The 72,089-nt window shown below is 34.8% G+C and overlaps 2 long non-coding RNA genes across 3 annotated transcripts; both read left to right on the plus strand.

The window, feature by feature from the left end:
• The first annotated feature begins 5,501 nt into the window (after window positions 1-5,501).
• LOC128237064 (uncharacterized) lies at window positions 5,502-29,338 on the plus strand. Its single transcript, XR_008261494.1, has 7 exons — window positions 5,502-5,891; window positions 8,493-8,707; window positions 11,310-11,524; window positions 12,711-12,812; window positions 13,144-13,238; window positions 22,228-22,283; window positions 28,882-29,338. It is a non-coding gene; the product is annotated as an uncharacterized LOC128237064 (long non-coding RNA).
• An 8,279-nt stretch (window positions 29,339-37,617) lies between these two features.
• LOC128237062 (uncharacterized) lies at window positions 37,618-50,319 on the plus strand. 2 transcript variants are annotated; one of them, XR_008261493.1, is made up of 12 exons: window positions 37,618-37,767; window positions 38,872-38,967; window positions 41,630-41,710; window positions 43,249-43,308; window positions 43,596-43,741; window positions 43,893-44,026; window positions 44,366-44,438; window positions 45,002-45,082; window positions 45,304-45,367; window positions 45,778-45,900; window positions 48,627-49,654; window positions 50,054-50,319. It is a non-coding gene; the product is annotated as an uncharacterized LOC128237062 (long non-coding RNA). The 2 variants fall into 2 exon arrangements; XR_008261492.1 differs by having other exon boundaries at window positions 48,627-50,319.
• Window positions 50,320-72,089: the final 21,770 nt, after the last annotated feature.

Below are 72,089 nucleotides of genomic sequence, written 5' to 3' on the forward strand. Positions count from 1 at the left end.
CTTTATCAAAATCAAATAAATAAAACAACAGTGGCAGCACAAAAGAATTGCATAAATATCTCAAAGTTAAAAAATCGGATCGGCGACAGTAACGTATGTTACCTTTTCGGTTCGTTAAGGCACTCGTTTGTCAATATATTACATTATACGGAAATAATTGACTGTTCTCCAGTTCGCATACATATATATCTACAATTGAAACATATAATCCGTATATCAGATGTATAAGAAAATTAAATAGACCAAAGAACATCAAATGCAAGGTTTAATTGAGAAACAGCGAAAAGCGCGCGTGCGATAATGGTTTCTAACGTCATGACGTGGATTAATTTTAATCACTGCTTACGTTAAGAAGTTTCTTCAATAAAAAAGTCTTAAAATGGTTGTTTTGTTTTGAAGTTATGTTTTATTGTTAACTTTAATATAAGTAATCGATTGATATATCATAATTATGCTTACATAAAGTGTATAATGAAAGATATATTGCGTCCATTGAACTAAACATTGATGATATTTACATAAGTATACTGTTTGTTGAACGGGTATAAAAGCCACTCAATTGGTAATTTAAGTAAGAACTTTTAGGACTTGACACTGAATATCTATTTATTTGCATTTGCTTTAAACCGAGTTCAAATCTTATCGCGGAAAATCGATTGATTTATTTTGAGCTTGGCAATAACAAAATATTTACATTGAATGCATGGTATACACTGACAGAAGTTCACTAAATAATCGTGTGGTTATGTATCACATGTCGATTTTGAGTAGATCTACTTCTCGAAGTAAAGCAAGAGGTCGCATTTCAGCATTACGTCTAAGCGCATGAATGGATGTCGCGACAGAGTGTCGCTGCATGTTGGTACATACGAACTCAACACAAAGGTAAAACAAAGGCAAAAAGGCACTCCTCCATTTTCATTTGGTTAATAAACGTGCTTCAGTTTCTCTGTTTTACATCGCTCGTTCTGCGAAGAAAGGTGGTGACGTATGGTCAACGCCTTTGCGTCGTCGTGCAATATATAGACCATAACATTTCAATCACTTTGACGCATACTTAATTATGTTGTATTGTAAAAAATCATTTAGTGCTGATTTGTACCGAAAAGGGACATGGTTTTTAGATCGTGTCTGAGCTTACGCATCCAATCATTCGTGATACCGGTATAAAAAATAAAATGCTAAATTCCTGATTTATAATCGGGTATTTGAACTCGTTTGTTCCACGTCGGGTGGCGTCCTTTCGAGCTGAGGTAACGGCGTCTGCGCAATGGAGATGGGGATCTTTTGATATTTTTCTTCACCATTGAGATTTCACTACTTTGTATAAAGTTATCTTTTTCAAATTGATGGTTTATTTAATTTAGGAAATCTTGGAAGAGTTATAAGATCTAGTAGTTAGATATTAATCATTATAGATCATCAAGAGGAAAGCGTTGACGCTTATTTTTATAATAATCATTGGAACATGGTCATGTCTTATTTTTATATTAATTTAATATAGACCTTGAGAACTGTTATGAACATGATTTGAATAACATTCAAATGCAATGAGTTCATTTTAATTGGAATGAGTTCAACCGTTAAAAATGTGCTTCTCTATTCTTGTAAACCCCGGACCCGCTGTCTGTGACATATGCTCCAAAACATTAAATGACCAAAAATCTTATTGGAGTGATTGCTTATGAGCCTTGCCCGAGTGCGAGTCAAAAAAAGCCTACACACCCAAGTGTACAGCATTGTTTAAAATCTTTCAAGAAGTGATTTCGTACCGATATATATATGAGAGAATTCTAACAGGAGTACGACACTGTTTTAAATCCGTCTAGGAGTGATGTTGTACCTATATAAAGGAGATAATTCTAATATGAGTTCAGCACTGTTTTAAATCTGTCGTGGAGTGTTGTCGTACCTATATATAGGAGAGAATTTCAAATGGAGTACAGCACTGTTTTAAATCCGTCTAGGAGTGATGTCGTATCTATATGTAGGAGATATTAATTCAACAGGAGTACTGCACTGTTTCATAGGTATATCATTCCTCTTAGGATGCCTGATGAAACAGCACCCAGAATGTGTTCAAGTGATCATTTAATGACTCCTGGGTTCCTTATCACGTTACGAAATAACACACATGATTCGTAAAGTAAAATGATGGTAATTGCCTTTATATTATTTTTTTTCTTTTAAATTTGGTTGCAAGGGGATGAGTTGTAATACTTAATGCAGTCATAATAAATGCTCTTATTCTGTTCTCTTGTTTAGGTTTTATTACATACATGGTGTTTAATTTCATGATTCCTGTTTATTACATCAATGGTGTACAATTTCATTATTCCTGTTTATTACATACATGGTGTTCAATTTCATGATTCCTGTTTGATTACAAACATGGTATACTGGTAAATTCATGATTCGTTTTTATGAGCACGACTATTCGAAGAATAAGGAGGGCTTTACTACTCTCGCCACAGCATAGGCGTCCGGTTAAGGTTTAAGGGCAAGTTGGGACGTTCACTTTTTACTTCAATACCCTTCATTCAATTCACTTAATACTTGCCATACCAAACTTGAAACGTAGGAAGAGTTTATGGAGGACTTCCATGGGATTGTGTTTGGGGCCGTGAGGATCAAGGTCACTGTTACAAAAAGTAGAAGAAAGCAGTAGAAACTGAATCTCTTCTGCCTTTCATTAAAAACCCGGTTTTGTCAAATCGTTATTCTTGTTCACCTTTTAATGTGATTGTTTATTGCTTTTGACAGGCACATATTGCATCGTTATTGTATTCACTTCTAAGTCAAAGCGGCGTAGTCGAGCGTGCTGTCTTACAACAGCTCTTGTTACATACATGGTTTACAATTTCATGACCCCTGTTTATTACATACTTGGTGTACAATTGCATGATTCCTGTTTATTACATACATGGTGTTCAATTTCATTATTTCTGTTTATTACATACATGGTGTTCAATTTTATTATTTCTGCTTATTACATACATGGTGTACAATTTCATGACCCCTGTTTATTACATACATGGTGTTCAATTTCATGATTCCTGTTTATTACATACATGGTGTACAATTTTATTATTTCTGCTTATTACATACATGGTGTTCAATTTTATGATTTATGTTTATTACATACATCATGTACAATTTTATGATTCATGTTTATTACATACATGGTGTTCAATTTCATTATTTCTGTTTATTACATACATGTTGTTCAATTTCATGATACATGTTTATTACAGTCATGGTATACAACTGCATGATTCATATTTATTATTTTTAATCATGACATGATAAATATACTGATAAAGAATAAAAATGTGATTTTATTTGAACAAGCTGGTTCAGTGTTAAAAAAATAACACTAAATAACACCAAATACCTAATAAGCATAATATATAGCAGCTGATAAAGTTAAGTATATCAAAGTAGTTCCTGTTATCTTTCATTGATAGTATAGTGTATGATTAGAATTGGGATGGGGACATATTGGGTAAGATTTCGACTTTATTTTGATAGCTTTCTTTGCCTTTAATTATTGTTTGTTTTATTAATATCAAATATGAAATAAGTGGTGAAATAATGATCTTCTGATATCTGATGTTGTTTTGTTTTCTTACGGACGTTGATAAACTGTAATCCTATTATTTCCCGGTCATCTACGTCTCAATCGAGGCGGCCGATAGCACGGACCTATTGTGCCAATAGCTACTATATATTATCCCCCGGTTATTCACACCTTCTCAATCACGGCCGATATCACGGACCTATTGTGCCAATAGCTACTATATATTATCCCCCGGTTATTCACACCTTCTCAATCACGGCCGATAGCACGGACCTATTGTGCCAATAGCTACTATATATTATCCCCCGGTTATTCACCCTTCTCAATCACCGCCGATAGCACGGACCTTTTGTGCCAATAGCTACTATATATTATCCCCCGGTTATTCACACCTTCTCAATCGAGGCGGCCGATAGCACGGACCTTTTGTGCTAATAGCTACTATATATTATCCCCCGGTTATTCACACCTTCTCAATCACGGCCGATAGTACGGACCTATTGTGCCAATAGCTACTATATATTATCCCCCGGTTATTCACACCTTCTCAATCACGGCCGATAGCACGGACCTCTTGTGCCAATAGCTACTATATATTATCCCCCGGTTATTCACCCTTCTCAATCACCGCCGATAGCACGGACCTAGTGTGCCAATAGCTAATATATATTATCCCCGGTTATTCACACCTTCTCAATCGAGGCGGCCGATAGCACGGGCCTATTGTGTCAATAGCTACTATATATTATCCCCGGTTATTCACACCTTCTCAATCGAGGCGGCCGATAGCACAGGCCTATTGTGTCAATAGCTACAATATATTATCCCCGGTTATTCACACCTCCTCAATCGAGGCGGCCGATAGCACGGGCCTATTGTGCCAATAGCTAATATATATTATCCCCGGTTATTCACACCTTCTCAATCGCGGCGGCCGATAGCACGGACCTTTTGTGCCAATAGCTACTATATATTATCCTCCGGTTATTCACACCTTCTCAATCGCGGCGGCCGATAGCACGGACCTTTTGTGCTAATAGCTACTATATATTATCCCCCGGTTATTCACACCTTCTCAATCGCGGCGGCCGATAGCACGGACCTTTTGTGCCAATAGCTACTATATATTTTTGAAACAGAAACCGGATGACCGGGACCGATCTTATTATCAATGGGATAGTTAACATGGTTTTATGCGTTCTTATCTTGGTACTGATAATGGGAAATGTTATTGACTGTTCATAGGTATTACATTCTAAATATTTCGTTTGTGTGAATCACTGAATAATATTTTAAAGTAAATAACTGTGCACTTTGAGTAAATATTTACGTAGTAATTGACTCCTGGAGATGGGGCCAAATTGATGCCAACCACAGAATGCAAAGGTCAGTAAACATAGCTGCTTTTTAGAAGATTTAGTTTAAATAAATGATACGATAGTTAAGAATAATAATTTTAATTTATATTTCAAAGTTGATTTAATCGGCAAGCGTAAATGTCATGGGTACTCGTCTAAAAGAAAATCGTTTCTTTCTAACATTTGGGTTCCAATTTGACTGCTGCTTCATAAATAGTGGTACTATGTATAAATTATGTGCGTAGAATAAAGTTTGTATAACGAATGAACACACTTCATAAAATAAACCTTACGCTTTATCATGTACTATAATCATAACCTTTCTTATTGAACGCCGAAAGAGTTCTTTCAAAACAGATATTGATTACATTGTATTCAGAATCGATCACTCCACCGCGTGAATGAGGTTTAATATTTAGGAATCTATGTTTGAAGATATAAGACAACTGCTGTCTGATCCACCGATAGATATCAGGTATATGCGCTTAATCGTGGCTTTTAAATAAAATAAGTCGAGGTTTTGTCAACGACGGCGGCGTGGACGTTCATCATACACTTCACTCTTTAATAAGCCATGACCACAAATGACATGATGTTTACATTGACAATACGTGTCAAGTTTGTCGAGTCATTACCCATGATTACGAGTGTTGGTACGCATAAGTAAATCGGATTTTAAAATGTTTATATAGAAATAAAGCCAACTGATCAAACGGATCTGACAAATAAAACTTTCAGTCAGATCTCCGATGGAGGAGGCGGATGGTGGCTTCTGGCGGACCGGAAGTGTGCAAGAAGGTGCACGCTGCGAGAATTTGGCGAGCTACTCGGGGTTTTCGGACATGGATACCCTCATGAACAGCGACCCAATGTGTGTGCTCTTCTACAAACACTACGGACAGTGGCGCGAGGTGCGGCAGACGGGGGCCATCAGAAATACGCTTAACCTAAAGGTACAAACACACTTTATATTGGTTGTTCAATTTTGAAGAATTTAGTTTAGCTTGATTGCGAAGACAGCGTTATAAGCTGAATCACTCTGGAGATTTTGGTAGCATTTAGAGTGAGGCTAATAGAACGTGCCTGATTTGGCTCGAACCCACAGAGTCTTTGGCTCAACGGAAATCCATATGTGTGTTAGGTGTGTGGTTACCAAGCTGGATAAGTAGGTTCCCGTCGGGTAGTTTTCTGCAATTATTTTTAAGGGACTGTTTTTTGGACTTAAAATTGACTCTCCGTAAATGCATCTAAAACACTTATTTTATCATTCTTATTCTCTTTAATATTACAGAAAAAAGATTATTATAGAATAACAATGTATTTTTCTGTGGAGAGCAAACCCACGCCGGTAAACTCAAGCAAAAAAAAAATCGACGCCTTAACCATTAGGCCACAAGGACTTATACAAATGTAATAATATGACCTTTTAACAATACATTGATAACATCAAGTGATAATGTCAAGCAACCAATCACGCAAAACCAAAGCCGTTATTACGCGACCATTAGCAGTAATGAAAATTATATTCTTCAAAGACCTACCTACATGTTAGGCTAGGTAAGAGTTTAAATTTATCAAAACTGTATATCATTTGTGATTGATAAGAAATCGTTTTGAAGCGCGTTGTTGCATGATTCTATTGAGTTATAAAAAAAACCTACGAGTATATGCTGAAGGGCATTGACAAATAATGATAGATAAGATATATTGATTGGCCAGGTTCAATAAACATCAGATCGCAGGGCTAAATATATAAAAAAAATCGATCCGGAAGTGGATACATGCACTCGCTGTAAAACACCCCGCGTACAAGGTTTAACAATTGGATCGCATTGATTTGAATGAAATGAAACACTTGTGATATTTACTAACGTAAGCCTCTGTTAACCACTCCATTGAGAGAACACGTACGAAGAATGGGGACATGATCTTGAATAATCTTATCATTTACGGACCTATTGTGCCAATAGCTACTATATATTATCCCCCGGTTATTCACACCTTCTCAATCACGGCCGATAGCACGGACCTCTTGTGCCAATAGCTACTATATATTATCCCCCGGTTATTCACCCTTCTCAATCACCGCCGATAGCACGGACCTAGTGTGCCAATAGCTAATATATATTATCCCCGGTTATTCACACCTTCTCAATCGAGGCGGCCGATAGCACGGGCCTATTGTGTCAATAGCTACTATATATTATCCCCGGTTATTCACACCTTCTCAATCGAGGCGGCCGATAGCACAGGCCTATTGTGTCAATAGCTACAATATATTATCCCCGGTTATTCACACCTCCTCAATCGAGGCGGCCGATAGCACGGGCCTATTGTGCCAATAGCTAATATATATTATCCCCGGTTATTCACACCTTCTCAATCGCGGCGGCCGATAGCACGGACCTTTTGTGCCAATAGCTACTATATATTATCCTCCGGTTATTCACACCTTCTCAATCGCGGCGGCCGATAGCACGGACCTTTTGTGCTAATAGCTACTATATATTATCCCCCGGTTATTCACACCTTCTCAATCGCGGCGGCCGATAGCACGGACCTTTTGTGCCAATAGCTACTATATATTTTTGAAACAGAAACCGGATGACCGGGACCGATCTTATTATCAATGGGATAGTTAACATGGTTTTATGCGTTCTTATCTTGGTACTGATAATGGGAAATGTTATTGACTGTTCATAGGTATTACATTCTAAATATTTCGTTTGTGTGAATCACTGAATAATATTTTAAAGTAAATAACTGTGCACTTTGAGTAAATATTTACGTAGTAATTGACTCCTGGAGATGGGGCCAAATTGATGCCAACCACAGAATGCAAAGGTCAGTAAACATAGCTGCTTTTTAGAAGATTTAGTTTAAATAAATGATACGATAGTTAAGAATAATAATTTTAATTTATATTTCAAAGTTGATTTAATCGGCAAGCGTAAATGTCATGGGTACTCGTCTAAAAGAAAATCGTTTCTTTCTAACATTTGGGTTCCAATTTGACTGCTGCTTCATAAATAGTGGTACTATGTATAAATTATGTGCGTAGAATAAAGTTTGTATAACGAATGAACACACTTCATAAAATAAACCTTACGCTTTATCATGTACTATAATCATAACCTTTCTTATTGAACGCCGAAAGAGTTCTTTCAAAACAGATATTGATTACATTGTATTCAGAATCGATCACTCCACCGCGTGAATGAGGTTTAATATTTAGGAATCTATGTTTGAAGATATAAGACAATTGCTGTCTGATCCACTGATAGATATCAGGTATACGCGCTTAATCGTGGGTTTTAAATAAAATAAGTCGAGGTTTTGTCAACGACGGCGGCGTGGACGTTCATCATACACTTCACTCTTTAATAAGCCATGACCACAAATGACATGATGTTTACATTGACAATACGTGTCAAGTTTGTCGAGTCATTACCCATGATTACGAGTGTTGGTACGCATAAGTAAATCGGATTTTAAAATGTTTATATAGAAATAAAGCCAACTGATCAAACGGATCTGACAAATAAAACTTTCAGTCAGATCTCCGATGGAGGAGGCGGATGGTGGCTTCTGGCGGACCGGAAGTGTGCAAGAAGGTGCACGCTGCGAGAATTTGGCGAGCTACTCGGGGTTTTCGGACATGGATACCCTCATGAACAGCGACCCAATGTGTGTGCTCTTCTACAAACACTACGGACAGTGGCGCGAGGTGCGGCAGACGGGGGCCATCAGAAATACGCTTAACCTAAAGGTACAAACACACTTTATATTGGTTGTTCAATTTTGAAGAATTTAGTTTAGCTTGATTGCGAAGACAGCGTTATAAGCTGAATCACTCTGGAGATTTTGGTAGCATTTAGAGTGAGGCTAATAGAACGTGCCTGATTTGGCTCGAACCCACAGAGTCTTTGGCTCAACGGAAATCCATATGTGTGTTAGGTGTGTGGTTACCAAGCTGGATAAGTAGGTTCCCGTCGGGTAGTTTTCTGCAATTATTTTTAAGGGACTGTTTTTTGGACTTAAAATTGACTCTCCGTAAATGCATCTAAAACACTTATTTTATCATTCTTATTCTCTTTAATATTACAGAAAAAAGATTATTATAGAATAACAATGTATTTTTCTGTGGAGAGCAAACCCACGCCGGTAAACTCAAGCAAAAAAAAAATCGACGCCTTAACCATTAGGCCACAAGGACTTATACAAATGTAATAATATGACCTTTTAACAATACATTGATAACATCAAGTGATAATGTCAAGCAACCAATCACGCAAAACCAAAGCCGTTATTACGCGACCATTAGCAGTAATGAAAATTATATTCTTCAAAGACCTACCTACATGTTAGGCTAGGTAAGAGTTTAAATTTATCAAAACTGTATATCATTTGTGATTGATAAGAAATCGTTTTGAAGCGCGTTGTTGCATTATTCTATTGAGTTATAAAAAAAACCTACGAGTATATGCTGAAGGGCATTGACAAATAATGATAGATAAGATATATTGATTGGCCAGGTTCAATAAACATCAGATCGCAGGGCTAAATATATAAAAAAAATCGATCCGGAAGTGGATACATGCACTCGCTGTAAAACACCCCGCGTACAAGGTTTAACAATTGGATCGCATTGATTTGAATGAAATGAAACACTTGTGATATTTACTAACGTAAGCCTCTGTTAACCACTCCATTGAGAGAACACGTACGAAGAATGGGGACATGATCTTGAATAATCTTATCATTTACGGACCTATTGTGCCAATAGCTACTATATATTATCCCCCGGTTATTCACACCTTCTCAATCACGGCCGATAGCACGGACCTCTTGTGCCAATAGCTACTATATATTATCCCCCGGTTATTCACCCTTCTCAATCACCGCCGATAGCACGGACCTAGTGTGCCAATAGCTAATATATATTATCCCCGGTTATTCACACCTTCTCAATCGAGGCGGCCGATAGCACGGGCCTATTGTGTCAATAGCTACTATATATTATCCCCGGTTATTCACACCTTCTCAATCGAGGCGGCCGATAGCACAGGCCTATTGTGTCAATAGCTACAATATATTATCCCCGGTTATTCACACCTCCTCAATCGAGGCGGCCGATAGCACGGGCCTATTGTGCCAATAGCTAATATATATTATCCCCGGTTATTCACACCTTCTCAATCGCGGCGGCCGATAGCACGGACCTTTTGTGCCAATAGCTACTATATATTATCCTCCGGTTATTCACACCTTCTCAATCGCGGCGGCCGATAGCACGGACCTTTTGTGCTAATAGCTACTATATATTATCCCCCGGTTATTCACACCTTCTCAATCGCGGCGGCCGATAGCACGGACCTTTTGTGCCAATAGCTACTATATATTTTTGAAACAGAAACCGGATGACCGGGACCGATCTTATTATCAATGGGATAGTTAACATGGTTTTATGCGTTCTTATCTTGGTACTGATAATGGGAAATGTTATTGACTGTTCATAGGTATTACATTCTAAATATTTCGTTTGTGTGAATCACTGAATAATATTTTAAAGTAAATAACTGTGCACTTTGAGTAAATATTTACGTAGTAATTGACTCCTGGAGATGGGGCCAAATTGATGCCAACCACAGAATGCAAAGGTCAGTAAACATAGCTGCTTTTTAGAAGATTTAGTTTAAATAAATGATACGATAGTTAAGAATAATAATTTTAATTTATATTTCAAAGTTGATTTAATCGGCAAGCGTAAATGTCATGGGTACTCGTCTAAAAGAAAATCGTTTCTTTCTAACATTTGGGTTCCAATTTGACTGCTGCTTCATAAATAGTGGTACTATGTATAAAATTATGTGCGTAGAATAAAGTTTGTATAACGAATGAACACACTTCATAAAATAAACCTTACGCTTTATCATGTACTATAATCATAACCTTTCTTATTGAACGCCGAAAGAGTTCTTTCAAAACAGATATTGATTACATTGTATTCAGAATCGATCACTCCACCGCGTGAATGAGGTTTAATATTTAGGAATCTATGTTTGAAGATATAAGACAATTGCTGTCTGATCCACTGATAGATATCAGGTATACGCGCTTAATCGTGGGTTTTAAATAAAATAAGTCGAGGTTTTGTCAACGACGGCGGCGTGGACGTTCATCATACACTTCACTCTTTAATAAGCCATGACCACAAATGACATGATGTTTACATTGACAATACGTGTCAAGTTTGTCGAGTCATTACCCATGATTACGAGTGTTGGTACGCATAAGTAAATCGGATTTTAAAATGTTTATATAGAAATAAAGCCAACTGATCAAACGGATCTGACAAATAAAACTTTCAGTCAGATCTCCGATGGAGGAGGCGGATGGTGGCTTCTGGCGGACCGGAAGTGTGCAAGAAGGTGCACGCTGCGAGAATTTGGCGAGCTACTCGGGGTTTTCGGACATGGATACCCTCATGAACAGCGACCCAATGTGTGTGCTCTTCTACAAACACTACGGACAGTGGCGCGAGGTGCGGCAGACGGGGGCCATCAGAAATACGCTTAACCTAAAGGTACAAACACACTTTATATTGGTTGTTCAATTTTGAAGAATTTAGTTTAGCTTGATTGCGAAGACAGCGTTATAAGCTGAATCACTCTGGAGATTTTGGTAGCATTTAGAGTGAGGCTAATAGAACGTGCCTGATTTGGCTCGAACCCACAGAGTCTTTGGCTCAACGGAAATCCATATGTGTGTTAGGTGTGTGGTTACCAAGCTGGATAAGTAGGTTCCCGTCGGGTAGTTTTCTGCAATTATTTTTAAGGGACTGTTTTTTGGACTTAAAATTGACTCTCCGTAAATGCATCTAAAACACTTATTTTATCATTCTTATTCTCTTTAATATTACAGAAAAAAGATTATTATAGAATAACAATGTATTTTTCTGTGGAGAGCAAACCCACGCCGGTAAACTCAAGCAAAAAAAAAATCGACGCCTTAACCATTAGGCCACAAGGACTTATACAAATGTAATAATATGACCTTTTAACAATACATTGATAACATCAAGTGATAATGTCAAGCAACCAATCACGCAAAACCAAAGCCGTTATTACGCGACCATTAGCAGTAATGAAAATTATATTCTTCAAAGACCTACCTACATGTTAGGCTAGGTAAGAGTTTAAATTTATCAAAACTGTATATCATTTGTGATTGATAAGAAATCGTTTTGAAGCGCGTTGTTGCATGATTCTATTGAGTTATAAAAAAAACCTACGAGTATATGCTGAAGGGCATTGACAAATAATGATATATAAGATATATTGATTGGCCAGGTTCAATAAACATCAGATCGCAGGGCTAAATATATAAAAAAAATCGATCCGGAAGTGGATACATGCACTCGCTGTAAAACACCCCGCGTACAAGGTTTAACAATTGGATCGCATTGATTTGAATGAAATGAAACACTTGTGATATTTACTAACGTAAGCCTCTGTTAACCACTCCATTGAGAGAACACGTACGAAGAATGGGGACATGATCTTGAATAATCTTATCATTTGCATTTGATTGAAACCATGTATGAATATAAAAGCGGAAAATCGACTCATTTATTGTGAGCGTGCCAAAGGGACCAAAGTTTTTATATCTATTGCATGATTGACATTGAAGACGAAATCAAAACATCAAATAATCTTGTGGCAAGGTATGATATATTTATAATGAGTTGACCGTTTCTTCTGTGTTTTCAGGTAGCGCGGGAGGTCGCGGGCTTATCAGCATAACGGCCAGCCAAGCAAGTGTGAATGCCGTGACAAGTTGTCGCTCCATGTCGATGCATACAAACTCAATAAGTAAGGCAAGGTCATAGGCAGAAAAAAGTATTCTTCCATTTTAATGTGGTTTGTTAAATGTTGTTTTAATTATGTTTTCGAAGAAATGAATGCAATGGTTTGTATTGGCCGTATTAAATTTGAAACCGTTAGAGATTGATGCATACACTTGTGTTAACAATGACGGTACTTTTATCAAGCAGTCGCGTCACTCTATGGAAATACTTGCTAAGCTATGTCCCTTGGTTTCAAAAGAAGAACAGACGCACGTTGGCGAACGCTTGTGGTGCTTTTGTTTTATTGATTTAAAATCATGGAAGGAAATAAACAAGTTTTTTCCCACGTGTTACAGCCTGACGTGTACCTTGAGATACCCCACAGTATCGGCAATGTGACGTTCCATCCCATCTACCGCACGGAGACGAACAAGAAGACACAACATCGCAGGTTTCCCGTTTACCTATTGTTTCTGTAGAATACCCAAACCAAACGCTCCTCTGTAAACTAAATGAACGTTGACGCATACTTACGTTTTAATATTATACAGAAGGAGATTCATGTAATGAAAAGAATTGTGTACTGACTTGTTCCGAAAAACGACATAATTTCGCTTTCATTCAGATTATATTGTGGTTAAAAGTTAAATGCTGATATATGATAGGGTATTTTAACTCGTTGATTTGTGTATGCCACTTCGAAGAAGTGTATGTTCCACGTCAGACGGCGCCTGCTTTCGAGCTTGGTTTACAGCGTTTGTGTAATAGAGATTGGGATCGCCAGCTCGAGCTTACAGTATGGCACCACAAGGAACCAACAAGATTTACAGTATGCTTTACAATGATTTATAGAGATTTATCAGTGAAATCAAAATGATACTCCACTGTTAAAAACCAACTTCTTATTTTTCACTTTTTTGGAATATCAGTACGCTCTCACGTCGACTGAATAAAACGTCATAGTGCACATGAAAGGGACACGATTTCAACGAAGTCATTTACGAAAAACTATAAACCGCAATTTTATATCATTTTTATAAAGGCATTATAATATAAACAGAAACAAATGTTTGTTTCCGTGTAAGATCGCAATAAATTTCACCTCGTAGAGGTCTAAAGTCAATAATTCTTACGATGTAATAAGATCTTACACTGACATAAGTAATCATCCTTTACATGAATATATGGTGAATGAAACCTCTCGCCCGATGCTGTCCCGGTGGCGAGGGAAATCAAGTCCCCGGCCACCAAGCGTCAACAAAATTAATTATATACCATGAAAAGACCAAGTCGGAAACAGTCAGATGCACAGAACGTTGGAAAAAACTTGACGTCATTGGCTATTCGCTTGTGTCGGTATTGACAAACGTCATTGGCAATGTTGAAAGATATCCGTTAAGTACTCTAACAAAATCTTCCTTCATACAATAACCTCAACTCCTTAACATATCAAAACACTAATTTAAGGATTCAATTAAATTAAATTCAATAATCTTTATTTCCACCAAATGTTGATGATTATGAAACACAGTAGGAATATCCCAAAACTACAAAACACAACATATAGACACTGTTATATATAATCAGCACATACTCTGTTGTTATTTACTGCATGTTTATGTGTCCTTTCTTAACTAATATTTACACATACATAAAAAAACAACAACAACATAGGTTTATGATAATAATCATTTCAAACTTGCGGATTGTAACTTATTGTTCTTTATGTGATTAAACATCTTTGTAGCCCACACATTTCATTTCAAACCGTAATGATATGTTCAGAAAGGCTGAATGCATGTCTTTCAAATAGCTCCTTAGAGAACCAAGTACAGTTAGGTAGAATGTTTCGACGTCTGCGTACGTTTTCGGTTATATTTGTGTCCAGCTCAGTGACTTCACAAAGGAATTTCCATCTTAATCGTTCTGTACTCGTGCATTCGTTCACGAGATGAACTTCCTCGCCTAGTAAACACATTTGCGAGCAGACAGAACATTCGATGACAGTGTCTGTTTTTTCGAATACCTTATATACTTGTATATACTAGCGGGCGCTAATGTGGGGTGTAGCACTCGGAAATAATAAAAGTCCTCATTCGACAAAGTTCTAAAAGACCACAGCTCTGTTTCTCTTGCAATTACGTTCTTTCTATTCGTAGCTACTAGTAATCGACATTGGATTGACAAGTATGTTTTTAATAAAGCTATGGAGACCGAATGTACATAGTATGTTGCATATATCGGGAACAAACCCAAGATTTACCTTAGTGCTTCCTGATATAAAATCTAAATAGTGTTTAATAAATATATTTCTGCTAGTACTTTTACTATCTAGTGACAAAAGCTTACGCAGAAATAGCAGCTTTCTAATAATGACGTTAGAGAATAAGTTGCATACACCCAGCATCGACTCTCACATATCCGATCTTGTTCTGATATGGGAACCGGGTATCTTTTTAACAATAAAATGTTGCAGTTTGTTGATAGTTATAATGTCGCATTTGGTGATATTGTTCCACAGTTCACTGCCATAAAGGGTTAAGACAGTAATGATGTAATCCTTGTGAGGACATAGAGAAAAACGCGTTTTTTTTACTTTTTGGCAGCGTTCATCAAAGCAAATTTTGCACCTTAAGTTTGAGTCTTGTCTTATTCCCAGATGGTTTGCGCTGTTTGCCTGTTCAAGGAACTAATCTCCGTATAACATACCAACGGGCGGTATATTTCGCTTTTTGTCAAACACTAACACAAGATATTTCATGACATTTATAGCTATCTTCCATTCGGAGCAGTAGTGATACACTATGTCCAGCATACGTTGAAGACTCAAGGGAGATCACGCAATTAAGGATATGTCGTCAGCAAATGTCGGGTTACTGCTCCTGGTAGAGAGCACTGAGCATCCATTGTTGCGTTTTTCAAGTATGAGAAGTAGTTGATCTAGACAAGCGAGGTAAAAAAGTTGATAAAACCCCACCTTGCCTTACATATTCCATAATGTTTATCTCTTCAGACATGTCACCGTTTAGTCTTATAACACATTTCAGGTCTTTAAACGAAGATAATAGTATACGCAGATGTTTGCCTCTAATAACGAGTCGAACAAGTTTCAGGAAGAGTCTTTGGTGCCATACCGAGTCAAAGGCTGTTTTTTGGCCCAGCATGCCGACGTATGCGTTGCTATTCCTTTCAACTCGGTGATATACGGTCTCTTGTAGGTTAAAGTCTGCTGTTATGCAGCTTTGTTTCTTCTGGATGTCCTGTTGTTAAAGCGATGGGGACTTTGTCTGCGAGAGTTATAAGTTATTTTCTAGTCTACTTAGCACATTTTTTTTATTTTCGAAGAGTTTGTTGAAGCACGGCATAAGGGATACAGGGTGTTAGCTTTTCGGATCTGCTTTCGATTTTCCTTTGCCCTTATATAGTGGAATCAGTATGCTCGTTTTCCAGCGTTCTGGGCATACTTTGCTGGAGAGTATTTTGCTATTTTAGTATATAGCGTCGCCTATGTATCACGTTCTCGTTCAGTATATGATCTATACCCGGGCTTTTTCTGGTTTTCAATAGATTTATCGCTCTTTTGACCTCTTCTTGGGTAATGTTGTCTGTAAAATGGTTTGGGAGTTCTATTTGACCTGCAGGATTTAGGTGATTTTCTAACTCGTCGAGTTTATTCGAATCTCCGCATGACTGCATTTCAACAGCTTTGAAGACATTTTGAAAGTAGCCTTGTAACACTTTAATTACATTTTCATTTGAATACAATGTTTTATCAACGACGAGTTCACTACATAAGTCCGGTGGCTTCTTATTTCCATTGCGAAGTAGCTTCCAGAAGGGTCTATAATCCAGTTCAGCCGCTGTGTTAAGATCGTCAATCACTTTATGTTCGTATTCCATTTGCTTGGTGCGCTGTATCCTTCTGAACTCTCGTTTCACTGCTTTAAGGTCACAGAAGGACACATGATGGCTACCTCTAGGGCTCCCCTCTGTCATCCACTGCCTGTGCATTTTCTGCGCTTTGGTATGGGCGACTTTCACGTCCTGGCTCCAGTATGGTTTGGCATATCTGTTGAATTTGCTATGTGGGAGGTGTTTTTCATTTATAACTCATGTGATAATATAAATTTGGAGTGCCTGGTGTCATCTCATGAAAGTTATTATTTGTTGATATATGTGCTAACCGTTCGTATATTTCTTCTCAGTAATGTTTAAGGTGTTCCTTGTTACACTTGAAACAGGCTTAATTGTTCCGTGGGGGCGGAGCTGGCCTTCTAATGACTGTCGCCGAGATGGAAAAGTGCAAAGTCACGTGGTCAGATGTTATTACACCGTCCGATGCCTAATCGGAAATTAGTCACACTGCTGATAAACGAGTTTTCAACGATAACATGATCGATTATTTTGCCTTCGGTATGAATGTGCCTTCCCGAACCTTCACTGTATGTTGAACAGAGATCAACTTGTTTTTATTGATAAATTCCGTCAATATAGCTGAATTTGCAGACGGACATTTGATGGTGATATCAATATATTGGCTATTAAAGTCTCCTGATGCAATTACGCTCTCCATCCGAGAATAGACAGAGATCAAAGATAGTAGGTCACTTAATACATATTTAAAGTATTCTTTATCATGGTAAGCAAGCATATACGCAGAATATATACAATGGTGCTCTATTTATGCATATGACTTCAATGCCTAATATACGATCATTTCCGAAGGTATCTAATACAGTAACACATGGTTGTAATGATTTTCTATACAGAAATGCTCTGCCCGCTTTACCACTGAGTAAAGGGCCGTATTGGTCAATATTACAATCAACATTAACAAAGCTGCCATAATGTTCATGAATTACAGAAACCTATTGACCTTTTTTACAGTTAATGTTCACTGATAAGTGCGATATCAACTTGTTCACTATCGAATAATTGAGATACCGGGTAGGCTGAGGATATGATTCCCCGGCAGTTCCAGCTTAGCAAGTTTAAAGTCATTATCACTGAGATGAAGAGTAACGTACTGGTTCGATAGTAGTTTTTCATAAATTGTTTCGTTTGTGGACCGTTAGACGTAATGATCAGACTTTGTTTAAAAGTTAAGAACACTAGGACTCGTAATCGTCATCCCTACGCTTAACCCAATAGCTGTCCCTGGGGCTCTCAGAGCGCTCCTCTTTGTTGTGTTCACCATGGCGACTGTGTTCATAGCGCTCGTCTGCCCAATCAGGTTCGTACTGATTGTACCGTCTACGCGTCGTATGGCGCTCATATCTGTACTCGTACTTTTTATCTGAGTTAGTGTCAGTAAAGTGATCGGACCTACGTTTGGCCGATATGAATGTTTCTCGGCGGTTATACACATTTCGACTTATTCTGTCTTAGCTTTTTGACATTTTCTTTATGGAGCTCTTTTGATAGCCACTTCCGGTACGAAATGCCATCTGATCAAAAGTAGTCGTTGTAGAATATGTGCTCGAGCTCCTCGGGTACGTTGATTTTAGCTGACGACCCCTGTCTACCGCGAAACAACCGAATATAAGAGATATGGACGTCATTGTCCCTGAAGTAATTGAAAATGACTGATTCAGTAACGTCTTAGTCAATGTTGCCTATGTAGTATGCTACATTTCGGCGCTTTTTGCTGACACAAAACTTCCAATTTGGGGCGAAGTATCGTCTGCGTGTATCTGCGTCGCATGTGCAATCTTACAATTTTCGTTTTGAGGTTGATTAGCAAGGTAAGTATGCTGTTCCGATGTGTTTGCTGCTAATTCGATGTCTGTCATATGTCCTTCCGATATAGATACGGCATTTTGTCTGTTCGAGGTGGATGAAACTTCGACTTGAAGTTGTTGCATTTTATTCCGCTCGAATACGAAAGTCGCCTTGTATGGTTGCTTCCTGTCAAGAGAAATCGACCTTGCTACCTTCTTCGTTTTACTTTCATGTTTAGTAGCTGACGTATCACCGTTTGTTTTGTCCTGGTGTGTATTTAACTACTTCCGCATAGTTTCTTTCTGTTCCACTTTCTTTGGAAATGATCGAATTTCCGTCACCTTGTTGACGGTCTAGGAGTCCTTTGTTTTTGGTGTAAATCGAGACTCCTAATTGTTTTTGTTTCGTTCTGTAACTTCTTTATATCAGAGTCGGCCGTAGCCTCCGGTAGTCTAGCTTATATGTTTCTAAGTGTAGCATTCATTAGTCGAAAGCTTGACGACAAGTTTGTTTGTTCATTTTTTACAGTTTTAAAATGAGCATGAAATGTTTGAATCTTCTGCCTGTAGATTTGCTATCATTGCCAGCACATCTGGTTTTTGAATAGCGACTGTATACACTTCCAAGTCAAGTACTATATTGTCATTGGTAGCCGTGCTGGCGAAAACATCTTGGATATCTCTAGTCAGTTCGCCGGAAATGAACTGATTTAGAGTGTACAATCGGACGCACATTCAACTTCTTCAGTGGCTTGCGATGAATAACGCCTGTTTACCAGGCGCGTCCGCGGACAATCTTTTACATTCCTAGCTCTGTCTGCTAAGCGATGGTGCTATTCGTCTATCCGGTGGTGGTCGTGGTCGCAGAGCCTCAGGATCTTGCACACGTAGTCATCTATCGATAGCCCCGATAGTTGGGTAAGCAGGTCGAGGAAGAACTGCTGTGGTTAGAATGGATGTGAATAGTCCTCATACTCATCCATGTAGCCAGCATCGCTACAACAAAATGAGGCACTACTGTCATAACGCTCTTGTTTAACGCGTAAAATACTCAAGTTAACGAGCTCTTTAGGGTCAGTTTCATCGAGGTTTGTTAATGGATTAGTCCGTTAATCCGATATGATTGTCCTTTTTAACTCCGGGCGCTCGATCAGCGCTAATTGATTGATCCGTTGTACCAACGGTATATTTGCTCAAGCGTGAATAACTGTTGGTCGTACTTTAGTGAGCACTTTTCAATGCTTTACATTTTATATAATGGAGCCCACACAAAGCAAAAAATGGGACAAAGGAAAATATCATTTTGTCTATATCTTTTTTAATCTTTTATGCAATTAGTCAGACTATCAATTATTCATGGCGAAATCACAGTGCATGCTAAGAATCCAAACACTTTTGCTTATTTTGCAGTTTAAAGCACGGAATTTAAAATAAATCAGAAGAACACTTTTTATGCACTTGTTTACAACGAAAGCGGATGTTTACTTTATAATTATTATTTAATTTTTTTTTATCGGGAACACATAATAATTTCTTTGGAATAAATCGGTAACACAAATATTGTCGTCACGAATGTAGCTTAAGAGGTAAAACTCTTACAAACCGTTGGACAAGTAAAATAAAACATTGCTCTCCCCTGCAAATAACACACATTGAGTGACACTGTCTTACTTTGTTTGGCAAAGTTTTGTTCGATATAGTACAAGAGAACAGCGTTTGCTTTTATTTTATTTTTTACAATTAATAATTGAAACATATGTTCTGTTCATTTTTAATATGTTTTGATTGCTATCTGTAGGCACTGCAAACTAAACCGTTATTAAACGATTGTCATTTGCCTTTGAAGATAATTTAGAATTTAACAAACAAAATCTATTGAAAAAATATAAAGTCAGCCGTAAAATAATAACAAAATTAGATGGCCTTGGAAAAACAAATGTAATTCACAAGACAGGGCAATTGGCTTTAGTTTTTACATTAAAGGTGGTTATACCCACCAAATGAAGTTTGACCTGAAGTTATTGGACATTTGGTTGAAACAACGTTAGCAAGACATCTTCACGTATGGCAAATCAAATACTTCAACTGGTAGCAGCATTTATTATTAAGTTTTTTTTAATGCATCAAGCTTTCTCTTATCATATCCAACAAAATGAAATAAAATGTGAATTAAAAAAACACACAAGGAACGTACAAACATCAATATCATTTTTATGCGCCTGAATTAACAGTAAGTACCTATTTATGTATCATCTCTTAGAGTGGATCGAAGACGAAATTATTTTGAACTGTTTCGCTTGTACCTAGACAGTCCGGAGGCAAAACGGTTTTTTTTTTTATAGTTTGGCGTTCTGCGCTTATGTGTGTGTGTGTGGGGGGGGGGTCTCGATTCTCCTATAGATGTTATCGTTCTTCAAACCCCTGACAACACATGAGTCGCATACGAGCTGGCGCTCCACAATCGTTTTGCATACATGCTTTTATTTTAGCTCCAAACTAATAAACAAAGCGAGAATCACATCTCTCACAGGCGACCTCCTGTCTGGCCCAATAGGCGTTGTATCTTAACATAAATATTGACATGAAAATGTTTCTTTAAAAAAGGACAAATGTTGTAAAATGAGCAAATTGATCGCTTAAACAACTTCTACTTAAACTACTTTTAGACTATAAGGGAATGAATGAATCTACTTTAAAATGCCGAAAGAGAATGGAACATATTTATGTTAACCTGTCCGTGTTTTATAATATTATATTAAAAGACAGATAAATGACTCATCTAAAATAAAGCCTGTAGTGTTACCATCAGTGTTGCATGTCCCATTTGGCAAGTCTGTGCTGCTTTAAAAGTCGTTTCCTTCATATTTTATACATGCATTTGTAAGTGTATTTGTATTATCCGACTGCCGTTGACGATGAACACATCATACATCATACATGAATAAAGTGTCGCAGCAGTTATAAATGTTAAATGGTGTTTGAGTTCAAGTAATTTCAGTCTAGATTTGTTAGAATGTTTTAAAAATACTTCATTTAGTAAAAGAATTATCAGGCTATCTTACTTTGATATGTTTTTGAAATTGTCATTGTCAAGGGTAAGCCATCTTTATCCACCTATTTTTGTTCACCTACTTTAACAATTTCTGAATACATATTTTTACTATTTTCGTTGCTACCTAGGAGAGTAAAAGAGATTCTTATCAGTTTTTAACATCGTGTAGACATGTATCTTGAATACGAATGGTTTTAACTGCCCTAAGCTTGACCTATGGGAAGAAAACATCATCGCCAATTTTACTATATAAATCTATCAGAAACATGGTCTGGATTTTAATTTAAAGTTATGTAGAAAACAACGGCTAATACGACGATAATAATTATACCACAATATCAAGAAGATTGTGCCTATCTTATTTGGAGGTTTACAATATACCGATTATACATGATACAGATGAATAACTCACCTGCGCTGGCCGACTTTACAGAAAGTTTGTTTTCTACTTTTTCAAAACAATTGTCACGTGATAGCTAGCCGTGGAAATATACCACACTTATTAACATTTTATTTGTATTATTCTTTTCATGTTTTTTACGATGAACTTAATATGCTACGCTGTGTTCTGCTCTGTTCTGATGGTCTGTCCAATCAGCACATCTGGGAATGCATATATTATGAAAATGTTCATGGAAAAGGTGTAACTGGTATTTTTATCATTTCAGTGGAACTGGTGATTATAAAATACCGGGCCGATGTGAATCAATGCTCCTAAACAAAGGTAAGTTTTGAAAACGGCAGATTAATAATTTAAACCAACAATGTTCTCTCATTTGTTTTCTTATTTGAATGGAAGCCAACTGTTGTGATATATGGTATGCAGTGGCTGGTCCAGGGTTTGTGGCTAAGGGGAGGGGGCGTAACTAGTGGCGGAATCTTCTGACTTGCGCCCGTCCCTGAGAACCGAAATTGATTTTGTTAAAACTTTTGGAAGGGGATGGGGTTATACAACTTTGAAACTAATAATATATTCTAATTATGTAATGAATTATTCTAATATGGTACATTGTCGACGTTTTTGATTACTTTTTCAACAATATTGAAATCAAAAGTATTTCAATACATAGGGCAATTCTTTGAGGAGGAGCCCTTCCCCCCTGATTCCGCTAGTGGTATATTACCGGCTATGCCTTTGTTTAACATTATTTATGTACTTGATATAAGGAGGTTGAACGTTGGAAATCAATTATAGCATTAGGCGGCGTAAATCAATTGCGTATCCAACTTGTATCACAATGCAAAAGCACCTGGTTTTCAGACCATGCAAATTATAAAGTGATGCAGAAATATCTTCAAAACAATCTAACAAGCGTAACTGGATATCCGAATAGTCTTATTTTACAATAAAGTTGGCAATTTATTAAAAAAATAGGTAAAGTAATAGATATGCGTAACCTAAGCTTAATGATGTACACGTTTTGATTAAAAAAACTCATATGTATGTGAATCCTCCCTCTGAACAGAATAATGTGCAATACTGTTTTCAAAAACCGCAGGCTTCTCTGAAAGCCAAACAACTTCATTTCAAATGTTTACACCAAATAGTTATTTTGTGAACATTAACTAAACTTACTCGGTTTTGCAAACGATAAACGACTCCACGTCGTTTAGCGGAAAACAAATGACGTTGATAAAAACAGAATTATGATATATGCACATGTATTTAAACATAACAGTCAGTTTCTTGAAGACAGATTTGTCTTTTCAACAACCTGGTAAAATATATTTGTCATCAAAAATATTAAAATAAAATGCCCTGTAAGCTAATGGATAAGGTATCGGATTCTTATATTAACATATATTTTTATCTGTGTAAATTACTTAAATATTTTGTCACAAAGAATGTGATTAAGACCTAGCTATATACCTTTACATGTAAACTCATACACAGACCGATAGGCTATTGATTGTTTTACTGTTCCAGATTGAAATGTAAGCATTATGGTGAAAAGTTGTATTTAAGTACATTTTAGCGTTAAGCAAAACAAGGTTACGACGTAAAACTGAAAACCAAATATCAAAATTATCAAATTATTCCTTTGTAATAGATTTTCGCAAGCTTTATACGTTTATTTCGTTTTTATACGGTTATAATCATTGACATAAGACACGATACAGTTATTAATTGGATTTGCATACATTGGGAAATAAACTGTTATGACTTTGACTATATACAAACTACCCATATGATGAGCATTGAACTCATTTCAATCACCGAATGGAGCCAAGACTTTGGCTCTGTACAAACAATTCAAGGACATACGTTTGACTAATTGCAGACACAGCAAGAATCTACTTTTGACTGTTCACGATATTGGATTTTACAAACATCTAATTGAGCTATTGGAGCCTTGGACTCTACACAAATATTGGTACACTCTTTGGACTTTTAATTAAACAAAATAGAGCATGCCTTGCTATAAAGCATTGTGTAGCATGCCTAGATTCGCATATAAACTGGTTATTGACCAATCATGGAGCACATGCCCAGGTCTCTATATAAAAAGGCCTTTGACAAACCGTGGAGGATATGCCCTGGTCTCTATTCAAACATGTTTTTAATCAACCATGGAGGACAAGTTTCGGTCACTTCACAAAGAGTTTTTGACAAGCGATGTAGGACATGCCTTGGTCTCTATAAAGACAGTTCTATGGCCAAGCATAGAGGACATGCTTTGTTTATTACACCAGTTAATTGACCAAATACATACCTTGTTCTCTATACAAACCAGTTCTTTGAACAATCAATTTTAAAAGTTTTGTTAGGGATGACATGCTTGATGTCTATGCAACAAGTTCTTTGATCAAACGTATTGGACATGCCTCTGTCTATATATAAACCGTTTTTTACCAACAATGGTAGATATACCTTGAGCAATCACCAGAAAACCATAGACTGACATTCCATGAAAAAAAAAATCAAATGTACTTCAAACATCGTTATTAGAACGAGCCAACAAGCCCTAATATATCACTCTTTGTCTCTGAATGTATAGTAATGTTAGAAGCCTAAAGAAAAGTGTAAAGTGATGATTTAAACTCGCTACATAAACATTTTGACCAGCACGTGTACTTGTAATAGGTTACATTTGGTACTGTTAAGAAAATCGAACAGTAATGGCAAATTTATAAAACAAAACCCTTGTTAACTGACAAAAGAAGACAGTAGGAAACAGTAAATAACATATTGCGACGTGAATGCATTAAATAATACGTCTCAGAAATGTGTGTTGTGGGGTTTTATTTCTTCGGTGATGGATTCCTTAAATATGTGCATATGCCTCAGAACAAAATAAACATATTATTTTGTTGCCATTGTTCTGTATGTTTAATAACCACCCAAAGGCATGAACCTATGAAATGTATACATATAGTCAAAAGCATGTCCCCCATAGTTGGTCAAAGAAAAACATGTATAGAGACCAAGGTATGACATGAGACCATGGTTTGTCAAATACTTGTTTGTAAGAGACCAATGCCTATCATCTATTGTTAGTAGATGAGCTCTTTGTGAAAAGACCAAGGAATGTCCTCCATGGTTGGTTTGTATAGAGATGAATGCATGCCTATCATTTTTGGTCAACGAACTGTTCGTATAGAGCTCAAGGTATATCGACCATTGTTGGTAAAAAAACTGTTACAGTGTACAATAATTCGTACTGAAAATTACGCAAGTACAAGTTTTATGCACGAAATCAAGTGTAGTTACCTAGCAATTATGCATTTCTTAAAGTGGTTTTCATCCGAATTAATTTACCTTAAATCGTGAGTACATGGAATAAACGACATTAACTATTACATACAATACGAATTCGCGGCATCCCCGTCAGATTCATATCTTGTGTCATTACAAATGAAGGAATATAGAAATCTCTACGTAAAATATGCACATAATTATGCATAAGTCTGCTTACTTAATGAAGCCAAATATATAAAATTGTGCGAATGCACCAAAAGCATGAAAAGGGTGCCAAAAGCTTAAAACATTTGAGAGGTAAGTAAAATGGCATTATTTTATATTTCTGATCCCAAGATGCGAGTCGCATCAATATGTACATCACAGCATTTATTTCAAAAACTGCGCTCCGTTGTTTTGTCAAATTCTTCTGCTGGTCTACTGTACAAAGACCCGAAAGTAAAAAGCAGAAAGTTAAAAGGAATTTTATAAACATTTCAAATAAATGGCAGAATTAAATCATCAGAGGAAAATGGTTTATAGTCGTCGCCCAACCTCATGAGTGTAAAGAGTCCAATGTTTGATCAGTGTCGTTTTTTTTAAATCACCCTAATTCATAACTGCATAGATTTCAATGTTTTTTCCAGTGTCATTTTGTAAAATACTCTAATTCACAACTGTATACAGCCTATTGCTACCGTGTCCCTTGTGTCGTTTTGTAAAGCCCACAAATTTGTAACTGTATGGTTTTTAATATATGTCATTAAGTGTCAAGTTTATAGATTCAAAGATTAAAGAGTCAAATATATGTTACAATCGTCATTTGGATCGATTCCCAGTCATATATGTTTATAGTCTAGTTAGCTTTATATTTCTTTGCAATGTAATTCTTTCCTTCATAAATTCCATCAATTCGTTTTAAATATAATTAGAATAACAAGTAATTATGTGGAACATTTAGTTAAAATGTGTTACGACATTTAGCTTAAACTTAACATGTGTAAAGAGGGCAATATGGAAATTATGCTCGTTAGTTTATTTGTGTTTCGTCAGACAAGGTAATGCAGAGTTATTGCCTTTACTTTATTAAAACATTAGCCAACTTGGTCTTGTGATAACTCAAAAGGTATAAATGCTAGGTTCATGAAACTGAATATGTGGATAGAGGGTAAAATGGAGATTATGCACACTAGTTTTTGTTTTTTTCGTCAGACAAAGTTATGTAAAGTTATGGCCATTGACTTATTAAAAATATAGCTGTTGACTGAAAAGAATTCTCGGTCCTGAGATAACTAAAAAAAGGGAGCCATGGTAGGTTGATGAAACTGTGTATGTGGAAAAATGGCAATATGGAGATTATGCACGTTAGTTTATTTATATATTTCGTCAGACAAGGTTATGCAGAGTTATTGCCCTTGACATTAAATATATAGCCAATTTGGTCCTGTGACAACAAAGAAACAATCAAAGCTAGGTTATATTAATGAAACTGAGTATGTGGAAAGAGGGCAATATGGATATTATGCACGTTAGTTTTTTGTAGTCAGACAAAGCAATGCAGAGTTATGGCCCTTGCCTTATTAAAAATATAGCTGTTAAAGGAAAGTAAATCTCGGTCCTGGGATAAATAAAAAGTATCTAAGCTAGGTTAACGAAACTTAGTATGTTAAAAGAGGGCAATATGGAGAATATGCACATTAGTTTATTTGTTTGTCGTCAGACAAGGTGACGCAGAGTTATTGCCCTTGACATTAAACATATAGCTAATTTGGTCCTGTGATAACTCAAAAAGTATCAAAGCTAGGTTCATGAAACTCAGTATGTGGATAGAGGGCAATACGTCAAAAGTAGACATGGGTGATCTGGTAGGGTTTTCGGCTAAAACTGTTGCATTTTGATAGATAAAGTTTACTGTTAATGCCATTAGTTTACTAACACATTGGCTTTGGTGTCTTAAACAACTTTGATTTATTGCTAGGATTTGTTAAAGTTTTCATCGAGATTCTCTTGAGACACGCTTATCCTTTTCACAAGGCTTTAAACCGGTAGGGGACACTAGGCGCCCACTGTTGTTTACTCTTGTTTAGAATGTCAAAGGTTATTTGCAGTAAGCAATCGCATAATTATGGTCAAAACTGGTGCCAGTGGTGATAAATGTCAAGAAAATACCTATTCAGAATTAAAATGTTTCAAGTCTAATCTCCCATGATTGAGAGCCTTTAACTTCAGAATTCTGTACAGTTGTTAAGATTCATTCGCCCCCCTCCCAAACTGTGACTGTGTTAACAAATTCAAAAGGGGTGTAAGCTCTTTTACACTCCTTAAGGGATGAATCCATCATGCTCAAACATACCGCTAGCCATTTTACAGGATTGCAATTATCAATTATTTAGACTCTAACATAATTTCCAAAACATTTTAATTTAATGTTTCAAAGGTTTATAGTCGTTATATAGAGCGTGCAAATTCATAAGTGTATAGAGTCCAATATCTGACCGGTGTCGTTTTGTAAAGCACCCACATTCAAAACTGAATAGATTATGTTTGTCCGGTGTCGTTCTGTAAAATACCCCATATAACAACTGTATAAAGTCAAAAGTAACAGTCCTTTGTGTCGCTTTGTTATGCACCCAAACGCGTATCTGTATGGATTCGTATGTTTGTCCATTCTAAAGAGTTTAATTCATAACTTGCAACCATATAGAGACCAATGTATGCTATGTCATTCTTTGGATAGATTCCAAATCATATATGTTAAGAGTCTAGCTACCTGTAATTATTTCCCTCATAAATCCCATTATTTCATCTTAAGATATAATTAGAATACCAAGCAATTGTGTAGAAAATTATGTTGAAAGGTTGTTCGACATACAGCTAATAACTGCAAAGAATCCATTTTCAATGCTTGCAGCCCGTTACTCTTAGTGAACCCGTTCAGCCTTCCGCAGGTGAATGCATTATTCGTCCTGAATTCTGACCGTCGTATGAAACGTTGCATCCCCTCTAATGGAAATATTCTGGATTTTCCCCTGTATTTTACATTATTGAATTGACAAACTGTAATCACCAATAAGACCTGGGTCATATAAACATCTGCTTTAGAATTTTTGACGATGTTGTTCTTCGCCAAAAGCAAACGAAATGTACTCTAGTTGCTAAGAATGTAAGGAGCAGCAATATCTATAATACATGTCTTATTGTGCTTTATATTATTTGGATTGTTACAGGTGTTTCGCAACAAATAATCGCATTATAAAGGCCCTGTTTGTGGTCAAATTTGGTTCCAGTGGTGATAAATGTTATGTATACAGAAACAACTTGTTTCAAACTGCTCTTTCATGTTACCTATAGGATGACACAATTTGGTCTTACTATCTGTCAGTGTATTTGGGAATATCAATGAAAACATACATTAAATAACTTTTCAGACTTCATCTGCCTCTAAGATTCAGTTTGTTTCTATTTCGGCCAGCATGTTTCTGACACAGTCAGTCTGTTCAGTTATTTGCAGTTCATGTATATATCAAGAATATACGCTCGTAAGTCTGTGCGCTATCTGTAACTGCATGTCCAATCACGTGATTATTATGCACATATTTGTTAAGTACACTATTTAAAATTATATTTATTTATTTGCAAGCAGCATCGAAGCAACGGACCACAGTCAACAGCTCCATGATTTACTTTACGAAAATTATGTGTGTTTGTGTGAAGGCTGATAACTGCATAGAAACTAATTCAACGGAAACACTCACGCATCGTCTTAACCATTTAGCCGCTCTGATCAAAGGCATTGACGTCAATATACACGCCGGGATGCATTTAAGTACAGTTAAATTCGCCGGAAAACCGTAAAAAACCTGGATTAAGTTTAAGTGATTAGTGTGTTTATTTGCTGAATATCTTTATAGTGTTCTTGGAGTTTTCATATTCTGGATTTAAGTGTTTTCATGGATTAAAGTTTGAGTATTCAGATTGTGTATTTGCTGATATATCTATAGTGGTTGTGATGTTTTCGAATTCTGGATTATTAAAGTGCTCACTGAAGTCCTTTGCTTGTGACAATGCCTTTTGTGGTCGGTGAAATAGCTTGGACAATGTAAGTGTTAAGGGGAATATACTTATTATCCTACCCTAGATACTGCCCTTCCATACCTACCAGGGAGATAGAGATCTTCGACGTGGTGCCAATTTTCGCTGTAAGTGTTTACGTCTTTTAAATAATACGTTATGTTTATGTACACAGTTTCAAAGTTTATTCGAATAATTGTTCTTGTATGCGACAGTCTAGCCAGAGTGCAGTCAAAACGTTTATTATGCCCCGAAATGCTTAACCTTTCAGATTTTAATCAAGTTTTCAAAAGCATGTGTAAATTACATTTCGCTAAAACTTCAAAGTTTATAAAAAAAATACCTTCATTTTGTACATAGAACACGCCTGCATTTTTAAAAAAAAACAACCTTCGATTAGGCAAACAAACATACAACTATATGAGAGTATGTGTCAGGTTTCTTAATTTAACTGGCATAAGGTTTAGGCGTTTGCCCAAAGATGCCATTCTGCTAGATTTGTATTTGGTTTAACGCGGACTTAGATGACCTATTAAGTATTAAATGGTGCAGTTCTAACAAATTAGCATCCGTCATGTTCACGTTAAAAATGCTTAATCATATTCTGACAGTTTTGACGTACGTGAGCTAAAGTGCGGACGATTCATTTGTTGTAAAAATAGGTGAAAGTTGTTGAAACGTGGAAATGGCATCTTTTGATCAACTGGTATTTATATTTAGAGTGATAATTCGATAGTGAACTCCAATATTAACTTAAAAAAATGAATAGAATAAATAGTAATTTATATGTCAATGTCCAATATAATTATATTTATGTTTGAAAATGTGACATAACTTAGTTATGTTAATTTTGTTTTAGATGTCTAAGCACGTTCTTTAGAGCTCTCCTTGTTAACTTACAAGTTGAAAAGTGTTGTTCTGTATAAGTCATCGAACGGACAACCTTAACAGACATCTCAGACAAGAAGGTTTTAACTATTATCAAACGTCTGAATAAGATCTATTACATTTACAAACACAACAAACACAATTGTTTCAAATTACCTTTCAATTTAATGTTCGTTCATATCAATTTAATGTTTAAGGACGTATTCATAAGAATAATAGAAGAAATTTTAAACACTGTTTTAAAACTAAATCAAATAACTTAACCTTCCAGATTTTAATCAAGTTTTCAAAAGCATGTGTAAATTACATTTCGCTAAAACTTCAACGTTTATAATTAAATACCTTCATTTTGTACATAGAAAACGTCTAGAGTGCAGATTATAGAGGCGTTAGGAACAGTTATGTGTCGTTTCTGCACAAAAATACAAAATTGGTATGCTGGGATAAGGTGCCAAGATGAAAAAGTCGTCTGTTATTAATCACTCTTTTCCACTTTCGGACGATTAGGACATTTGCCACTTACATTGATATATGATGAAATTAATGTTGGATATGTGTTGAATTTAGTGTAAGATCGTGTTATCATAGTCTTTCTATGAAAATGGGTGAAATGAATTAAGATTCTTCACTAAAAAGCCACACATTATTGTATAGTAATAAACATAATAATATAAATAATTTCTAAATTCCCTCTTTTTTGCATACCCCTTTGCTACACCTGGGATCCCCTGTCGCGGTTTCAAATCACTTAACCGTGGAATGTTCTCACATAAATAAACTGGAATTCCTTTTTCAATACACTCGTTTACATTTATTCTACACCATCAAACAGTCAATCAGCAATCTAATTAAGCATAATAGGACGAAATGGGCACAACGTAACGCAATTGTACGTAAAGGAACGGTTATCTGAAATAACAAAAACACAATAATCCAAAGACATACATCATATACACAATGACAATCAAAATAATTCAATTAACATAACAAATAAAGGTTCGCAAAGTATTTTATTGACATTAAGATACTTAAAGTTACAAAAAATGCTCTGAGGTTGTACACCCATCAAAAATTGCCTTAACTAATCTATCAGGACTTTATTTAATGTAAATTAACTTCATTTATAAAAAGATGTTACAAAAAATATAACTTACTAAACATTGGTATGTTTTCCGATTTATTTAACAAAAACTTCATTTAAGTCTTTCCACCCGCACCTTACTTACTGACCAAATATATTTTCACCCGGAGCCCTCGCTGATGCAAGATAATCAAAACCCAAAACAGGTTCATGGACACCATGCTAGATATATTTTGTTAATGTATCTTGCATATCCCGGCCAAATGTTCAAAACAATTCGTCCGATTAGTTTCTGCTATTATTCTTACAATGTATCATTCTCGCTAGCGACATACAAAGCTTGATTTTATTTAAACATAATCCTAGATGTGGCACCCCCCCCCCCCCGCGGTTTAGTTACACCTCCAAGAAATAAGCTCTAAAAATCCGAAAAGTAAACAGAACACAATGCGAAAGATCGTTAGAACGAATAAGCAATAAACACCTACAAATAAAAACGATCATAATGAAAAAATAAAAAAGTAAACTACTGCACAGAGCCAAAGATCACGATGCACATAATTGAAAATAAACTACTGCATGGAGCAAACGACAACGATTAACACAATAATACATAACGAACTACATATAGAGAAAAAAGATGCTGAACACAATTAAAACATATTTCACTAGACATAATTAAAACACCTTACACACAATTAGTAAGAAATACCAATAGTATGTTCAGTTTTTCTGCGGAATGCGCAAACTATAACAAGATAACCTGTTAGTGTTGTACAGCATGAAAAGGTAAGAAAAGGGCAGTTATGATTTTCTAGTCTTATGATATTTATCTTTCGAAAACGTTTCGCGAATATGAACTAAAAAGGTAGATTATTATCGCAAAAAATATTTGTTAACCATGAAACAATTGCAAACGTTATCAAGTTTGTACCAGTTATATGCAACAATAGATCACCTTATTCTTTATGTAAATACTTGTATAAGTATAATGTTCTGGTGTGCTTCTGGAACAAACTTTGATTGGTTGCATTCTGTTGTTGAGGTAAGACTGTAAATTACTGCTTATACTCGACTAGAACGTTTAATGCAATTTCCTCTCCATTTGTCGTCCCATTTTTAGCAGATCCATCTGAGGGTTGTTTTTTACCTTTTAGAAGCCGCAATACAGTCAATACAACACCACTAGCAATTACAAAAACAACCAGTACATTAATCAGCACAATGAGTATTGTTTCACCATATGTTGTCTCAGATTTTTCTTGGTTAGATGCTTCTTGTAGATCATCCATACAAATGAATGCATTTTCAATACTACAGTTTTCTGTCTCAAGATATGTGGTTTTATTGAACAGTGTGATTGATAAACATGACCAAGGAACATTGTCCATGTTTTCTTCATCATCCACAATAACTTTGAAAGGTCGAAAACTGCCAACCATTACCGAAGAATTAAAATAATCTGTCATGCCTGAATTAAAAGGTATAAGGGTTCCGTTGTAAAGCCAACAGTTTCGGTAATGCTCAAGAAAGGTACTTTTTTGTTCGTTGAAACAAAATTCTCCTACCCTAGCCCTAGGTAAACATTTGTTACTTAGATCACTATCAACACGTTGCGTGCATATTCCATATAACGTAGATGAACATTTAGTGTTAAAGTACGATGTGTTTCCACCATGAAACGAAGCCCCAAGGCAGTTGAAATTTGATGATTGCGATCGGACATCAAATGCCAAGTTTCCAATCAGTCTGAAAATGATTATCCCATTGTTTATGTCCATGAATTCAATTTCTAGACAATCCGGTGTATGTGGAAATCTAAAAGAATAATACATACAGAAGCACGAATCTTTGTAAATCCCAAGATATCCAGTTGAGTGTAATATCTGGTCACAAAACACGCTGCATTCGTAAAGGATGTTTGACTGAAATGTCCTGCTCCTTGCAAAAATATGTTTATCCTGGCTGCTAAACCTCATGCAAGTATAAAGAGCTATATATGGTCCAGTTAGAGCCTTCCCTTGTACCCATACAGATTCCCCATCCTTTAACACGCCGTTGTTTACACCAAGTTCACATGTTATATTGATTAATCCATCGAATTTAAGCAATTTCTGTGTAATAAGACCTCCCTGATTATGGCAACTCACTTTTGCATCTGTGTAGTTGTTTAAATGTTCTCTGCTACCTTTAGCAATAGTGAATAAATACGAAATTATCACTAAAACAAACATTTTATTTGGCTGTAGAGTTTCGATTTAATCATTCAGCATTGTCATTAAACTCTATACAGTTAAACGCCTAATGTCGCAAACGTCTCCATGGTAAGCTTGATCTACTTTTAACGGATATCAAAAGATTTGATGTGTACAGATTGCTTCGAGAAAATGGCGACTCAAACGCAAACGAACACTTGCATCTTAATGATATTTCAAAATACTCATGGCAAAAATGAGTCACATAGATGTTCTCAATACACAATAAAAGATTGGACTTCATAAATTCAAATTTCTGTCCGCTTCAAATTCGGACGTAATAGAGGGGGAAATCATGATATAAAACCACAAACTAAGAACTTTGATTTGGATATATCTACAATTGAATTATATAGGTCCCTTATTGATTTAGAAACCGCAACAATTGAATTGGAGACCTGTTCAAATGTGTTGAGTTGGAGATATCTTCACTTTAATTGTAGAGGTCTCCAATTGATTTGGAGAGGTGTCTTATTCAATTGTTGATATCATTAATTCAATTGGACACCTCTTTAGTTCAATTGAAGAGGTCCCTAATTATTTGAAGAGGTCTTCAAATATTTAAGATTTGGTGTTCCATAAAACCACCCATCAGATTTGGCTTTGTAGAAATTTATGTCAAACTCTGCAAGTAAATCTTAGTGAAAGTCATAATATCACCCTTTGATAGCTATTTTAGAGTATATGTCTACTCCTCTCAATGTCGGCTTCACCCCTGCAGAGTTGATAATGGAAAGGTAATTAAGAATCCAGTTTTATAGCATTACTATATGGGATTCAGTTTTAATTTACCCACGCCATGGAAGTATATTGAAATGAACAGTTAACTAAAAGGAGTTCAATTTAGGTTTAAATCGTTTTCCAGTATAAATATATTTAGGACTACATGTATATGGGACCCGGTCTTGATAACTCCAAAATATGAAGTTGGACAGTTGATTAAAGTTTTGGTAAATTGCCTTTTCTTAAAATATCACTTCAAAGTAAGTTTTTATAACTTCGTCTTGAAGGTGAATCCTTATAACAGCTTTCAGCTGGCTATAAGGGATACAGTTTGGGTAAAGTTCATTTAACGGTTATTGCATAATAATATGGGATCCAGTGTTGATCACTCTTAAGCCATGAACGCATATTAAAACTTACAGTTGAATAAAGGGGACAGGGTTTACGTTAAAATTGTTTTCTATGATAAATATTTAGTACAATATGACATCCAGTTTTGATGAGCCATATAACATCGGACAGCTGACTTTAAGGGATGAAGTTTGGGTTAATGTATGCATGTCATGGGTATATCATTACTATATTGGATCCAGTTTGGAGAATTTCAAACCGTGTACCCATACTTAGTACTGCGTGCAGTTGCCTTAAAGGAATGTTGTTATGGTTAAATGAATGCATATCACGGGTATAGTATTACTTTATGGGATCCAGTTTTGATAACTGCAAACCGCACCAAACCAGGGGCGTAGTTTCCTATAGGCCCTGTAGGCCGCGGCCTACACAATTTTCAAAAAAATAAAAAAAAATAAAAAAAATACCGAATCTGCAATTAAAACTTAATTAATATATCGGAAACCAGGGATTTCAAATCTATCGTTTTCCTTTTCACTAAAATACACATTCATACACATTAATGTTACGTATATAATTTGTCGAAATTTGCATACCAGTATTCTGCGCTTTGACGCTGTTCATTACATAAAACATTTATTTAAGGTAAAACATATTGATATCGTTACTCTCATTAACGTTTTTACAACAAAGAAATATACGCTAAAACGCACCCAATACCACCTAGCTAAAACGAAATCCCGGGGATGCATGCCTTCGTGACCCCCCCCCTCCTCAGAAAGTGGCCTACACATATACTTTCGTCAAGCTACGCCCCTGCAAACCATACTAAGTTCTCCGTGCTGTTGGCAATAAGGGACTTAGTTTTCGTAAAATGAATGTAATTGGTAGATCATAATTAGATTGGTTCCAGTTTTGATGGCTGCAAGCAGTATGACCACTGTGCGTGTTAACTGTACAGGGGCAGTTTAAATCATTTAATTTGATTTTTGATTTTTTTTAAATGTGTAGCCTCACTGACTAAAAGGGATCCAGTTTGGTATTATTTCCTTATCTGCCCCAAATCTATAATTGGATCCGATTTGGATAACTACAAACTATGAAGGGTGTAAATTAATTTTCCAAATGAGTTTATGTTATTTGTGTTTAAAATATCAAAATGAAGCCTTATTTAAATTTACTAAATATGTAACCTTATTGTTTCAATTTATTTTCTGCATTATGTAAACTGTGATTTACATGCCATATAACATGACCCTTGATTGGAAATACAATTTATCTTATCTTATCTTATCATGAAGGCATTCAGGTTAAAGTTACGGAAAAGTAAGAAATATAATTCATAATCATAACTCTAAAACAGCGATTGTACTATTATAATTTTAACTATAACAATACTATCAGGAATGATTGCGAATACCGGGTACCGGTAACTGGACTTTTGCACCAACCTTCAGAATGGTTTACGTTAATCAAAAAATCGAATCCCTAAAACTAGATTTCGTTTCCCATAACACTTGCCTGCTCGTAAGTGTATAGAAAACTAACTTTGGAGGAAACACGTCACTCCTAGTCTCAATCACTCGGACGCAATAATGTAAGTGACGATAAGAGCACCATATCAGATGCAAGCATCCTGATGCTTGAACAACAGGAGGAATTAAGTGACCTTAGGTGAGAATATTACAAATATGGGAAAGATGTCGACTTAGTAACTTGCAGATAACCCTGTAATCTTTCTTGTTTTTTTGAAACCTATTTTATTGCATTTCCAAGTAAACTAAATCTGCATTTGAAGCAATATTCTAAAAATTAAGAATTTATAGGTCTTTGCAAATATTCACTCCCACAGCCATAATTATGTGTCTTTTACAAGAAAAGGAGAAAGCTGATAATTTTGACATATTATTAACTTGAAAGCACTTTGAAGTGTCCGTCTTAATGTCTTGATGCTATACCTAGGTAATGATTACAAAATAGTCATTGAAAGACGCAATGTTTAATTATATTATGCTTGAAAGCAGTTTTGCTTTGTGACTCCATGCATTTTTTTTAAATATCAAAATCCACGAATGCTCATAACAAAACTCTTGAAACAGTTTTAAATGTAGTAACTATACTATTGGAATGAACTAATGGTAAGATGTAATTTTTTACGACTGGATAATTGCGACAAGCGCTTAAATGGCCCAGTATTTTTCCCACTTTTAACCCTGTGATAGGGGAAAAATTACGCCATGTTGGCAAACAGGGGAAAAAGCATAAGTTGATTCATATAATGTTTTACTTCTTTTTATACCTTGTATTTAAGAAACCTATCAACATTTTCATGCATGGCACGATTTTCCTACATTTGATTAATGTTAAGAGGTCAATGCTCCAAAAAATATTAAAGGGATGTTTTTACCTGGGTATACATATATACTATATCAAGAGGGGCATGGCATTTTGGCCCCAAAAAGGGCCGAAACAAATAATCACTGTGCCTTCCACAAATCAAATGGGATGGTGACTGCTAACATTTAAAAAAAACTTAAAAATATGTTTTATTTAATTTTTATGTACATGTATTTTATATTTTAAACATGAAATAAAAACAAATTATTACATAGATACATTAAGATAACAATTTCTCATAAATGCACTTTTAAGTGATTCCAAGGGAGCATGTGACCCTTGCAATTAAGAAAAAAGGAAATACTTGAAAATTGCAGTTTCACTGGGTGACTAACAATAATTTGATTTTAAAACAGAACCACAGATACCTGTTAATCAAATAGGTTTAAATTCTTGCTTCAGACCAGTGGTTTATATTTACCTTAAAAGTGGATGTACCATGATGTAACATGGACACATTGTGTGGCAACTTGCACATGACATGTAGTTGCCCATAAACAATTCACAGTACCTTGTATATGTCAGGTTATTTAAATTTCAGAATAAGTTTTTTAATATTGTGTTTACAATGCATGATAGTCAATTGAATAGTTACTATGGTTTGCAGAGATGCGTCAGACATATTTTGATTGTGAGGGGTGAACACTACCAATGGTCTGGAAAGGCAGCAAAGGAGTTTAAATAGAACTACTTGGCCAACTATACTATGGGCTCATTGAACAATATGGTCACTACTAAATTTCCTTCCGGAACGCTACATAAGGTAACTTACTTAATGATATTCATTGTCCAATCATTACCAAATGTAAACGGAGTACATATGAATGGTCATAATAGCCCCGAGCACGTTCGATAACCAGACATATTGCTTCAGACATTCGAAAGTTACGCCCTTTATTAATAGATATTAGCTACATTCATTGTGGTCTGATCAATAACTTAACGAGCCTTTGTCTAATCATCACTAAATTTGGTCATAATATTTATGGAAAGACTATCTCAGTCCGTAATTGATAACCAGTCACGTTATCTCAATCATTCCAGATAAACAGACTTTGATTTACAGTAACTACACTCTAAATTTGGCGTAACCAACAACCACTTGTCACACCATTTGTTGTCCTATGAATGGGTAGGCATATTTTGCGAGTGGGCGCTTTTGTCAGTACATATAATGTGTGCGATTTTGAAGCACAACTCCTCCCACATTTAAGCATGTTTTTCTTTCACATTTTGAAATTATATATGTTGAGACGGATTGAAAGTCCACGAAGAAGTAAAACAAATAAGTAAGATTTGGGCCGCCTCTATAAGAAATATTTTGCTTTTGATTAAGACAAAGTTGATGATGAAGACTTCTATGTCGATCTGCTATCAGTTAATAGGCCCACCATAAGAAGGATGAGACCATTATTGTTGTTACATGTGCCTCTCAAGATGCGTAAGAAACGAGGTGAGAAAAGAAAACACAGTATTTCGGGGCAAAATTTTATAAATAAGTTGATGCATTATACTAGGAGTTTATTAGGGCAGGTGCATGTGTCAGTATCTGGCGAAAGTGCATTTACAACCCAAAATAATCTTTGAAAATCTTCTATTGGTTCAGGCTGTTGAGTAAATATATCAAATGCTTATTCCATTGTAAAAATAATTTTTGACTTACATTACACAAGCATGAAAATTTAATGATGACCATTGCTACTGTTTTATTTTGTTCAAACAAATATCAAATTTAATTTGCATTTAAATCATTTCATGGTCTTTTTTCCCTGTAATCAAGGTGTAATTTTAAAGAGGGTAAGCAATTCCGACCATCTATGGCCTTTTTATGGTGATAAATATGTTACATTTATGTTATCATTTTCAGTTCTGAAGACTGCTGTGAAGGCTAAAACTCATGTATCATCTGGTGTAAAGATTATCCCTCAGGATAGTGTGCTGACCGTGTCTGTTAACAAAACAGGTGATACTGATATTATTTATCATTACAGCTTTAAAACTTTTACATCATTAACATTTAATGTTGTTAGATGAATCAGAAGATAAATTGCTTTAAATAAGTAAAATTTGTAACCTAAGGGTCATCTCTATCTATCTGACTTTGAGGGCGTTGGCCTTTTTACTAGTATATGAAATGGTATGTTTTTTTTTTAAGTATAATCATTGACATAACATCATCTAGAAAACTTCAGTACAAGTAATAAATTTATTATTATTTTAATACAACTTTGAAGAAGTACCTCATGTTTGACTAGTTCTTTAAATTCCATCACACATATCTATATTGAATTACATTACGATTATTGTTATGCATTTTGATTAAAGCTATGTCAAATCCTTCCTGAAAATTTGCTGAAGAAGAAGAGTGCTGTGTTAGACATTGAAAAATAATGAGTGTTATTTAAACCTGTAGAAGATGATGACCTGTTGATGTCTGGTCCAACAATTGATGCCTTGATTGGGAAAGCAGGCAGATGTATACTCATAACAATTATATCGTTTTGTATATATATGTATACTCCTACAGGTTCTGTATATACATGTAAGAGTCATATTATCGCGTTGAAAGAAAATAAAGAAAGAGTTTAGTATACATCTTTCCATTGTTCTGCCAAATTTAAACATGTTACACTAATTGGTATATGCATTTTGTAATGTATTTATTCACAAAGGCTGATAGGGAATACTTTTCTTGCTCGACTATGTTGACTTTTAAAAACAGACTTAATTTAGAAATTTAATATTATAACTATTGTTAATCAGTTTGTCTCCATTATTATATACAATATTGCGGAGTAAACGCCTTCCACATAGATCAGAGATTGGAATGAAATATCATAACCATGAAGTGTAGATCTGAATGAAGCATTAGTTTTGTGTCTAGCATAACTCTAAACTCTGAAAGGTGTTATTATGTAGAGCGATGACAGTTTACAGGAATGTTTATAAGTAATTCGATCACTTGAAGATTTGTTTACACATTGACCCAAAACCTGTATGCAGGAGAGCCTAGTGTTGTTATTTCTTTAGAAGAAAAATAAAATGAGCTGGCAGCTGCTGAAGGTAAAACAAATATTGAGTAATAAATGTTGATGTTTTAATCACTTAAGCAAGAAAAGTTTATTGTGATATTTAAGGGTTGTTTACTGTATGTTATCATGAGTTGTACATCACTGTGAGCTGTTGTTTCAAACGACATCTCATAGTGCAAGGGCAATTTTGTTAAAAAAAACCTTTCCTTAGAAATAAATTCTTCTTTAATACCAGCGAGCTTCCTTAGTAACCACTGAGTTCCGAAGCAAACAATGTGCAAAAATATATCAATGATGGCATGATATTCTATATTGTAACTTGGGTCACATATAATTATAATTTAATAATATTTATTGGTCGTTGTGATTACATCTTGAAGCTCAAACTCGTGTTGGTCAATCTCATATTCAGTAATAACTTAGTAACTGTTTACATCAGATTCTGTGCAACCACTCTGATCAAACCAGGGACATAAAGACCTTTTTATTTTTAAGTTATTTTTAAGTTATATCTTGTGTAATTCATGTAAGTTTCTTGAAATATTCGATAATGTTCTGAACAAGTAATTCATTTTTTTGGAAAATAATATTGTTAAGTTTGCTTAGAAACACATGACGGGTGCTGCTGAACGCTTTGCACTTATCAACATGGCTAATCACAACATAATGAGGCCGGAATTGGCGAAGAACGTTATGGTATTCGAAGATATATTAATGATATGTTTAGATTTAGTATTTATAGAGAGATTCCAAACTAACAAAGGCACCATACTGAATGGAAGAAAAATTGTATGTGTACAACCTATAATATGAAGGGAAACGAAACACATTTTCATATGAAAGGGAAACATACTGTATTTGCCATTATTGTTTTCCAATTTCTTTAATATTATCATTTTCTTTTGCCCGGATCAAACACAAATACTACTGGAAAGAATTGAATAACACTTGGAACTTATATTTGATTAATAGTGATGTGAAGTCGTGTGTGCTGCAAGAATTGTAACTATATGGCACTCTTTTTCAGAGTTATCTGCACAGACTCTTGCTTAAAAACTGCTTAAAGCAATTGAAACTTGGTACAGAGATAGATAGTGGTATTAACTTGCATGATTTGTGGTACTTTATTTGCAGAGCTACATTTTTATAATGCAAACATTGTTCAGACACTTACTCATTAAATTACTTTAATTAATTCAAATTTATTAAAACTTAGTACATGTCATATCAGCGTTTTGAAAATAATAACCGATATACCCCCTCCTTCAATATTATCTTTCTTCAACTAAGCTCTCATTTAAGTGGACTTTTCGAAGGGGTGTTTTAAAAACAACAATTATTGTTTGCAGTTAAATCTGTATGTTATTATTTGACAGATAAAACCTAAACTTGCTTTGCCTGATCAAGTTTAGTGTTCTTACCTGTTGCTGTCCAAAGTGTGGAATGATGACGGTATTGAATCGGTAATCATACACAAATAGTGTACCATAAATTTATCTTTTGTTTAAGTAATTTGGGCTGAAAAATATTATTGCCTTCACTTATTTCTTCTTTTTTAAACAAAGATTTCTAGTACATAGCTCACTGTTGCAGATTCCATGCGCTGATTGTAGTAGATCCTATCATTTCACCAATTACTGTGTTGAAGTAGATGTTGAAGGACTGGGAGATTGGGTAAGATTATGCTGCAATCTCTGCATATTGAACTACTAGGTAGCTTACAATATCTACTTTTTGATGTACAAAACATTCTTCAGTTATAACAAGTAGCTAATGAGGCTGTACAAATTAAGCAAACGTGGATTTATTATTAAGCAAACGTGGATACTATCAAGAAATGTAAGGTTTTGTGTTTTGTAGAGTTTTACCGTTCGTTAAATTGTAGATTTTGTTATTTATTAGTGTTTCATATATAACAGTGGCATGTGATTTATTGCACAGAAGTTTGCAGAGAACTACTTTCCTCAGTCTATCAGAAAAAAGAGAGTTATTTTTTTAACTCCAATAACCATCTGACTATCTTTTCAAATACAGAAATGTAATACAAAGCCGCAATGTTATTTGATGTATATGTCTACATAGTTTGTCAATATTGTATGTTGAAATTATAGTATTCCAATCCCACAGGATTCCCTGATAGAACAACCGATGGCAGCAGATGCTCATACAACAAAAAAGCAAAATGATGCTTAGCCTTATCAAGTTTAGCCAGTAGGCCCATACATGCTGGCAGAACAGACGTCAGCATGATGTTTATGCACAGAACCCACTGATGAAAGGTGTACTCATATAATACCGTTAATGAAACAGAAAAGATCAGAAAAACCTGTTGTACCCCTTCTTTAATATTATCTATCTTCAACTAAGCTCTCTTTTAAGTGGAGTTTTCGAAGGGGTGTTTGGAAACAACAATTATTGTTTGCAGTTAAATCTGTATGTTATTATTTGACAGATAAAACCTAAACTTGCTTAGCCTTATCAAGTTTAGTGTTCCTAACTGGTGCTTCCCCAAGTGTGTGACTGTGGATGATGGTATTGAAACGGTAATCATACACAACTGGAATAGTGTACCTATCACTAATTGTCCTTTTGATAAAGTAATTTTGGCTTAAGAATATTATTGCCTTCACTTATTTCTTCTTTTTTACTTATGTTTTCTAGTACATAGCTAACGGTTGCAGATTCCATGCGCTGATTGTAGTAGGTATTATCATTTCACCAATTACTGTGTTGAAGTAGATGTTAAAGGACTGAGAGATTGGGTGAGATTCCGCTACACTCTCTGCAGAATGAACTGCTGGGTAGCTTACAATATGTACTTTTTGATGTATAGAACATTTGATGATGCATTGTTTTTCCTTTATAACAAGTAGCTAATGAGGTTGGACACATTAAGCAAACATAGATTTACTATTAAGATTTTACAAAAACAATTAACATTTATTACAGATAATATAGTATCAAATAAATTATTTGGTGTCTAGCAAATTATATTCTTTTATTTTGTATGCAATGATTGTTTATATTTTAGGTGAAAGATGGCCTTCAACTAAACCCTAATCAGATATGACTATAAATGTGTGTTAACTATTATTTATGACGTATTTTGTTCCGATCTGTATGCAATAGCCCATTCAATCTACTTGTAATAGTGAAAGAAGCTAGTGAAAAAACTGATACCTCCACAAATCATAATTTGTAACACATTTTAGCCCCAGATACTAAGACAACAAGACAGGGCTACCAACACAACAATCCAACTATCAAGAAATGTAAGGTTTTGTGTTTTGTAGAGTTTTACCGTTCGTTAAATTGTAGATTTTGTTATTTATTAGTGTTTCATATATAACAGTGGCATGTGATTTATTGCACAGAAATTGCAGAGAACTACTTTCCTCAGTCTATCAGAAAAAAACAGAGTTATTTTCTAAGTCCAATAACCATCTGACTATCTATTCAAATACAGAAATGTAATACAAAGCCGCAATGTTATTTGATGTATATGTCTACATAGTTTTTCAACATTGTATGTTGAAATTATAGTATTCCAATCCCACAGGATTCCCTGATAGACCAACCGATTGCAGCCGATGCTCATACAACAAAAAAGCAAAATGATGCTGGCAGGACATTTGCCCGAAGTCCAAAAGGTGTCAGAAGGACAGTCGACATAGGGGCGCGTATAATTTGCTTAAAGTGCCAAAGGTAACTTTGATATCTGACTATATTGAAGGGCAGTTGCATATTTTATTCACCAAATTAGTATTACTGATATGTTTTGGTTATGTTTTAAAAATATAATTAGTTATTATGCACTTGTGAAATTATTATATCAGTAAAATGTCATTTCTTTCAGAGGTAAAAAAACACATTTTGATAAGAGGACTACCAACAAAAAACCAGTAGAGGACCAAATAAGCCAGTAGGCCCACACATGCTGACAGAACAGACGCCAGCATGCTGTTTATGCATATAACCCACTGATGAAAGGTATAATACCGTTAATGAAACAGAAAATATCAGAATAGTTCTGTCAATTGGTAAAAACATCTGACTTCATTGTTTTTTGCTTTTGAATATTGATTTAAAATTCAATTCAAATGTTATTACTGACAATACTGGGAGTGTGATATAAATTGGTTTGAGGTTACATCCTGGGTGCATTTGCCGTGATCCTGATGTAACACCTGCAGATGGCTCCATCACCTTCTTGTGTGATGCATGGCTAGAAGTAATACACAATGCAAATATTTTGATTTCTGCATTGCATTCAAAATAAGTTCATAGCATACCTGTGTATGGAATGATGGAATTACTGTTCTATTTCAGATGGCACTCGTAAAGTCCTGGCCTGTGGAATAACTGTAATACGTTTATCGATGCATGTGTACTCAGTAATGATGTAACTACAATACCTTTGACTATTACTGAATTGTTAAGTAGTATACTGTCTGTTGAGTCATTTGAAAACACAATATAGAGGACAGATATTGTATTAATGGTAAACGATAAACAAAAGGTTTCCGAATAATGGACCAAAGGGCTCACTGATTTGATCGTCAAATAGCAAGGTTAATAGATTATCGGCTAGATCCTTGAAACGTTCGATAATGTTTTAAGCAATGTTCTTGGAAACTGATGGAAACATTTAAGTTATAAGTTTTAATCTCTGAAATATATATATTTTCGTAAATAAAAAGGAGTAAGCCAGATATTTATTTTTTTTCTATACTTATTTCATACCTATTTTATTCGCAAAATTATAACTGTAATTAAGTGAAGAAAAAGTTAATACTGTACTCATGTACAATTGTTCTTAGAAATTTAATGGCATGATTATTTCTGAATGATTGACCATACATGTGTTAAAGTATAAAAAACATGTCAAAAACTAGTGGTAAAATTATTTATTAAAATATGGTTTTGACTTGTATACACGTCAATTTATGTCATAGTTATTTTCAGTCAGGATAAATTCTACAGCAGCCACTACAATATTGATGTTATAAGCAGAGAGTTTGGAAACTTGTTCAATGAAGAGTTTGGGTAAGAAATACTCAACTATGATATACCTTTGTAATTGAGGTCAATGCTGATTTTTTATAGCTCATAGAAAAATCTACTTGGTTTGAGACATGTAAAGATAAACAAATTGTGAAATTAGATATAAGGATTAATTGATCAAGATGCAAATAAGGCCTCCTTTTTCAAGTAACTTGAAATATTCAAGTCTGACTAAAATTAATGTTGCTTTCACTTCCTGACAGATTGGCAGAGTGTTACTTGTCAAGGGTGTTAAAGAAGGAAGCTATGATTTCCATTCTGCAAATGGTTAGAGTTATGTTGTTTAGTTATACACACACTGCATGTGAATTACTATTATTATATGCTGTTTGGAGCGTTTGTGATGTGTATTGGGATAACTTATGGCGGTCTAAATAAAACTTGGTTGTACATGTTTATTGACACCATATTTCAGTTCAGATTAATAACCTGCCAATTGCAGCATGGCCTTTTTTACTTCATTTACTTTGTCTTCAATCTAACTCAAATATTAATCATTTTTGTATAAATGTAATTGGTTATAAGGGATCAAAAATGAATGATGTGTATGACTATTAAAGACCATATCATTTTTGAAAAATTCTAGCGTTTATGTCTGTCATATGTCATATATTATGATAATGGTGTGAATAAATCAGACATGTACATGATTCAAAGATACGCATTTTCAATTTCAGCACTCTATTGTCAGTTATCAGGAGGCGGAAGCAAGAAAGGAGGCAGAGAGTACAAACAACAGAAAAAAACATGTTTGCTCGGATAGTTCCTATACATTGTAAATGAGGGCATGAAGTGTGATGGTAAAACTTTATATTTTTTTATCATAATCTTGAAACAGCATTTGGTATAAGTTTGCAAATCCGGTTTATTTGAAAATATATGTTAATATTATTAAATATATCATCTTCAAAGTGGTGCATATTAAGTTTGGATGAACAATATGAAATTATTTCAATAACATTTAAAAATAATTGTAGAAGTATGAACATTTTAATTCCAAAATAAATTTCTCCCGGCCATCAATTGGATTGTTTGGTCTCTCGCGGGGTTTGGGCAAACTCCAATTAGAGAATTTTCCATATTTGGGGAAAATGATAATGGAAAATAATCAAAAACTTGAAAATGAATATGGAACAGAAAATAAATAAAAAAGGAATCTGATTAAGTCGGATGCACACAAACTCAACATTGTACCATTGAGAAGTGTGCCATATTTTGAGAATTCTTCCCATGTAATGCTTTGTTCTATAGTTTATAGTTTAGATGTAAGTATATGTATAAACACACTTTTTTATAAAATTGTTCTTTATAATTGATATTTAGAAAAGAAAGGGAATACGCCAAACTGGACCTTCCAGATGAAACTGTTTAAATTGTACCTGTATTTGTTTTAGATGAAGATTTTAAGCCAAATAGTTCAACTGATATTGTGCAAGGTTGAAACAATCAGATGATCCGATTTGAAACAGTTTGGATTTTTAGCTTACTTCCTAATCTTTAAAGCAAACAACAAACAACGTTCCCATTGTGTAAACAATGACTATTACTGTTTTGAATACTTTTTACTCAATCAACATGGCCATGTTTAATTTCATTTTATTGTATCAATCATGATATAGATATTTAATAAAAAACAGAGCAAAATAGGCCAACTAACGACACCACCGCATGGACAGCTAATGATCCAGCATGCCAGCTGTGGAACCACCTAGTATAGTATGGCCCCATATCGTCTGGCGTTCAACCTAACTGCCGTTATTTGCTTGATATTATAAGTTCAAACGGAGACTGTTAGAATGTTGAAAATTTTGTTATTAAACCAGTTCCTCAACAATTTCTCTAAATATACATGAACTGACCAACTCCATAAAGTGAAAAATACTTTTTGTTAATAGGTTTATGTAAACACTGCTTTCACACATAATGACATGATGGTAATCAAAATCGTGTGACTGTATTCAAAATCTTGAACAAAATAACTAATATATCATCTGGATTTGAAATTGTCATTTCTTTAAAGATAAAAAGTAACAAGATGCAAATGATGTGAATAAAATTAATTTCTGAAAAAGTGGTATATAGCTAAAATCCAGATAGTTTTCGTACATGATGGCAAGGAACTTTTCGGTTGTTTTTCTAGTATGAAATAAAGCATTTCAGGCACATTGCTCCATGCTTCTCTTAACACAGCCTCTGTAGTTTCAAGAAAAATACTTCTTACCATGTAGAAAGAGTTCTGGGTTCAAATCCCAGCGGTGGCAAACTAGAAATGCATTTTGGAGCTTATAAATTGTTGTCAGTTCTTTACAAAACCTGCAAAGAGTCTAAATTTCATTGCAATAATTGAACATATTTTTTTAATGTGTTCTAAATATAACACAGCCCAAATCACACTATTCTTCTATTTACTATTGTTTATCGATTTGTATGCCCCTTAAGGGCAGCATATAGAAATTTGACCCTCCATCTGTCACCGTGGTTTCCGATCAAACACTTACGCCCTGGGCCTGAGAATTTGTGGTCAGGTTGGTCATGACCAGCACAATAATTATATTTACATTAGTGAGGTCTGTGTATCAAGTGTAAAGGTTGTAATGACTTTGAGCTGAAAATCTGCTTCCGATCAATAACTGAAGAATACTCGGATTCAGAAACTTAACTTGGTCAGCTGGTTGGTGACGATCAGCAAACAACTCATATTGACATTGAGCTCAGTTGGTAAAAGGTTAAGGTCACTAACTGATAAATACATGGGCCGCGGAAACTCATACTTTCTAGGCAGACTGAACACTTTCAGCGGATAACACATTTTGATAATGGATAGCAGGATTTAATCCTGGCAATTATATCTCTACCATTATGTCAAGTGTTCACATACATACAGATTCAGTATTCCCCGACAACTTCCTTTAAAAGGGCAACAGATACAAGTTTACATCATCCATATTTTCGAGTAACTTATGGTGTTTAAATATGCTCTTACATTGAAATATCATATACTTTCATGTACTGTTTTATAAAAGCAAGTAATCAAATGTAAGTGTGTATTGCAAATTCAGAAATTAAGATGTATCGCTTTCACTGTGCAAAACATAAGTAAGACTTAGAATTCAGATTTCAAGGAAATGTTTAACTTTTTTGATTAATCAAAAGACCACATTAAGAGAGATCATCCAATTTAAATATAATTTGCACTCAAGCGCATTTATCGCCCCAAACCTTTCTTTTGTCGTTTGTGAAACCAAAAATAAAAAGCGTCTTGTGGCAGTATAATAAAGAAACAAACATGTAAAACTCTATATCTGAAATTTTTTATTGAGTTGTTGGCATTCAAATTGGAAATGAGCTAGGTCAAATTAGTGTTCTTGGGTTAGCTATATTTGATTTCAAAATCTAAATTCTTCACTAATATTCGGACAAACTGAGATTTTGACCTACTACTTTTCACATTTTCAACACATCTTTATAACAAAATATTTATAATTTTGATTCCTTGACCGGAACATGTTGCCCATATTTATTTCAGTATCTGAAAAAGGAACAACACAACCAATCCACAACGAGTTCAATGTGGTAAGGTTTGTCAACGACATTTTCTTGTCTAGTTAATATTCTAATGTATACAAGCCTTTTTTATGAAGAAGCTGTTTGCTTTCAGCAAAACATTTTAAGTAATTCACAAACTGATGCATTGATTTACAAGAACATTTCCGTTAGATATACATGTACATCTATTGTGCTCAAATACAATTATTTAGACATTGAACAGCCCCCTGTTTGAACTATAAGACAAATAATAATCTGAAGTGTTTTTGTTTTTCTGTGCTTCTTTTTAATTCAGCTGAACTAAACTAGACACTGTTTCCATAGAAACGTCCAATTTGCGACAATTTGGTAACGTCTGCGTTTGAAAAATTCAGTAACTATTTGTTTTCATTTGTTAGTTTCTTGAAGAAAGATAAAAATATTTACTGTTGTTCAAGTAGATTGAATGTTACTTATGCAATTGCATCTGGTCATTTACATTTTGCAATATCTTTGTTTAATATTTCACAGTTAACTACTTCCTATTATTGAATTTCTTCTACCAATTGAAGATCAGGTCAATAAAATACAGGTATTGAATTTTGACCAAAAACGATTTTTCAGTTTAATGTTTCTCTGACCCCAATTAATCAAATACTATATCCATGCAAGTGCTTGAATTTAATGATTTTCTGTGCAATGTAAATTTCGAAAAGAATATCGTGTTTTTGTCTGTACATTTGCTAACTCCCATTAAAGAAAGTGCACGAACGGGCACAGCTCCTACAAAATACGACTATTCAGCTGATATTTACAAACTCAATTCACATAAACGCTGGTAAGTCTTTGCATCTTGTTTTAAAAAACATGGTACAAAACATTATGAATATGACTTCTAATTGTTTGATAACTGACCATGATGGAAGCGGCTTGGACGACCGGTAGAAATAGGGGTCGATGGGAGTATTTACAACGGATGGACAGTCTCCGGTGCTATGACCTGGCTGAGGGTTATTTGTTCCTTAAAAGGTAAGTGTTCATGTGTACTTTTAGACAAAGGGTAAGCTATGTGTCCACTCAAAATGTAATCTGTTCATAGTAAAAACTTTTGTTTTCATGTAAAGCATCAAATATTACATTGTTATGTATAATAATTGAAAGTTGTTTCAAACAAATCTCCTTACATAACTTGGCAATGATGCATTGTAATTGCATAACATTGACTTACTCCAAGAATATTTTGGGTTCAACTTTTTAGGTGTCTATTTACTGATCGTGAGTGTGTTCATCAAAGCAATTTATATTGACCTGGACAAATGGTTGGATGTAATTTATACATGTATTTATATAAGTTTATTAGTTTGATCGAGTGGCTACAACTTTTTCAACAGCAGCAACTTTCGAAGTACCTCCTTCTTTCTATCTCAGGACAACCGACATCAAAGGACAAAAACCTCCTAGAGACAGCAAATAAAACAACACGATCTTTCCGTCAGTTTGTCTGTAGTTAAGTTTTTATTCCAATTAAATATATATATGCATAAATGTTCTCTACAGGATGAATGTCCTGATCACATTGTTTATTATATATTGTTTGTGGAAATTGTTAACATGCATGATTGAATTTCACATGTTTACTAGGTTTCTATTCATAAAACATCTGAAGTTATTTCCTAACTAAGGCTTTTTGATTATTAAAACAAATCATATTAACCTATTAAACACCATGAACAAGTATCTTACACCCACGTGTGTACTTTACATAATAGTATAATTAGCTCCAAATTAGGAAGATGACTTATTACGGTAATTGTAATATTAACATGTTGTGAACAGATACAAAAACTGCCTTTTGAAATTAGCTTTTTGATTTAATTTCAAATCTTTAATACTGTGAAAGTTTTATGAACGTCAATACTCTTGGTGTTATTCATTGAAAACACATAGTGACATGCAGCGTTTCTTATAAAATCTTTGGCTGTTCTCAACTGTGAGTGTATTTACTTAAATAGCACAACATATTAATTTCAGAAGGTCAAGAACATGGTAACTGTGAAAGTCAAACACTGTTGGACCTATGTCTGTAATGTCCATGTTCAAAGGAAGTTAATATCATTACTGACATCGTTGGGTTTTTATTGATACATGCCCATGGCACATGTTGTAACGCGCTGTGCTCATTTTATACATGTGTAATAAATAAGCAAATTAACCCTGTTTAGGGTCACAATGCAAGGGCCCAAAGGAATATGAACTATAGCCACAAACATAATAACATCATATACGAAACACAAACATCCAAAACAAACTTACACCACATACACAAATACAAATACCACAAACAAACAATACACTCATCAAAATTGCTTTACCGTTAAATGATGGGATTACCGCCTTGAAACTGTCAATGAAACATGGGTTCACTGGAACTCGAGTCTGCTGAGGGTTTAAAATATTTAGCATGGCCATAACTTCACCCTTGTTCCATCATTAATCAATAATTACTAATAAATCAAAATATATAAGCCTCTTCAGAGCTCGGATGAACATGAAATCAATGAAGAATAACACACAAAAAGGATAAACTGATAAATAAATTATAAGTACTCGACGACTGAGAACCATCATTACCTGTAAATGAAGGAATCGAGTCGGGGGAACAGTGCTAGCTCTTAAGAGGTTAAAACTACATTAATAGAAAATGTATCATTAGGGTGTCTAGATTCACCCAAACATGTGTCTACAACAGTGTCTGTTTTTCTCATTCAATTAATTACAAATTGATTTAAAATATTGATCTGACATCAAAAACCATTGTTATGTTTCTTCGTGTTATCATAAATAATTTGTCGGAGAACCAGTCTCGAAATATTGTGTGTTTTTTAATCGTCTTGAAAGTAACATATTTGATGTCGAGTCTGTGTTAATATGCTAACGCGTTTCCTTGGACAATAATTAATTTCATAAATGTTTCACGCTGGATGAAGACTCAAAGTATTTTCTGGTATTTATGAATATACTATTTTTCCATTGTATGATTATAATGTTGTCCCTACCTGAACGCCAAGGTGCTTGTGTACTAAGGTAATATCTTAAACGATATAAAGCAAATTCCCAGTCTGTTTTGTTCTTCAATCAGGCTAGCATGCTTCAGAATATATTTAAAAGGTAATAGATATATAGACACTTTGCTAGGCGAACCAATGCCATGTAATGATTATTATAAACTACCCAAACCCCAAGGTCCGTGTATACTAAGTGTATCTTGCCAATAGCTTAAACGGTCAACATCACATTCTCCGTCCATTAGGATGTCGGCTTTCAAAAGATGGATTTAAGCTAATAGCTACATACGACCATCAACAGCACACTTCCTCAACAATCTCCCTTCGTATTCTTACACCATATAATTACAACTGCCGATTGTCAGCCTGCTCAACATCACAACCATCTACAGTATCGATATCAATGTACACATCATTGCCATGGTCCAAAATGAAAATTGAAAAGAACACAACAGGAAAAAAAATACCAAAGGGGTTTATTCTACCTTTTGCTTGTTTAGTTATTGCATCCGGCTATATTTACACTTTAACAAACCCATAGAACGTTAACAGTTTGCGCGAGTTGAAGAGTGCCGCTTTCTTCTCAGTGTTGGCTAGGTTGCCATTGTCTCTGTATCTCTGTATGGAACAGGAACATGCTTTGATAGAGGAGTCCACCAAAACATTAGGCTCATCAGGAAGATAATGTATCGTCTCTGCAATAGGACTGTTTCGGAACACATGTGTATCATGAACATACCTTGTCCATCCAGTGAACACACCCAGAAACTTCAGACTGCTTTCAAACCCCACATGAAAATCCTTTTCTGTTGGTGGTCCGATGGTGTACCAGTTATTATGATATGGGTTCAAAGGCCACAACAATACCAGGAAACCGACACCTGGCAAGAAATGCCTCTGCAACTTCATTACGCCATCTCTTATTGCTGAACAGTAAATGATGTCCGGCAACAATAACAGCACTCTAAAGGTTGCATTTACCGTCAAGTATTGTTCCTAAATAAAGATAAAACATGTTATATAAAATCTCTACGAGTGATAAATAAAATGTAAATATCATAAATGACATAGGTACAAGTGAAATGTATACTTTTGGTGTTTATAAAGTGAAATAAAATGCGATCTTATACTGATTAACTTTTTTTCTTATTTTTATATGCCTATACAAGATTAAAGTGTTTTAAAATATTTTTTGTTGTTGTTGTTATCAGACCAGCGCATGAAGTCCACACAACCTCTGTGTGATTCCTGATGGCAAAGAGGCCACGATGCTGTCAATTTCCTATTTTCTTCAATCAGGGATCTTTTCCTTACCATCAGTGGCCATACAGTGTTACAAAGGTTCTGAAAAAAATGGAAATTATACTATTTGTTTAAAACACAGGTACTTTCTTTTATTGGTCTAGTGGAGAAGTTAAAAAAGACCTTACTTCATTTCACTTTTAATTTTAGGAACCAATATATTTCGTTGAGAGAGCAAAATAAGTACATTGTAATTATTTCACTCAAACAGTATTAATATAGGTAGAAAAAGCTCATTAAAATAAATTTGTGCATGGAATAACCCTCAAAAGTGCAATTATGCATCAGGAATTGTGATTTGATTGTCGCACTGAAATACATAGGAGAAAACCTCCTCCACATATCCTTGAACAAGAGGATACGAAATGTACTTGACGGTAAATGCAACCTATAGAGTGTTGATATTGTTGCCGGACATCATTTACTGTTCAGCAATAGGCGTAATGCAGTTGCTGAGGCATTTCTTGCCAGGTGTCGGTTTTCTGGTATTGTTGTGGAAATAAAAGACATTAGAAATGTATACGACATACGACACATATGCACTCGTAATTGCCATTATAATCTGGCATCAAAGAAGCACCTGTATGTTCAATGTTTATATTATTGTTTGTTCATTACTGTCGTTGTTAATCTGATACAGAAACATGATTGGACAACATAAAACAATCTAACTATTTTGATACGACCCACGTGTATTCGGTGATAACATAATTATAATGAAAATGCAACTAAAATTGTTTTATGTACTTGAAAAACAGTCATAGTGAAAACAACCTGTAGCGAATGTCATTGTAAATACATTTAATATTTAGTCTCCTTGAATGACAATGACGCATCGTGAAAACGTATCTATCAAGCAGAACATTTAAGTAACAATTCTTTTTAAAAAGATAATCGGCGCATCTGATTTCAGGACAGAAATAAATAATAATAATGCAGTTGTTGTAGTTGCCATTGTTGTTGCTGCTGTTTTTTTGTGTTATTTTCGCAAATCCTTAAAAAAATGCAAAATCTAATGCACTTTTTATTTTAAGATATACATAAATGACATGGATGACGTTTCTGAACGCCTGACCTCTACCCTTAACGATAAGGTTGGGGCAGGTCTATCAGATTTTATGCTCATAGTAAGTAATGAATAGCTTCATGCTTAACATGATTTTAAATACAACATGTTAATGGAACATGTATAGACATGACATGGTGTACAGGCCGAGTAAGAAATCGACGTCGTTGTTGCGTGTTTCAATATATTTTACATTGCATTGGCGATAGGTGTTAACGTAAAGCTGTGCCATATTCCTGGAAATAAAACCACTCTTGGTAAAGGAATTTTGATTACAGATTAAAGTTTATATCCAATTTAGAATATCTAAATTTTTAGGTCTAAACATAATTTAAGATGTAATTCAAATCCTGATAATTGTGTATTAGCTATAGATTTTGCATAGTATCGCTTTAGTCAAGATACATGTTTTTTCGACTTATAAGACAGACAAATGCAATCCTACCGCAAACATACACATTGTGTCTCTTTCTCATTAGAAAACGGACACACCATGGACCAAAGAATAATTATAAAGAAACATTGTCATAGCATATATTACACATGTAAGTATCAGGAAAAACGCGCACAAAATTGATTGCAAATGTATGTATCAAACAAAGCGGACATACTATTGTTATATATTGGTATATACTTATAAACGAGTAAGATTAGGTATAAACTTTTCTTATTGATTCATGACTTCAAAAACAGTTGTCTGATGTTGTCTGGTTGGTATTATCATTTTATTATTTTCATAAGCAGTTAAATTTTATAAATGAAATTCTCTTTTTGATAAAATTTAAGGCCCGTAAAACACAAGCGGTTATTTCAGCACAGAACTCATTCCGCGGAGGGATATCAAATCATTTCACGTTAATGTAAAGCTCTAATGATGGTTATTTTGCTCGGACATTTTCATCATAAAAGTTAAAAGAACCTTGAAAATGACTATGATATACTTTGGTAAACATATCAAATGGAGTATAAGACCCTTAACTTGATTTGGATAGGAACCTTTATATTCCGGCAGACCACCGGCTATTTAACAGAATTAACCATAATTCATTGTAAAAAACACAATTAAAACAATCTATTATGAGTTCCAGCTTCACCATGACAGCTTTAAGCGCATGTGAAACATGTCTTATTATAAACAATAGGGCATATACTTCCCGGTCGTGTCTCGGTTTCTCCTTGATTGTTTTTCTATTGTTTTGAATTCATTTACTGTAGACATTCATTGCGTGAAATCGGAAGCTCCCATGCTGACTATGGTGGCAGTTATATATTTCCTTGTAAGTTTAAGAATACAAATCAATGGTCATATACTTTTTCATACCAAGACATTGTCCTTTCAAGACGCTGAGATCATTTCCAATAAAGAAAATACATTCACATGTATTTCGACACTTCCGAGTTATATGAATTAACACGCACGTGGTCAACAATTTTGTAAATGTGCTAACGAAACCAACGTTAGGTAGTTGCCATTAATTGCACTTGAAATTAACAGAACCTCTACCAAACCATCATAGTTATATCGCAATACATAGTTGAGAGCGTTTTATAAAACAAATGTCGACAGTATAGAAACAAAATGTAGTAACCTTCATTTTCTAATTCTTCAACACCACCTCTATTTTATTAATTATTTGTAATTGGATGTTATTCAAAAATAAGAATCAACACCAAGAAACCAAGCCTAATGGCTTTCATGGGTCTACCTAGGCTTTAACACATTTAAGTGCTGTTATATGAAATAAGAATTATTTTGAAGATTTTAAATATACTGTCCGTATTTCAGAATTTTCATGTTGTCATACATCTTAAAGAACTGGTTAATGTTAGTATTTAATCTGATGCAAATGTACATTACAAACTAAGAAAATGAGATGTTTTGCTTTCACTCTGCCAAAAGTTAATTGGACTTACAAGCAAAATAGACGTACATTCATGCAATTTTGATATAATTTGCACACAAAAAACTTATATATACCAAAACCTTCATTCTTTCGTATGTGAAATACACAAATAGAATTGATGTATCAAATATTATCTGTTGGCAATATCATGAAAATTTGAACGGAAAAGTCAACAACAAAGAAACGAAGTATATATTTTTGCACTGAAGGCAACGTAATACTAGTATCTTAAAACTGATGCACATAATGCAATAACGCAACAGAAATTACCACGTATTAGTAATGTAAATTTTCAGAAAAATAATATTTATTGCATATGCACAGAAGATAATGTATTGAGTTATTGTCATCAGTACATACACGTTCATATGTTATACACATCCGTACATACACGTTCATATGTAATACACATCAGTACATACATGTTCATATGTTATACACATCGTGCATACATGTTCATATGTTATACACATCAGTGCATTTACGTTCATGCGTTTTACACACTAGTTTATTTGCAGTACACATATGTACATAAACATACATGTGTTTTACACATAAGTACATACACTGCAATTTTGTTTTAACCTTAAAAAATGTTTGAAATAATTGAAAATGGAAATTAATGGTCCCTTTTTTTCTTTTCTCGAACATAATCTCGCTGTCGTCTTTTAACGCTGAAGGTTCTAGTCGTATTGTCATCATGGGCAATATGATTGTTCCTCATTCCTCATTCGGAAAGGAAGAAGGAATACGTAATAAACTTATCACCCATACCTTAGTCATTGTTTTGTATGTTGGTTGCTGATTATACAATGTTATTTCAGAGTAGTAGTGTATGGTCGGGTACCCGGGCGCAGAGAAGTAAATTCCGGCTACCCGGGTATTATGTTAGATCCCGATTCATGACCAGTACAGCAGTGCCATTTAATGTTTGGTTATTTTAGGTATTTTATATCAGTCTTATCGCATTCTGCTTGCTTGAGTGATGTAATAAGGTGTTTCTATGCAATGTACATTTTCACAGATGACATTCTACCACTTTTTTTACTGAGCTCCAAGTAAAAAACGGCGTTTCGGCGTTTTAATGTTAAAACAATCAAACTAATACACGCTGGAAAATTGACGATCGGTTATCCTATTCCAACGTTTCTACCCGTCCATGTCCTATCCAGAATTTGCCTATTTAGTTTATTGAACGCAGAACCAAGTTTTCCGATGCTGTTTTTCAAACCGTGCTAACTTCAACTATTTCATCGTAGGCTGTAGATTCCTCAACCTGCGTCTCATCATTCCCAAGTCGCTCGTCTGTTATGGCCGTGATGTACATATCATTAAGTGACCTGCCGTTGTTGGTCCCTGATCGGTTGTTAAAATGACGTTTGTATAGAGACCAGACCATGAGTAGTGCTAACATAATACCAATTGGTACCGAAATTAAACATATAATGAGAAAAGGATGCCTCATATTTGTGTTTAAACCATCCTTTGTCTCAGATCTTGATAAGTTATTAATGTCGTCTATATCATTTGTACAAATGAATGCATATTCATTCGAACAATTTTCTGTTTCCAGATAAACGGTTCCATTGTATTTTGTGATTGATTAACATGACAAAGTTATATTGTCCTCGTTTTCTCCATTATCCACAATAGCTTTGAAAGCACGAAAACTTCCTAGCATAACTGAAGAATTTAAAGATAATGGTATGCCCGAGTCAATTGGAAGAAGAGTTCCATTATAAAGCCAGCAATATTGATAGTGTTCAAGGAATGTAGCCTTGTCGTTATTTACACAAAATGTTCCATTTGCAAGCATAGGTGTACACTCGTTACTAAGAGCGCTATCAACACGCTGTGTACATATGCTTAATAACGTTGACATACATTTAGTGTTAAAATACGATGCTTTTCCTCTTTCCTGATACGAAACTCCGAGGCAGTTAAAATTTGGACATTTTGAATGAGCATCAAACTGCAGGTTTCCCATCAATCTGAAAACGATTACCCCCATATGGTTGTCCAAGAAGTCGTTTTCTAGACATTCAGGTGTATGTGGAAATCTAAATGAATCAGACATGCAGAAACACGAATCTTTATAAATCCCAAGAAATCCCGTCGAGTGTAAAACTTGATCACAGAACACACTGCATTCGTAAAGGATGTTCTCATAAAATGTCCTCTTTCTTATGAAACTGTTTTTGTCCTTGTTGCTAAATCTCATGCAAGTATGGAGAGCTACATACGGTCCTGTCTGAGCCTGCCCTTGTACCCATACGGATTCGCCCTCCACTAACATACCGGTGTTTACACCAAGATCACAAGTGTTGTTCATTAATCCAATAAATTTTAATTGAGTCTGTGTAAAAAGACCTCCCCGATTCTGGCAACTCACTTTTGCATTAGTGTAGTTGCTTAAATATTCTTTTTCTCCTTGAGCAATAATAAATACACACAACTTTATCACTACAAAAAGCAATTTACTTCCCCTAACGATTCTAATCATAGTGACCTCCTTTAATAAAACTTGACAAAATAAAAATGCAATAAGTAAATATTGTATGTGGGCACTGAAAAAAGTATTGCGGTGTAATTATTTCACAATGGTAGGATACTACGTAAGAAGCACTTGCTCCTTTGTTTCCCTACATGCTTGTTATATGCAAATAAAATAAGTCAATGTCACTTCCTGCATCATTGTTTAAGAGATGTAGTTGTTCACGGAAAATCTTGATATCTAATTTATGCACCGCGAGGTCTTATTTTACAAGTATAAAATGCCATGAGATCAGTTATTGCATACAGTCGCTCACATTAGTAAACAGTTTCGTTTCGTTTTCCTTTTCATTGCAGGGAAAACATAGCAATTCAGGAACAGTATCGCAAGCGCTAGCCAGAGAAACCGGACATATTTCATAACAATTGGTTTAGAACGCTTATTTTGCATGTTTAAAATACGCATCATGGCTTCCGTGTTCAAACTATAGGAACAGTTATACAAATTCGGAAGTGAATATTCAGTGTTATTTGGTTTAAACGTATGACATAAAATAAAGTATTGTTATTATAATTTATAGGAAATTCATTTAGCAGTATGTCACTTTATACAGATGTAAACAGCTAGAAGTTTTCCCGTCTGAATAAATGAATGAAACTTTTGGAGGAGTTTTGCATAGTAGTTTCGGGACCGACTAGACTTTGCCACGGCTCTGATTATCCCGGGATAGGATTATAGTCTAAGTCAAGGCCCTCTTCCTCTCTGCAACCCAGTCCAGGTTGAACACAACGTGGAGCTTTGTTGGACCCCTTTGAAAGGCGCATAATAAAGGTTGATGGATATTTTTTTTTAATTAAATGCATTATAATGTTTTACTCATTTGACTAAAATGATCAAATCAACCAGTAAACATTTGATTTGCGGAGATATATCAAATAATAATAATAGCGATATGTTGGCGCTTTTCAAATGGAAGTTTGTGGCCACGTAGCTATTCACTTAACATTTTACGGCATAGACCTATAATAAGTGCCTTTGAAAAATAATTTCGACATGTTAACTTCCATAACAACTTGTTGACTGTGATAACAATTGTCTTATCAAATTGTACACTCATCAGAAAGTTCTTATAGAAGCGGAATCATAAATGCTGCCGTCAACTGATTAATTTGACAACAAAATGTTTTTGAAAGATGCAGTTGTTTGATAAAACTGGGCAAAACAAAGATGTTGAAACTGAAACAGTCTATTTTTCATTAGATAAATGCAAGTGCTGTAGATTGTTTCGTTATGAGGGTCAAAGTCATACATATTAGTATTACTTTAAATTCAGTAGGAATGCCCAACCCCATTGTGGTCTTATACTTAACATTGAGAGTCAGATGGCCCTGCGCTTAAAGTTATTTTGGAATTAATTTACCTTGAAATAGTACATACGTGAAGCGCTAGTTTATCAGTGAGTTCGCTTCATTTTAAACATTTAGTTTTAGGATATTAGCTCCACCTGCACTTGTCAAATGTCTAGAACAGCTCCTGTTGTAACGGAGCATTTGGCTTTTCGCCATGGGCAGCTTCGTGAGTCACAATGCAAATTTTGCTGTTTTAAATTTGAGGTGTATTAAGAGGCAAGTTAAACAGAAAAGCAGATTTTATAGTAAAATATTTGATACCGCTGAAATATGTCGAAAAACACACACAAATGGCAGTCTAAGTCTTAAGTCTTAAGGGTTATTATTAGTTGTGCTTAAGTTGAATTATGAATGACACTTTCATTGCCGTGCAGAAGAAGTTCTATTTCTTATCACTTATTAGTTTATAATTGAAAATAGTTTGCACTCAGCTGAACTTAAGCAGGTGTGGCAATTAAAAGGGTCGTGTATAGCTTCATTTATGGTTGGATAAACTTTTTATCGGTATAATATATTTGGCACAGATTAATCTACGTTAAATATAAAAACTTTCAGCACGGGTAACCGCAGTTTAATTGCGCTTGATATGTTGTTTTATGTAATAAAATATCTTAAAATGGGGCAACTGACTCATTTTTCTTAAAGATTATAAGTATTTTCCATGGCCGAAAGTGTAAGATAGGTTCATCCTAACACAGGGGAAGAGTGTTTTGCGTAAACGAGGTTCTCCAACCTAAGTTAAACAAAACAAAGTAAAAGGATATTTTTTGCTGGAACTCTTTCATGCGTAGTGAAAATATGCGTATAGATATGTGATAATTCGTAGTTGTCATGGATATGCGCGAAGTGATTCAGATTATGTAAATGTATTGTCAAATCGTTCTTGAAATAGTTCTGCAAAGAGTGCAGCAGTATTTCTTGAATGGAGCGTGAAAACATTTTTATGGTGCGATTTGAAGCGAGAAATGATAAAATTAATAAGGATTCTAAATATAGCAAGAAGACAAGGCTTACTTGATGCTACAGACGACGGTCTTCAATAAGGGAGGTTATTATGTGATGGCAATAAAAAAAGGAGTTCCAAACGGCTACTTGTTTTATCTCTCTCCGTGGGCAAGATAAGGCTTTTCTAGCATGGTCAATATTTTTGATCTACTTATATGAGGTGGGAGAAAACACTGTCTTAATGTTTATGCGTATATCATTGGGTTTTCACGGCATCGAACAGTTTAATTAAAAAAAAATATGCATTGATTAAATGTTAAACAAAACAAGCTGTTGATACTATTTGCGGTTGGTAGGAACAACTTGAAGGTCACTACTTGTATTTAGATTCTTGCAAATATTCCTGGTTTACTAATTAAAGGCATTGTTTCGCGCACCTCTGTGTGTCTAGTTTAATTCATTTTCAATGTGCAAGATTAAACTTGGGATCCACTGTTAGAAAAGGCTAGTGAAAATGAAAGCAATAGGATATGTCATCTCTTTATGACTCACAAGGCATCAAACCTGCTACTGATAATGGGTGAATGTTATCGAAGGTCCGTGTATAATGAATTATATTCAATAAGATTAAAGTAATACAATGCTGCGAATGCTGGGATGATTAGTAAATTACTGTGCAATTTTGATATAAATATTTAAATACAAGCTAGTGCTATATTGATGCTAACTGGATAATGAAATGGTCTGTAGACTTGTCAGAGATCATTTAAATAACTCGGTTAAGCTTAAACCATTGACCAACAAATAAGAAATGTTAATTTAAGTGTACAGTTACAGTAAGTGGATCTAATTGGCAAGCGTAAATTAATTAATCGTAGGTATTTGTTTCACTTATCTCTTGACTGTTGTTGCATAAATAGTAGTACTTAAAGTGCACTCTTATTCAAAATCAATGCATACATTTGTATAACAAACATAAATTTTGGGTAATAAACCTTTAACTACCTACTCAATGATGAATTTATGGAAAATAATAATCAATGATAACAAGATTGTAAGGTTTATGGGTTATCAAATATCTTACTAAAATTGTATTGATAAGAAAAATATTAAAGAACAAAGTTTAGGGACAAAGTCATGAAAATAGCGGAAGAAATGCTAACACTATTATGAATTTTCGATACAGTTTTAAGCAATGCTTAACCTTCCCGATATATATATTATACATATTTCAAAAGCATATTGTAAAAAAAACGTTCCGCAACACCTTCATACTGTATATTTACATTTTTGTCCCATAGAAAACACCTTACATGGAAATTATAAAGGCGTTAGGTGGAGTTATTTGCCGTTACTGCACAGAAGAGAAAATAGGTATGATGGGATTGGGCGCCAAGATGAAAAAGTCGTCTGTTATAAATCACTGTTTTCCTCTTTCGAACGATTGGAACAGATTAATTCACGAATATGGAATTGGATAATTAATATGTCACGAATGTCAAAATATAGTTGTTCTGTGTTCACGGATACAGTTGAGCGATCTAAAACTGACATCAACACATCTTCCGTTTCTTTTATGCATTTTTGAGAGTATTGGTGTTGCAATTCATCTTTTTCAAAATCCCGTTTTTCCCATTGCCCTTTGCTACGCAGCTTCCCTTAGGACGCCTCAACTAAAAAGTTTTGATAGACGTTGACATACACAGTTATTCGTACGCTGCATTGTAAATCGGTTTCTTTTTAAACTATTTAATTTTGATTAATTTTTCTAATTATCTATTACTTTTTTTAACACCCTTTTGCAATTCATGTATCCGTGCGACGCCCCTCACGCACAATTTTGATCGTAGATAACAAGGACAGTCATTTCAATGAATTTTAAATGTGTTCTTTCAAGCCAATGTTTGAACTGTGAAAGTTCCTAAGAAGAGGACTGAACAAGGTTAATAATATTTCAAGAATTGCTACTTACTTTTGTCTAGATTTTAAAACCGACATACGCAAGTGGGTAGTTTGCGGAATAAGAATTAATGAGGGGCATGTCAGTTAAATTATTAAGGAGCATTAGCTAATGAGTTGTCGTTCCCGGAGAAGGACTAAACGTAACCTAAATTGTCAAGCAAAATAACTGACTTATGGTTAAAACTTTCATTTGATTACACAAGAGGGCCATCAGCCGGTACAATAAGGCTGTGAAGCAGTTACGAATGTCGGGTCCCACGCGACTGAAGCCAGTGATCTTCTTTGCTGAGTCTCTGGCTGTGCGCGAGCCCACACAGGACAGTCAGGTCTATCATGTCCTCCTCGTCATAACTGTAAGATCTAGAGTCTTTGTCATATTGTTGTGATAATGTTCTATTCATGTAAATTTGTATATTTTGAATTCAAAACACATTCAGAGACATCCGTTAATACATATTAGTTTAGTTTAAACTAATTTAATTTTTCAACGATTGTTTAACAAGCTATTGCAACTTATTTTTAGCACTTTCGTTGGCACGATGTTGCACAAGAGTGTAGCCTTGTGTTGTGGGGTAAACCGGAGTAGCCGTAGAAAACCCACTTTTCCAGCTTGATGACCATTAACCAAATTCACATGCGCCAAGGCTGGTAATCGAACCCGGGTCGGCTTGGTGAGAAGCGAGTGCGCTAACGGGACAAAACATATTACTGGTGTTAATTCATATGTTTCTATTTTTCGAAAGTTTCATTTGAGATTACTGCTCCGAATAAAATAATATTATACATAAATACCAATTCTCAAAGAAATTAACGCTGATTCCTTAAACATTCAGCCAATCAGACTTAAGACAGAGTCCAAAATATTTGGTTAAATTTAGTTTATCATCCCGCCTACACAAAAACGCAATTCACCATCTTACTTTCTTTAAACATTCGACCTCTTGAACGTCTTGTGGGTGGTGAAGAAAAGGCATGAAATAAATCAGGGACAGTTTAAAACGATTTAAAAAAAAGGTTTTTATTTCTTTAGGATGGCATTTCAAACGATATAGATGACGTTCTTGAACGCCTGACCTCTATAGGCCACTCGCTCTTAACGGTTGTGTTTGCCGGTGTCGGTCCAGCAGACTTTACGCTCATGGATAGTATAACATTGCGTCTTAGATTTTTGAGGTACTTAAATAATATGATAGACATTACGAAATGTAAAGCGAATGATCGGTGTTTGGATTTAGTTTAATGGCAATATTTCAGTTTAGTTTAATGGAAAATTGGCAGTAGGTATATACGAAAGAACTGTGTCATTCGTATTCCGGGGAAAAATAAAGTTAGTACTTCTTAAATTTTCTTTTAAAATATATTTTAAAGGTTTAAGTCTGCATTACTGTTTCGCTTGTTAATGTCGAATTTAATACTTAACAACTCTATCAGATTTAAATTTCTAACATTTACCAAACTCTATAAAGAATTCAAACAAAACTTAATACCTGTATTTCAACTTTATATTTTTATCAGGAATGTTTCAATCAAGAAAGCACAGGTTTTGTCGGCCTAAAAAACAGAACGACGTCACTCAGCCGGAAGCATTCACATTTCGTCTCATTTTCACGGGAAAACGGACAAACCATCGATCTCGACCGACTGGTATGTATCAGCTCAAATTAGATTTTGTGTACTTGTTTAATGTGAACGGTCTTTTTCAGCCATATGAAGGTCAATGGAAAAAACTTATTACACCATACTATTTTCAATTAATACAATTGTAGGCCTGTGAAACACTAGCAGTCATTTCATCGCAGATCACAGAATACATGCGGCGGAAGGATATCATAACAAAAAAGCCAAGTTTTACCAGTTTACCACGGTCAAACTCTAGTGCTTCGTTGATCAATACAAGCCAGACCGAGGGTAGAGGACTTAGTAGGAGGTCGGCTTCTAGAACCAGCCTAATAAGTCGGAACTCTATGAGTAACGCCACGGATCCAAAATGCCCTACTTGTGGCTCGGTGCTTGACAATGGTTCTTCGTCAGTTATTACACAATCATCTACAGATGTTATACTATAAGGGTGACTATGCTGATGGAGGTATGGACTAATAAGCATATCATTCAAGTGTTACTTATATAATTGTCGAATGTATGCCTATCTTAACTCCTATTGCTAATGGCATCAATAAGACATTAATTTCTTTATGTTGTGCTTCACAATTACTAGTTTTGGTTTTGTATATATCCATGTTTAATGCAAAAATAACAAATGGTGTTTCTCCAACATGTACTGCATACTATGATTGATTTTTTGGGATGGAGGCCATATACTATGGATAAACGAATATTTTGCTGTTTTTTTACATTAAATACAATAAAAATATATAACATCTCAACATGTAGTCATTTTGTAATAAATACACAAAATAAAGTGTACGTTGTGTTTTTTTGCTAGATTTTGTCTAAAAGTACAGTTCAAAGGATATGAGTAAATATTAAATATTCTCTCGGTTTCTGTATTGAATGTCACTCAGAACGTTTGGCGCTTACACTATTGAGGAAGTGGAATAAGATATTAAGGATATCCAAAGATCAGTTATTGATGCAGAAAAAATGAAATTTGGTAAAGTTTCATTTTAGGTTCCCAAAGCTGAAGTTTCAAAGTTTTAACGATAGCTTCATTTAACTAATTTAAGAAATTATATTTTAAGGAACAAAATGATAAAATTATGTCTACATAGTCATCGTAAAGTTTAATTTCTTTACTTTCCTTAAATGCATAATATCATAATAGAAGCGTCATTATGGTGTTTTTCAAAATGTTATTCACGCAGAAATAATATAATGTAAATCAATATCAGTTGAGCAAAACAATCTCGATTTAAATATCTTAAATGATTCACAAACACATACTTGCACCAGTATGATGGATGACTGACCTTAAGTGTGTACTTGACAGCTTTAAGAGGCATGTAAAACGTAACAATTTAACAATGGGGCGTTTACTTCCCCAATCAAGTCTTGGTTTCGTTCCGAATGTCTTAGTGGCTATTCTTATTTTGTTATTCAATAACTATCAAAAAGATTTATTTTTTAATTAAAACCGGCATGTTTGTTTGTACCGTGTACTTTAGATTTAAGAAACAATTTTCCTTAGAATATTAAAGTTTAAATTTATGATGACATGTAACACCAGATTATTGTGTTGTCAAAACGCTTGAACAAAAATATTTAATGACGAAATTATTTCATCCTAAACGTATATAGAGAGGAATCCAACAACAAAAATCTTAATTAATAAAATGATGGGGTTCTTATGTTAAGCGTTAATCCTTATGTAACGTAACTGAGAATTATTGGGAATAAAATTATTGTCTACCCTATGTGTATTCACATATGTTTTAAATCACGAAGGTCATTGTTGTTCGACCATTAAAGCCTAAGGCATATAGTTGTCAAGTATTTCAAATATTGTTGTTCGTACATAAATACTGGTTATGCAACATTCCTTATAGTAAAGTAAGTAATGGAAACGCATAAGTTATGTAAAGAATGCAGGTTGATCGAAGGCGCTCTTGATTAAAAAAAAAATCAGAAATAACAACTAACAGCAAATAAAAAGTCATTTTCTATATGAAGGATATTCCACTTGACATATATGGGCTATAAAATGTATTTAAATGTACAATATTCAGCTATCACACGGTTCATATGTCAAAATGATTCAAACCATTGTTAGTAAATCCAGAAATCCAGAATTTGTTAATGACCAGTGTGACACTGGTCCAATGTTATGTTAATGAAACCAACTGATACATAAATGAATGCTTCTGATTGTTGAAGAAGAAAGATTAGAATGGGGAACCAGAGCGGACCTGAGTACTGTACAAATCTTCGGGTTTGGTGGACTGTAACTGATTAAAAGACACATTGACAAATAAGTATTGGTTGTTCTTTCATCCACTTGTTACGCTACACTTAACATATGATTCAGAATATTAAACTTCTGACTATTGTACAGTTGATATGATTGGTGTTGCATCGTTTGCACGAGAAAAAGGACATTGAAATGAATTTAAAGATATGCCCTTTAATCAAGCTTTTGGCAGTTCGGCTATTTTTCAGGATTGACAAATATCAGCTGTTATAACACCTGTAAAAGCACACATAATCGAGACTAAAAGGACTAATAAATGAGAACGATATTTAATATTTATTATTCAAAGTTTACATCAAACATAATAAATTTACAGTAATTTACAAACATAATATAGAAATGTATTCATCAATTAGAATAAGTTACTTTGTTATGTTTTTCTAAATGGTGTTGACATAATGTACAATAACAAGCATATGAACTGATAAGTACAACATCGAGAAAAAAAGTTCCATTATCATATTTTAAATTATTTCCTAGTGACTGTGGGTTCGGCATATGGCCTTATATGGTCATACTCTCCCGCATCTATTCCAAGATGTACGTGATTACATGTAAATACTTTAGTCATGTTTGGTTGCAGTGTTCCTCTCCCACTGGTGGTTGTCACGTCATATTCATTATTTTCTGTCAGGCATATCGTACTGTCTTTCTCAGGAGAATGATATGTATTGATTGGCTCATTTAATATAATGTCTTGACTAACGATGTACATGCTTTTTCTCCGTGTAGGACTAACGGCAACACTTAAAGCGGTTGCATAGTCATAGATGCCAGCACTGACATGCTCTTGCTCGGAGGTCTCCGGGTTCACATTTTGTATACATACATCTGCCGATTTGCGGGTGCGTTTCACATATTTGAATCGAACAACGAAGCATATTGCCAATATAAGCAACAACGCCGATGGAATAAGTATTGCGATTAGCGTGCCAGTATGGTTTGTCATATTTCGTCCAGTTTGCTCTATTGAAATACTCGAATACTGACATTGAAATCTGTTAACATTTTGGCATCGGTCAGGTTCAAGAATAATTGTACATCCACGTTTGTAAAGGGAAACGCAAGTCAGTGTTGAATTGCCAAATGTAAACTTGGCATTGTCGACAATTCTGAATGTTCTCACGCTGCTAAAATAGAAACTTTCTGAGAATGCTAAATACCTATCAATGCCTTCGAGACTTTTAAGTGGCATTTCCGCAGATAATGCTGAGCATGCCTGGTCAATATCGTCTTTGAACATAGTTATGTTGAGAATGCAGAAGCTTCGTCCAATAGAATCAAAAGTGTCTTTATAATTCAAACAATTTTGCTGTTCTGCTTCGAAACCATTCCTTTTATCACTAGTACACAATCCTAAGTGTTTTTCGGAACATTTTGCGGCGTCATATATCCTCGAATTATTTAGCAGGACTGATGTTATACATGCATATGTTTCCTTCTCAACAGTTATCCTAGTTAGTTCATACACATATGCAACAGTAGCACTATTCGAGATAGATTTGTTGTGGCAGTTTTGAATTGAAAACGTGCCTTGATCTTCCAGACAATAGCACTCTTCATTCTGTATTCCTATATATTGTATCTTAGGTTGTTTTCTTGAACACAAATTCGAGCATTCGAAAAGCATGTTATTGCTATTCACGCTTTCTTTAAATGCTGTAGGAAGTTTCTTAGCACAGCCAAATGGAGCAATATATGCGCCAACTTCCGCTCTGTAATGTGTCCATAGTGATTCGTCTTCATCAAGCTCCAAGCTTTTAGCAACAGAGCAATTCTCTACTTGATGTTGTCCAAACGGCAATAAATTGATAATATCCCGAGGAGCAAATCCACCAGACTTTCTACATTTATCAAATGCATAGGACAAGTTTCCATGGGTTGCATTTTGTGCTCCTGCAATATATATGCAATTAATAATTAGCTTGACTATAATCAAGCTACTACGATTCATGACTTTAAACTTGAACTATTTTATTTTAGCATGTGCTGTTGGCTGTCATTAATCCTATAGTTTCCTTAATTGAAAAATGTGCAATTTTATTTCCTGTTTATTTTAACAAGTGTCATTTGTCTTCTATTGTCGGATATGTAACATGTCACTCAAATGTACGTATTTTCCCATACATCGATGCTTGTTTTCTTAATTTAAATCAAATTCTCTAATACGCAACTCCATAACCATTAAAACTGGTTTTCAACATTGCTATTGTAAATGTAACTAGAAAGGCCGAAATGCCAGAAAACCGTGATTGTAATTCCTGGTCCCAATATCACTGAAATTTTCTTACTTTTTAAAGTTATGTCTCAACTGAGAACTGTGTATAATTATTTCGTATAATGGAAAAGGTGTAACTTTCAGATGTAGGCTAGTTGGTAAGGCAAGTTCGGTCCTACAGCTGTCTTCATTCCGCCGCTGCCACCATTTGTATCATGCGCGGTCAACAAGTTCAACAGATCCCTCCAGAGAAACGCAGGTCAACCTACAGTGGACAGAGACATACACACTGATTGTGTCACATCCTTATCCAAATGTGTATTTATCAGTACTCTAAAGTTAAAGTTAATGATCGATAACTTAATAAAGCAATAAAACATGCATCAAACAATTGAGTCTTTTTATTCTAAATCCGAAGGATCATCAAACATGCAATAATATTGGACATTATGAAAAATAATGTTATGTATTGATCAACGAGCCAAGCACTCTCACGGTAATTGAAAAAAAGGATATCGTCCTGTTAAATTTAGAGAGAAAACCTTTTCGGTTATACTGTGGCACAACCGTACCCTTCGTTTTGAGTTCCTAGTCAGCATGCTGATGTATCTACAATGCTTAACCATCATCAAGTTCTAAATTGTTCGCTAGACTACATTCGGTTAATTTGTTATCCGTCAACAGAGGCGTTTTCCCTACATAATTCGCCAGTTCTCTGTGCTAGACCAGTTTAAGCTGGCATATAAAAGGGTACAATGTATACTGTTGTTTGCGGTATTTGGTATAAAAATATGATGATAACTTGAAATGTATACATTGTCAATGTGTTGCTCTTCAACCTTTCAACGCAAAGTTAAATCAGGTACAGCAATCCACCATACTTTCGTCAAATGAAAAACATGAATAACTTAAGGAACACTTTAGAATAGACATGTTTTTATTCCAGCTTATTGACTTCCACCATTTTGTTGGCCACGTTCCCCTTCTGCCATACACTACTGCAGGGCCAATTTCACTAATTAGCAGGATACAGTGTTTATTTGTTCTTTTATTTCTTTCTATTAACACATAAAAAAATGAATCTAAACATAGTTATTCCGTATCAGGCCATTGTCTACTTCATTTAGGATAAGAGGCCAAACGGTTTGTAACTTAAAAATAATAACCGTTTTTGTTTTGTTTACATTTCCACCGTATTATTTGTACACCTACGAGGGATAGCGAACCTTTATCAAATACGAGAGGTTACATAAAACTTATAACACATGTATATAATTTTTATAGGAAACGTAAATTTATTCCAAGTACGATTTGTGTGTCGAACACAAGTTTTACCCCATGCACGGTGTTGTTTGTCGTACAGTACAACAATAGGAATAAGTATTATTTCGCGTTCAAATCCTTCAATTTCTTTCAATATGGTATCACCTGTATCACTTGTATCTAGCCATTCCGGCAGTAATGTTCACAATTCGACATAATTACTCACCGGTCTTAAGATATCTTCCTCAAATGTAGATTTCCTTAAACGTTCTTTAGTGGAATGTATTTCTACAGGTTACTGATGCGTCCTTTGCCAAGATCTTCAGTGATGATATCCCGCCAGTTATCGATGTCTTTGTTTTCTTCATGATAGTGAAGGCCATATACGTCCATTGAAAGCAGTACTTCTCTCTTCCGAAAGTCATTTTGCAATTCAATTTTTCCACTTCACATAGGTTGTCCAATAGAAAGTAAAATTTGTTATTTTTCTAACACAATATAAAAGTTTTCGCTTTTTTGCACATTTGGCTTTCATATATAGTCATTATGATAAACTGAATCTTGTCCGGACTTCCCAATTGTTTGTCAGAGCAGTCATCCTAGATTTGACTTCAATTAATAGAACAAGCACCCAACATAATCGGTATCATGGGTCAAAATTTTGCCCCTAAGTGTTAGCAATTTTTCTTCACTGCTTGTTTAACATCATTGACAGTTATGATTGAAGTATCCTTTTATATTTTGTCAGCTTTTAGACTGGTTTTCTTTGCTTATTAATCGGTAGCCGCGTTCCCTTTGGTATGTGCATGTGAATGAGATATTGAATTTGAAGTTATATTTTTAGAACTTCACGATCTTTCTCAAAGTCTGTTGAACGTCAGTTATGTGCCATGTTCCTGCTTAACTCTTACAATCGTTAAGGATAGGTAAGTTTGGTGGTAATTTTAATAGTTGTTTAAAATTCACACAGCGCTAGTGTCATCCGAATGGCTACATGCTCTACAATGAGGATGGATGTCTAAGATAGAAGCCTCACTAGATTAATGCCGTCACATGTTAAGGGGAGATATATCATGCCCTCCATAGGGCTTTTATTGGGTTTATGTTTAAACTCTTTGCTACTGAGCTTGTTTCTGTAGCTTTTTGCATAATTATTGGCATTGAATTTAACGCATCTTGCCTATGAATATGGTGTTGTCAAAAGGCAACGTTGGAACTCTTGTATTATTGATTGACAAATGTTTTTGCAACACTTTAGAATAGGCATGTTTTTATTCCAAAAAATCACAAAAATTCACAATTGCAGCTTGATGCTACTTCCATTTCATATAGGCTCATAGAGTGGAGAACAGGCAGACATCAAGTGCAGATTTCGGAATGTTTGTTGCATTATTAATTTGACGTAGTTTGCCAAACTGGTTTTACCATACTCTAGGCTAGAAGAGACTAGAATTATGTACAGTAATACGTTTGACACATTCTGATTGAAGCTTCATTCATACCTGAACTTAAGTTCTTTTGATTTGACAGCCTTTTTAGAAGTAAATTAATTCAGTGTGATGTCAAGAACTTCGAGATTTCTGTTTTATTTCAATGTGCTTTGAACTATTCAATATGCATGTCATACAGTATTGTGTTATATGGGGTACATACAGTTACTTTCGTCTTTGGAATATCAAAACATTCTCAGCCAAACACAAACACCTTTCATGTTAAATACTACTACTTTCTTTTACTCTCTAGAGAGGTTGTGTGTAAAAAGGTACAATAATTCGCAAATTTGCAGTGCCATTAGCTGCCTAAAAACGTAACGATGATCGCAGAAGATGAAGGGGGTCGATTATATCACGATGTCTTTGTAAAAGGCCCTAGGCTGTTGGTAAGGAGCATCCCTTTTGGCGATTAATTTGA

This window comes from Mya arenaria, chromosome 6, assembly GCF_026914265.1.
Source record: "Mya arenaria isolate MELC-2E11 chromosome 6, ASM2691426v1".
NCBI lineage: Eukaryota > Metazoa > Mollusca > Bivalvia > Myida > Myidae > Mya > Mya arenaria.